The 72,089-nt window shown below is 39.9% G+C and overlaps 1 pseudogene; it reads left to right on the top strand.

Annotated features, from left to right (window-relative positions):
- Window positions 1-14,642: 14,642 nt before the first annotated feature.
- Window positions 14,643-62,095, top strand: LOC110543590 (transcriptional adapter 3-like; annotated as a pseudogene).
- The last annotated feature ends 9,994 nt before the right edge of the window (window positions 62,096-72,089 follow it).

Below are 72,089 nucleotides of genomic sequence, written 5' to 3'. Positions count from 1 at the left end.
AGGCACAGGGAGGGGGAAGTGAGGAAAGGATTGACTGAATGGGAAGAGAGGGAAGGAGGAGACCAGAGGGGAAAGAAGGGAAACATAGCACACCCGGATGGTGAAAATAGCAGAGCAGCAGAGAGGAAAATGGAAAAGGGAAAGAGTAGAGAGGTGAGGGTGAAGTACCAGGGAGATAAATTTAGGAAGGGGAGACAGGAAAAGCCAGTGAATGAGGTAAGGGAGAGGGAAAAGTTAGAAAGAAAAGGCAGGAAAGGAGAAGCAGAAAAGAGTAGTTTAGTAAGGCAGCAGGGAAAGGAAAGGCCCATAAAGGTGAGTAGGGATGGGGAGAAAAGCAGGGAGAGGTCATGTTAGCAACCAGGTATCTCCACAGCTGCCCCAGCAATCTCTAAACATCTACTACAACTCTGAATACTCCTTTCATATCCTCCTGCCCCACTCTGTCATCTGGAAAAAGCAAGGGTCACTTATAACTAAAGGGGGATCAATAACCAATGCAGATCAAATTACGGCCATGCTTCCATCTCTCCATGGCTACTGGAGTTGTCTACTGCTGGTCCTAACAGTTGAATTTGTTAAAACTCACCTGTAGCTCACTCCTGAAGATTTGCCTTTCTCTCTCTCTCTCTCTCTCTCTCTCTCTCTCTCTCTCTCTCTCTCAACAACATTTATTTAAGTTTTACCCTTTTTACTTTTTTATATAATGCTTTTTACTTATTACAATTTATTCAATTTGTATGCCAACTGTAGCCCCCACCCTTTCCCCTCCCAATCCAGCCCTCCCTCATCTCTTCCCATGCCCCTTCTCCAGTCCACTGATAGGAGAGGACCTCCTCCCCTTCCATCTGACCCTAGTCTATCAGGTCTCATCAGTACTGTCTACATTGTCTTCCTCTGTGGCTTGGTAAAGCTGCACCCCTCTCAGGTGGAAGTGATCAAAGAGTCAGCCACTGAGTTCATGTCAGAGACAGTCCCTGTTCCCATTCATAGGGTGCCCATTTGGAGACTGAGCTGCCATGGGCTGCATCTGTGCAGGGGTTCTAGGTTATCTCCATAAACCATGGTCCTTGGTTGGAGTATCAGTCTCAGAAAAGACACCTGGGCCCAGATATTTTGGTTTTGTTGTTCTCCCTGTGGAGCTCCAGACCCTTCCAGGTCTTTCTATCACCCCTTTTTTCATAAGATTCCCTGCACTCTGCCCAAAGTTTGGATATGAGTCTCAGCATTTGCTTTAATACCCTGCTGGGTAGAGTCTTTCAGAGGCCCTCTGTGGTAAGCTCATGTGTTATTCCTTGTTAGGATTTGCATTTCTTAATGGCTATTACTGCCTCTTGTAAAACCTGTCAGATGTCAGACATCAAATCCAGACATTTGCAGCCCCACATTTCCTACCCACTAGGCCAGAGGTTCTCTCCCTGAGACTGACTGGAAACTTGATTTTACCCATATGCCCACAGTCAAACAAGTTTGGTACTTCCTGGTCTTGATGGACACCTTCTCAGGGTAGGTTGAGTTATTCCCCAACAACAACAAAAGGGATCAGACATTCTCTGACCTCCTCCTCTGAGAGATCATTTCTCAATTTAGAATTATCAGCCCCTCCAGTCTATAATAGTCCTGAAGTCAATTCCCATGTTTACCAAACCCCATCAAAGGCCTTCAACATCCCTTGGCATTTGCATATCCCATAGGACCTCCAGTCCTCAGGAAAGATAAAATGAACTGACAGAGCCTTAAAAATATACTTGTCAAACTGTGACAAGAACTTCACTTCAATTGGGTAAAGCTCCTTGCCACTGGCTCTTCTCAGACTATGGGCTTTCCCTAAGGAACTTTTTTTCCATCTTGTTGTTTGAGCTCAGGTATGGAAGACCAGTTCTGACTCCCAGTCTTCACCCAAATCCTTGCCTCTCCTTAATTACCTACTCACTCCCCTACTCATAGATCTCTACTCCCTCCTATGGAACATTACAGACCATTATCTACCCCCACAATAGACCAACTCCTGTCAATTCCTGATCAACAATGGAGATCAGGTTCTTTTCTCCCCTCAAGACTGTGGCATATGGGTAAAATCAAGTTTCCAGTCAGTCTCAGGGAGACAACACATGCTGGAGAGGATGTAGGGAAAGGGGAACCCTCCTCTATTGCTAGCGGGAACATAAAATTGTACAACCAATTTGGAAATCAATGTGGCACTTTCTCAAACAATTAGGAATAGTGCTTCCTCAAGATCCAGCTATAGCATTCCTAAGCATATATCCAAAATATGGTCAAGTATACAACAAGGACATTTGCTCAGTCATGTTCTTAGCAGCTTTATCTGTAATTACCAGAATCTGGAAACAACCCAGATGTCCCTCAACTGAGGAATCGATACAGAAATTGTGGTACAGTTACACAGTGGAATACTACTCAGCAATTACAAACAAGGAAATCATGAAATTTGCAGGTAAATGGTGGGAACTAGAAAATATCATCCTGAGTGAAGTATCCCAGAAGCAGAAAGATACACATGGTATATACTCATTTATAAGTGGATATTAGAGATATAATATAGGATAAACATACTAAAATCTGAACACCTGAAGAAACTCAGCAAGGAGGACCCTGGGTAAGATGATCAGTCCTCACTCAGGAAAGTAAAAGGGGAAAGACATCAGAAGAACTTGAAAACAGAGAACAGGACAGGAGCCTACCACAGAGGGCCTTTGAAAGACTCTACCCAACAGGGTATCAAAGCAGAAAATAAGACTCATAGGCAAACTTTGGGCAGAGTGCAGGGAATCCTATAAAAGAAGGGGGAGATATAAAGACCAGGAGGGGACAGGAGCTCCACAAAGAGAGCAACAGATTAAAAAAAATCTGGGCACAGGGGTCTTTTCTGAGACTGATACTCTAATTAAGGACCATGCATGGAGATAACCTAGAACCCTTGCTCAGATGTAGCCCATGGCAGGTCAGTCGCCAAGTGGGTTCCCTAGTAAAGGGAACAGGGACTATCTCTGACATGAACTCAGTTGCTGACTCACAGCCAAATTTTGGTTGGAGTATATATTCACTTATAAGTGGATATTAGCCGTATAATATAGGATAAACTTACTAAAATCTATAGTCCTAAATCAGCCAAACAATAAGAAGGACACTGGGAAAGAGGCTGAAACTTCACTCAGAATGGCAAACAGTAAGAAGTAAGTAAGTAAGTAAGAAGTAAGAGATGACAAGGGAAAGGACAGGAGCTGTCCACAGGGGGCCTGTGAAAGACTCTACCAGTCTAGGTATGGAAGGAGATATTGAGACTCATAGCCAAACTTGGGCAGAGTGCAGGAAATCTTATGGAAGAAGAAGAAGATAGAAAGACCTGGAGGTGCAGGAACTCCAAAGGAGACTAAAAGAGCCAAAAAATCTGGGCCCAGGGGAGGCCTGGAGAGACTGATGCTCCAACCAAGGACCATGCATGGAGAGGACCTAGACCCCTTGCTCAAAGGAGGCCCATAGGCTGCTCATTTTCCAAGTGGGTTCCCTATTAATGGAGGCAGGGCCTGCCTTTGATGTGAACTCAGTGGCTGGTTCTTTGATTACCTCCCCCTAGGGGGTGCAACCTTGCCAGGCCACACAGAAAGATGATGCAGCCAGGCCTGATAAGCTAGGGCCAGATAGAATGGGAGGAGATCCTTCCCTATCAGTGAACCAGGGAAGGGGCATAAGGAGAGAAGAGGGAGGGTGGGTGGGACTGGGAAGAGATGAAGGAGGGATATGAAGTAAATACATTTTACTAACTACCTATCTAACAATATAAATAAATAAATTAATTTAAAATAATTAAAAAATAAAATTTACTATTGATAGCTGATGATCTGGATACAAAAGAAAATACAAAATATTGAGAAACTGTTTAAATGTACAAGCCTTTAGTTCTTTTTATCTGTCATAGATAATGCAAAGTGGACTGTTGATGTAGATCCTAATATTTCACTTAATTTTATCTGACCAGAACTGCTACCAAAAATGAAAAGTATATTGGAAAACTGATGATACTCTCTGACCTCTGGTCACCAAGAAGGTACTCCTTGTGACAGATGAAAGCAAATCAGGAAATCATGAAAGTGAAATGATAAGATATTAGATAGCTGCTTCCTTTGGTAAATCACAATCATTAACTTCTCAAAGAACCCTGGGTTCAAATCTATTGTGAGAATGCACAGTGTCTTTGGTTTTAAACATTATAGATCCACTGTTTAATACTGTGGCATATGATCTAAACCTACATAGAATTTTTCCTGATGGACTAGCCAGTCTTGAAGTCTAATGAAAGATGCTACATATTTGCTCTGAAAATAGAATTGAGTTTTTCACCTACTTTAAAGGTTGCCTGGAGAGGCTGGAGAGATGACTTAGTGGTTAAAAACTGTTGTTGTTCTTGCATCCACATGGTAGCTCACAACTATCTTTAACTCTAGTATAAGGGAATCTGATTACTTCATCTGAGCTCCATGAGCACAAGGCATGCATGTGTTGCACAGGCTTACATGTAGGCTGTCTTAGTCAAGCTTAGTAGGCTGTGAAGAGACACCATGACCAAGGCAACTCTTATAAAACAAAACATTTAGTTGGGGGTAGCTTAAAGGTTCAGAGGTTTAGTCCATTATCATCACGGTGAGAAACATAGAAGCATGCAGGAAGACTGGAGGTTCTCCAGGAGAATTCTACATCTTGATCCACAGGCAACAGAAGGAGACTAGATGTATTTATAGTGGGCAGAGCTTGAGCATTTAATACCTCAAAGCCCTGCCTGCACAGAGACACACTTCCGCCAACAAGGCCACACCTCCTCCAACAAGGCCACACCTCTCAATACTGCCACTCCCTAAGGACAAGCATTTAAACACATGACTCTATGGGGGCCTTTCCTATCCAAATCACCACACAAGCCCAACATGCATAAACATGGAAAATAAATAACTTCTAGAAAATGTTAGCTGGAAATGCACATCAGGATGGAGCAGCTGATATGTAGAATATAAAATTCATGCTGTATTGGCTTTACAACGACTAAATGTTTACCCAGTTTATATCTCTCACTAAGTTCAGAGTAAATGCTATAATTTATGGACACGTTTTGCATGCTTCCTCAATTAAATCTTGCAAAAACAAGCAATGCTTTAAGAAGCTGAATCAAATTTTTCAATTTAATTTTCTCCAGAGGTCTCACAGATGCTTCAAAAATGATAATGATTTACTAAAAAGATAGAGTAAAGTGGGAACTTTGAGACAGTTATTAAGGAATGGATCGAATAAACTAGCAGTGATAGGGTTGACATTGTTATATTGGGAGCACATGAGGATATAATTACTGTTGAAATTAGGGTTAATGTTTTAATGAAAATTGAAATGTCTGGGCAGGTTTAATGTGAAGTGGCTGTATCTTCTTTGTATGACTGAAGTAAATATCATGTCTAGTGTGGAACACATTTATCTAGCCAGTATAGGAATACATAAAGCCTGCATGAGCAACCTCTGGCTCAGTAAAAAAGATATGTGAAGTAGGAACCTATAGACTTTACTGAGAATTTCAATTTAAAGCAGTAATTAGCATAATTCCTGGCAGAGAAAAATAATTACTTTAATTAATGATGTGATAGTACTGCCACCAGTATATTCTTTGTGTGATCGTCCTGTGTGGATAATGACAAGGCAAATAGCTCGTGGGTACTAACAAACACCTAAAGCTTAAATAATGTAGTACTACATATAGAATCATCACTTTAAAAGGACAAAAAGCTACAAGTAGTTACTCAATTATAGAACTTGAAAAATTACAGAATGTTTGCTTTTTCCAGTTTATTCTTTCACATTTTCATTAGACATACACATAAGTATATATCCTTGATTATGGTCTCCCCATGAACAACTGCACCTTGCCCCTCTTGCTTTCCTGGTGAAACCATTTTTCTTTCCAGCAAGTCCCTAACTACTTTCATGTTTTTGTGACCCACTGAGTTTAATTGAACCCATGTTTGCTAGAGCATGGGGCTGGGATGATTTGTTTGAGCAAGGGTAACTTAATAGTGAGTATGCCACTGAGGAATGACTTCATATACCCTAGAAAAAATTAACTGCCTATAGCTCCTCAGGGAGGTGTGAAACTTTAGAGACCCCCCTCTATGATGGAATGTTCATGGGTCCAATCTTAGAAAAATCATGTGCAGGTAACTTCGGCTGCTGGGAGTTTATGGGTACAACAGGTATGTTGTAGCCAGCACTATTTCTGTTTTCCATACTGGGACTCTTATGTTCTTTGACCCCTCTTCCATGTTACCTGTGCCTTGAAGGGTTGATATAGATTCTGTGTTTGGGGCTGAACATCAGCAGTCATCTACTATTTGCACTTTTATTTATTTGAGACAGAGCTTCTCTGTATAGCCTTGGCTGTCCTAGACTTGCTTTGTAGACTAGGCTGGCCTTGAACTCGGAGATCTGCCTACCTCTGTCTCCCTAAGTGCTAGGATTACAGATGTGTAACACCATTTCTAGCTTACTATCAGCACTTTTACCCTAATATCAGAGATCAGACCTCTACTCTTGCCTGATGCGTCTAAAACAAAAAGGGGGAACTGTAGAGAGCTGCGGAATGCTATGCCTTAAAGATGGAGCTGGTTTCCGCCTTCCACCTTCCCGATGGTGAGTGCTCTCTGTCACAAACAACTCCACATTTGGCTAAGGCTGAGGATCTGGCTTGCTTCCATGTATGTGGACCTATCTGCATTGCCCACGTGGCACGCTGGGGTTGGCTACCCAGAGGCTATTTAAGCTGTGGGCTGGCTTTCCCCAGGGTCCGAGGATTGTTCAAGGTTCCTGAATAAACTGCATTGAAAAAAAAAAGAATCTGTGCATTTTTTCCATGTTACTAATCATAAACAATATCTATCATTTCTTCTTCATGTGAAAAAGATCCAGATTGACAATAAGTATTCTTATTATTTTTCCTCATTCAGGATCTGGCTAAGAGTGATTTAGATTTGATATAAGTATAAATTGTAATAGTATGTTACATTGAGGATGTCAAAATCCAATTAGCAAATAAAGAGCAAACTACCTGAACTCATCTAAATGGACTAAAGAAGCAAATGATTAACAAAGGCTGGCTGAAATAGCCAGAAAAAATTAAGGAGCATGCCTAGATGATATTTTAGGAATAACATGGATGGCAAGCAACTGAAATTAAACTAATACTGTTGCCTACTCCTGGAAATGAACAGCTTGCTCTTTTAGGTTTTGGATGATGTATATATCATATGTGAGAGTTCAGTTAACTCTAATACTAACTAACCACAAGAAGGCTGTATTTGAATGGTGATCTGAATATAATTACCAATATCTGATTCATAACACTTGATTGCTCAAACAGTGATTTTAGACTCCTATGATCCACAACCATGGTTTTGAAAGTACTCACAGCTTTCATTTATGCAGGCCAGAACTAAGAGCAAAGGCCAAGAAACAGTGCCTAGCAAGGACTTCTAGAAATTTGAAACAAAAATGTTTCCAGTCATAGGAATATTATTATACCCTGTTTAGAGAGAATTGTTCACATTTAGTGCTTATTAAAGATTCCACAAAGACTGGGAAACAACAAAATCTTAAAAGCATTATTTAAAATATGATAAATTATTTCTTATAAGGAAGGCACTGCTCAGAAGATTCCTATAAATACAGTGGATGAGCATGCTAATTTATATAGGCACATACTATAGGACTTATATTCAGGATTAGATATGAGTCCATTACTTATTACTTCTGCTTCAAAATCACCTGAGTATATGCCATACACTATTGCCACATGGATGTTTCTAGTCTATACCAAGCTCTTAACTGCCTCATAAATACAGCCTTGGATTATGGATTATATTTCTAAAGTAGGTGGGGGGAACATTCTGTTTGGAAGACTGATGAGCTTTAATTACTGATGGAAAAATGACTCCAGAAGGTTAACAACAATTTTATTTGAGTTAATTAGTACAAGATGTATATGTGCATATATATGTTTCAGTACACACACATACAGACAACACACATTCTAAATAAACAAATATTTGAAAAAAAAAAAGAAAGAAAATGGGAAGTTATCTGTGATGTTAAGAGGAGGGGATTTTAGAAAGTCATTAGACTTATCCTTTAACTTGAAATGTTCCCCAGAGACCAGTGTGCTCAAGGCTTAATTTCCAGCTAACAGTGTAACAGAGAGGCAGCAGATCCTTTAAGAAGTGAGGGTCACCTGGAGGGTACAGAACCCCACAAGGAGACCAACAAAGCCAAAAAGCAAGGCCCAGTGGGGACTGCAGAGACTGATAAAGACCATGCATAGAGAGGACATAGACCCCCTGCTCATATGTAGCCATAGGCAGTTCAGCTTCCATGGGAGTCTCCTAGTAAAGGGAAGAGAGACAGTTTCTGATATGAACTCAGTTGCTTGCTCCTTGATCACTTCTCTCTGGTGAAGCAACCTAGCCAGCCCACAGAGGAAGAGGATCCAGTCAATCCTGATGGGACCTAACAGGCTAGGGTCAGACAGTAGGGGAGAACGACTTCCCCTATCAGTGGACTGGGGGAAGGGATAAGGGAGAAAGAGAATGAGACTGGTAGGAGATGGGGGAGGGGGTTACAACTAGGATACAAAGTGAATAAATTATAAATAATAATAAATAATAATAAATAAAAAGCAAAAAAAAAGAAGTGAGGCTTAGTGGAAAGTTCTAGATAATACAGGTTATTATCTAGCTTTCAAAGGGAATTGTGGAGCCCTTGTCTCTTCACCTCTCTTTTTCTAGTTCTAAGGATAAACTAAAGGAACTAAGTGAGATGGGCTCCCTTAACCACATACTGTCACTGTGATAAGATCAAATGGTCTCAATTAGAGATCTTCTAAAACTGTCAAAATAAAGCTCCCTTTTCCTTAAAGGTTACACCAACAGAGCACTGATTAAAACAGTTTGAATAAAGCCAAGCAAGGCATCTATGTGAGGATGCTAGTAGAGTTTTTTAAAAAAGAGGAACAAATACCTGACAAAACGGAGTCATATGAAAGGGGAGGAGGTCCTCCCCTATCACTGGACTTGGAAAGGGGCAGGGAGGAGATGAGGGAGGGAGGGTGGGATTGGGGAGGGAATGAGGGATACAGCTGGGATACAGAATTAACAAAATGTAACTAATGAGAAAAATAAAATTAAAAATAAATAAATAAATAAAAATTACCTAAGACCAAGAAAAGAAAGAGGAACAAAGAGCACAAATATGAAATACGTAGACATTTTCCATATTTTTTGTTTTGTGTGGTTATTTTGTTACCTTACAATTTTGCCAACAAGAAGGCTATCACTAAAACCAAATCTATGAATCTTATTGTCTAAAACTATAAGTTAAATGAAACTCTTTCAGTCATAAATTTGCCTGCATCCAGTATTTTATTATAGTAATGAAAAGCTAGCTTACTAATACAGTCAGATTGCTCACAGGGGAATGTTCCATATAGAGACGGCACATTAACAATATCAAACTATTATCGGTATCTCTGGGAGGCTATAAATAATCCCTGGCAGGAGTGCTTACTGTGGGCTACATTTTGCATGCTCAATGAGAGAAACAAGTTCTGAAAATGCTGTATTGATTTTTCTAATACATCCTCAGAGACCTTTAGACTGTGTAAGGGTTGTTGGCATTTTGAAAAAGGTTAATAAGTTGAAATATACATATTTCCCTTTGTTTCAAAGTGTTTGTAAACAGAAATAAATACGCTCTTTTTAAAAACTAAAATCAGGGATATAACCTAGAACCTCCACTCAGATGTAGCCTGTGGTAGCTCAGTAACCAATTGGTTTCCCAAAGTGAGGGGAACAGGGACTATTTCTAACAGGAACTCGATGACTGGCTCTTTGGTCTCCCCACCCCCGAAGGGAGGCGCAGTCCTGTTAGGCCACAGAGGAGGGCTTTGCAGCCAGTCCTGAAGATACCTGATAAAACAGGATCAGATGAATGGGGAGGAGGTCCCCCCCATCAGTGGACTTGGAAAGGGGCACGGTGGAGATGAGGGAGGGAGGGAGGGAGGGACTGGGAGGGAATGAGGGATCGGGACACGGCTGGGATACAGAGTTAATAAAATGTAACTGATAAAAAAAAATAAAAAAAAAAAGGAAGAAAAAAAAAAAAAAAACTAAAATCAGAAGAGAAAACGCTACACTGGTTTAGATTACTGAGTTATAATTCTTCAGTCCAGTGATCAGTCTTTATAACCCATATGGCTCGACAGTAGTCAAACAGAGCAAAAAAAAAACTAGTCATATCATGTTATATTGTCAACAGAATAGTGATTTGAAAGCACATTTGAGTGGACAAATTTGGTTTCTAAAAAGAGTAATGAGACATATAGGAAAGACTACACCTTCATGAGAGTGTATTCTCATTTCACATGTGCAGATGCACAAGTTAGTCTAGATTAGGTAGATTTCTTTTTATTTCTGGAGGATTTGGAAAAGGATAGTGTGTGTGTGTGTGTGTGTGTGTGTGTGTGTGTGTGTGTTTGCACTGGAATTTCATGTAATGCACCCTGATCATCCTTACTTCCTTCTCTTCCCAAGTCCACCCTCTTTACTACAAAAAAGTACAATTTGTGTTGTTCATATAGTCACTGGAGCATGTTCAAATTTCCAGTGGCCAGCCCCTTAAAGAAAACTGAGTTTTCCCAACCGGCACCCTTATCAAAAGCCAAATTGTGCAGAACTACACTTCAGCACCCTTATCACAATTTTTAAGAGTTCTCTTTGATTGCTTCCTGTTAGGTTGTTACTTTTGGGGTGTGGATAGTTGTCACAGAAGCCTTCTATGTCTCCTTTTCTCACCTGTGATTTTGCAGCTATCAATAACACTGCATAAGGAGCTTCCTAGTTCTTTACAGTCACCAGGAACATGGATTATGGATTTCTGATGATAGCACGGACCGTGGACATCCACCTTACCTCTGCTGACACATAAACCACGGGCCTCAGCATGGTCTCTGGTGTCAGTACAGGTCACAGACACCAACACAGTCACTTGCAGCAACTCTCCCCATGGATATCGACATGGGTCCAGACAGCAGTAGCACAGACAACAGACATCATATGCCTTTTCAGTAGTAACATGGGCCATGGACATCCACATGGCTCCCAGCTCCAGGAGTACCATAGACCAGACATGGCCCCCAGTGGTAGGATGGCTTAAGGACGTGGCCCTCAGCATGATCTCTACTGGCAGTACAGACCAGGATATCAACACAACTGTCTGCTGTAGTACAACCCAAGAACATCATCATAGCCCTCAGTGGCAGCCCACAGTGGGTATCAACACTGCTTCTGGAACCACAGGGGCCATGGACCCAGACACAGTCCCTGGTGGCAGCATGGATCATGAACATCACCATGGCCTCTGGTGTCAGCACAGGCTACTTACATCTGAATGACCTCTGGCAGCATCAAAGCTCACAGACATCAACATGGCTTTAGGTGGCAACACAGACTACAGACATACACTTGGCCCTTCAGTAGTAACTTGGGCCACAGGCATCAACACAGTCCCTCTCTATAGCACAACCATGGCTCCAAACATGCACAGTCACCCCTGTCGCCTTCAGTGGTAACACATATTACACAGGCCATGGGCACTGCAGCAGGATCATGGACCCAGACATCCAGACGTGGCCCTCAGCAGAAGCAAGGGCCACAGACATGAACCTACCTTCCTCAGGTGGTAGCTCAGGCCTCAGAAACTGACACTTTTCTCCACTGTGTACTCACTACTCCATTCCTCCAGTCTTCTCACCCCTCATCACAAATTCATACATTGCAGCGGCATTGGAAATTGCAGAGTGTCACATGGTATATCCCCCCCCACACACACCTAGTTCTACATGCAAATACTCATTGCCATGAGTCATAGGTTTGGCTCAAGATCTCTGGTCTCTGAAGCACCGTAAATACCAGACTATCACTGAGACATTTTTGATCACAACCATGCTTTAGGTTTTCATCTTTGTTGCCAATGACATGCTCCCAGATCTGCTCACAGATGGGATAGGTGTTGGGGCTGACAGACTCGAAGAACTGGATCTGGGCCACAATGGCAGCCAAGGTGATAAGGCTTTCCTGCACAGCAGGCTCTTCATGGCTGGCCAACCCACATGACATGATATCATTTATTTGCAGTTTAATTTATTGCAAAGGAATTAATTCAGGGAGGAATTTCTATAAAGTGCTCACCAGTGAACCACCAGTTCATGCAGTGTTATACTTCAGGGTATCTAAAGGACATGTGAACGTTATCTCCCTGCACAAAACTCAAATCAAAGTGAATAAAAGACCTCAATGGAACACCAGATACACTAAATATATTAGAAGAGAAAGTGGGGAAGAACCTTGAACTCATTGGCACATGAGACAACTTCCTGAACAGAGTACCAACAGCTCAGGCTCTAAAATAAACAATTAATAAATGGGACCACATTTATTTATTTATTAATTTAAATTTATTACGGTTTATTCACTTTGTATCCTAGCTGTAGCCCCCTCCCTCTCTCTTCTCACATGCTCCTCCCCTAGTCCACTGATAAGGGAGGTCCTCCTTCCCTTCCCTCTGTCCCTAGTCTATCAGCATTCATCAGGGCTGGTTACTTTGTCTTCCTCTGTGGCTTGGTAAGGCTGCTCCCCCTTCAGGGAGAGGTGATCTAAGAGTCAGCCACTGAGTTCATGTCAGAGACAGTCCCTGTTGCCATTACTAGGGAACCCACTTGGATACTGAATTGTCATGGTCTACAGATGTGCAGGGGTTCTAGGTTATCTCCATGCATGGTCCTTAGTTGGAATAACAGTCTCAGAAGAGAACACTGTCCCCAGATTTTTTGGTTCTGCTGCTCTACTTTGTGGAGATCCCATCCCATCCTGATCTTTCATCTCTCCCTTCTTTCATAAGATTCCCTGCACTCTGCCCAAAGTTTGGTTAGGAGTCTCAGCATCTGCTTTAATATCCTGCTGGGTAGAGTCTTTCAGATGCCCTCTGTGATAGGCTCTTGTCCTGTTCCTTGCTTTCTTCCTTTTCAGATGTCTCTCCTGTTTGTCTTTCTGAATGAGGATTGATCATCTTACCCAGGGTTCTCCTTCTTGCTTTGCTTCTTTAGGTGTACAGATTTTTGTATGTTTATCCTATATTATATGTCTAGTATCCACAACACTGAGATTTCACCTTAAACCCATTAGAATGGCTAAGTTAAAAACTAAAGTAACAACACATGTTGGAGAGGATGTGGAGAAAGGAGAACCCTCTTTCATTGTTGGTGGGAATGTAAACTTGTACAACAACTTTGGAAATCAATCTAGCACTTTCTCAGAAAAATAGAAATATTGCTTCCTCAAAATTCAGCTATACTACTCCTAGGCATATATCCAAAATATACCCAAGTATACAACAAGGACATTTGTTCAACCATGTTCATAGCAACTTTATTTATAATAGCCAGAATTGGGAAACAGTTCAGATTTCCTTCAACTGAAGAATCAATACAGAAATTGTGGTACATTTACACAATGAAATACTACTCAGCAATTAAAAACAAGGAAATCATGAATTTTGCAGGCAAAAGGTGGAACTAGAAAAGATCATCTTTAGTGAAGTATCCCAGAAACAGAAAGACACACATGGTATATACTCACTTATAAATGGAACTTCTTGAAACTGAAAAGCTTCTATAAGGCAAAGGACATTGTCAATAGAATGAAATGTTAGTCTAGAGATTGGAAAAAGATCTTTGCCATTCCTACATCCAACAAAGGGCTAATATCCAAAATATATAATGAACTCAAGAAATCAAACACCAATAATTAAATAACTCAATTAAAAAATGGTAAACGGGGCTAAACAGAGTTCACAACAAAAGGAAGCTCAAGTGGCTGAGAAGCACTTATAAATTATCAACTTCTTTAGTCATCAGAGAAATGCACAGCAAAATGACTCTGAGATTCTATCTCACACTGTTCAGCATGGCTAAGAAAATAAATCTCAAGGGAAAGCACATTCTGGTGAGGATGCAGAGAAAGGTAAACACTCCTCCATTACTAGTGGGAGTGTAAATTTGTAAAACCACTATGGAAATAAATCTGGCACTTTCTCATAAAATTGGGACTAGCTATACTTCAAGACATATCTATACAATTCCTGGGTATATACCCAAAAGATACTCTACCATACAGCAAAGACAGTTGCTTAACTATGTTCATATCATAGTCATAAAGGCAAAATCTAGAAACAACCTAGATGTCCCTCAACAAAAAAGTGGATAAAGAAACTGTGGCACATTTACACAAAGGAATACTACTCAGCTATTAACAACAAAGAAATAATGAAAATTGCAGGCACACGGGTGGAACTAGAAAAGATCATCCTGAGTGAAATAACCTAGATCCAGAAAGACATACATGGTGAGTACTCACTTCTAAGTAGATTTTAGCAGTAGAGGATAAGCATACTGTGAGGCACAGATACAAAGAAGGTAAGTAACATAGAGGATCCAAGGGAGGATGGAAAAATCCCACTCAGAAGTGGAGATAGAATAGACAGAGGTAATGGCTGAAGAGAGAGAACAAGGTAAGAGAGGAAGCACAGAGTTAAGAGGCTGGAGATCAGACCTGAGGAGAGCAAGGGTGACAGGACAGAAAGCTTGTAGAGAAAAGAGAAACTAAGGGTGAGGACATCTCTGTGACAAGCTGGAAACCTAAGTTAGGGTAGGCCTCTGGAAGGATATGAGGGGGATTCAAGCAGAGACTCCTAGTAGCAGAGGCCATAGAGACTGAAGAGGACACTCTCTACCTAGACTAGTCTCATAGCATAAGGAGGAGAACAACCCACCAACAAAAACTTTGACCCAAAATTTACCCTGCCTACAAGATGTGCAGTGATAAAGATATAGCAGATAGCAGAGATTGAGGGAATGCCCAACCAATGCCTGGCACAACCGAAGACCCACCCTACTGGAGAGGGCCAGCCCCAGACACTATGGATGACATAGTGTGCCAACGTTGTAGAAAGGAGCCTAACAGAGTTGTCCTACAAGAGGTGCTATCTAGCAGCACCTCAAAACAGATGCCAGGCTTCACAGCCAAGTATTAGGTGATGTGTAAAGAATCTGGTGAAAACGTAGGAGGGAAGAGATGAGGACCTGCAGGTGACAGGAGCTCCACAAAAAGACCAACAGAGCCAACTAATGAGGGCCCAGAGGGGCTTCCTGAGACTTGAAGCATCAACCTAGGACCATGTATGAACTGGACTTAGACCCCCCACGCCCACAAAGATGTAGCAGATGGGCAGCATATGCCTCACAGGGGTCCTCTAGTAAGGGAAGTGGGGACTGCATTGGACAGGCACTCAGTTGCCCCTGGTGAGACAGACACAATTGCCTCAGTTCCCCCTAGTGGGACTGCTTTGCCAGGCCGCAGGGGAAGAGGACATGCTCAGGCCTGATGCAACTTGATGAGCTGGGGTGGATGGGAAAAGGAGCTCCCCTTTTCTGAAGAAAAGAGAGGGAGGAAGCAATGAGGATGGGACTGGAAGGTGAGGAGGGATGGGGCTACAGCAAGGATATAAAGTGAATAAAAATTAAATGATAAAACAATAAGAAAGGTACCAGGTTATAATGAAAGAGATATAATAGTGGCATGCCCAATAAACCGCAGAGTCTAAACCCAAATTTATAAAAACTTTGTTTAGTTGATTAAAAGTTACTAAACTAATTAGAAAAAAAATCCTACAGTAAATTTCAGTGAGCAATGAAGTATTTACAGGGTAAGTCCAATTTAATACAGGGAAGGTTCCAACCTGAAGAACGGTGCTAGGTAAATACCACAAATACTAATGATTTTCGTGAGCAAATATTTTGGAATAATGACCTAAAAGACTTATGAGCATATAGTACTGACTCAAAATAACTGGCTGTAGGAAGGACTGGATTAACTCTGTGTGGGCAAACTCTTATGTTAATAGCTTTACATAGGTTTATCACAAGTTAGAAATAGTATTAATTGTAGGGGAGGAAGCAGAAATTACATTAGTGTAAAACATTGCACATGTATTTTCTTTACAGGTTGTAATACTGGATTCTTTCCCTATGCTATCCACTCCATTAGCAATATATGCACTAGCGTTCTTGCTCTGTCTGTTATAAAGTTGTGCACTAAACGTGGGGTTATATACTTTATTCTCAGTGCTAAAACATCAGACTCTGGAAAAGTATGATTGTGCAGCTCTTTTATTGTGGCACCGGGACTCATTCATTTGTACTTTTTATTCTTAATGTATATTTTATTAATGTTTGAGAATATTGTACAATGTGTTTTTGATCATTTTTCACCCCCCTCCCCAACTCCTCCAGATGCGACCATTCTTGAAAACAAGGACAGCAGAATGATAGTAGTAGGGTCTGCCTTTGAGGCTTATGACCCATGTAGTCAGAGAGGCTTGGACCAACAATGATATAGTTCCTTTTTCTTAATTAAAAATTTAAAAAATGTATGTGGTGCTTTGCCTAAATACATGACTATGTGTGCAATAGATTGTGTGACTATTGGCAGTGTGAGTTTAGAGAGAAGAGGATAACCTGGAACTGGAATTTTGGATGGCTGTAGGCACCTTGTGTTTGCTGGCTATTAGATCTGGAAACTGCAGATGACCAGACAGTGCTCTTATCCACTGAGCCATCCCCAAAGCCTGCAGTTAATTTGACCATTACAGTATTAAATACATATGTATATACACATATATACAGATAAATACCCATTTTTTTCTTGTTTAATATTTTTTAATTTTTTAATATTAGTTAAAGTTTATTAACTTTCTGTCCCATCTGTAGCCCACTCCCTCATTCCCTCCCAATCCCACCCTCCCTCCCTCATCTCCCCCCTGCCCCTCTCTAAGTCCACTGATAGGGGAGGTCCTCCTCCACTTCCATCTAACTCTAGGTCTCTTCAGGACTGGCTGCATATTCCTCCTCTGTGGCCTAGCAAGGCTGCTCCTCCCTTGGGGGGATGTCGGGGGAGGTCAAAGAGCCAGCCCCTGAGTTCATGTCAGAGACAGTCCCTGTTCCCTAACTAGGGAACCCACTTGGATACTGAGCTGCCATGGGCTACATCTGAGCAGGGGTTTAGGTTATATCCAAACATGGTCCTTGGTTGGAGTATCAGTCTCAGGAAAGATCCCTGGTGCCCAGATATATTTGGTCCTTGTGGAGCTCTTGTCCTCTCCAGGTCATATTAACTCCCCTGTCTTTCATATCATTCCCTGCACTCTGCCGAAGGTTTGGTTATGAGTCTCAGCATCTGCTTTGATACACTGCCAGGTAGAATATTTCAGAGGCCCTCTGTGGTAAGCTACTATCCTGTTACTTGTTTTTTCCTATATCCAATGTCCATCCCCAATACCCATCATATGATCATTAAATTTTCCAGTGAAGCTATTGTTTTTCATGTTCACTGGCCATTGTTTTCTTATGTCCCTATCTGGAACTGAGGAGTCACAAAAGGCCCATTTGTTGTTCTCCATGCAGCCAGTGACAAATGCATATAATTACACATGCATATAATCATCAGCAGGCAATTTACGTGCTCACAACTAAAGGCTCTGATGTTCCTGCAGACCAGATGTGGCTCCTGTGACCACAGATTACTTTTAATTCTTGACCCAGGTACTTATTTTTACATCTGAGGTGAACCAAGGTGTCTTTTTGTGTCCTCCAACCAAAGATAGCACAGGGGCAATGCTGACCTTTTGACTCTCTCAGGAAAGGACGCTAGGAGAGAGAACAGCTGAAGAAAACACTTTATCTCCATGCTCCTCTGAAGTGGCAGAGCCATGCTTAATCCCCAGTTGCCATTCTAAATAGTTCTCTCATGAGAAATGTTACACAGGGAGCTGCACCACCCGTCTCACACTCAGGAGAGGCTGTCAGCCAGGATGGACTTGGGGTGCTCACCTCGTTTTCTGTTTACAGACAGAAGTTGGAAAGTATTCTAGACTGTATGCATACATGATGGGAAAGTATTGTAGGCTTTGTTTCCAGGATGGACTTGGGGTGCTCACCTCGTTTTCTGTTTACAGACAGAAGTTGGAAAGTATTCTAGACTGTATGCACACATGATGGGAAAGTATTGTAGGCTTTGTTTCTGCACATGAAGTTGTCTAGGGCTGGCTTTCCTCTGAGTCCCACAAAGAACAAGGTGGAATCGCATGTTTAATAGTTCTTTTTCTCAGCAATGTGACCAAATAGTTGACAAACTGAAGGCAGTACGAGTTAAGCCAGCCCTCCAACAATTACTGGAAAAGAGAGACCATGATTTGAGGGGAAGGAAGGAGAAGAGGTAAATGGGAAGAGTTAGAGAGAGAAGAGGGGAGGAAGAAATGTTATAATTAACTTCTAATCTCAACAAAAGAAAAATAAACCTAAGGAAGGAAAGAGATGCATTTTCATCTGAAAAATGGAAAAATACACCTAAGGAAGGAAAGAGATTCATTTCAGCTGAGAGTACAGAAGAATTCTATACATTGTGTCAGCTTGCTCCATGGTGCAACATGGAAACAGAGAAATGTGCACAGCTGACATTTTCTCTTTTGATTTTACTCCTCCTCCTCATTTTCACATGTTTTTAATCTCTGTGTATTTTTTGTTCTTTTGTTTGTTTGTTTGTTTCTACTAGGAAGTTCTGTAGCTTGGATGGCCCAGAACTCACTATGTACCTATAGATAACCTTGAACTCAAAACAGTCCTCCTCTCAACTTGATGACTGATGGAGCTACGGGTGTGAGCCACCAAGCATTCATAGAGAGCTTGTTTGCTCCTTTATTGAATTTTATTAATAGGAAGGGTGATAAAGTATGTCATGTCAGCCAGGCAGGAGACAAACTCACTATGTAGCAAAGGCTGGCCCTAAACTCTCCATCCTTCTGCTTTCTTCTCCCAGTGCTTAGGATCACCACATGCTTCATGAGGCCAATGCACATTCTCCCTAATTATTCAGACTGAGGATACATCCCATGGTTGGTGCCCTTCACACTCAGAGTTGCCCTTCCCACTCAGCTAAACATCTCTCAGAACACTCTCCGGAGACCCAGTGACTCAAAATGCCAGAGGCAAGTTTTAATTCAATCAAACTGACAATGAAAGTTATCCATCACAATCAAGAAGGGGATGGCAAGGACAATTGTCTCTGCTCTTTAAATCTGGGAGAAGTGGTTCTCAACTCTATACTGAATGTATTTGTGGACACTGATGCATGTCTGTGCTTCTGGTCAAAGCCATAAAGTTGCTTCCAGAAGCACCCTCCTCTGCCTTGTGCGTGTAAAACGCATAAGGCTGTGTTGCTGTCTCTTGCTGCTGTGGAGACTTTAGCGTTGCCTGTGGGAAAAGGAAAACTCCAAGAATGAGACTTTGAAGTGTATCTGTCATTGATTTATAGACTCATCTGTGTCGATTGTCTCGGCAAGGTCAGAAATCAGCATGTGGCTGCTTCCTTGGCACCAGGAGACTTTGATGAGTCTAAGTTCTGGCTTCATGGTTTTGGTCCATAGTGTCCCGAGAGGTCAGAGATATCCCACTCACAGCAAAAGGAACCTATCTGTGTGACAACCCTGGAGGCTGCTGTTACAAGAATATGTCACTTTCCATTTTATGTATTACTCAGAGGGCAAAATCCTTTCCCTCATATCTCCTTGGCTCTGTGATCTGCACCAAGTCCCCATAAGTTCAGATTCTGACACTCTCTGCTACAGCCTTCACTCCCACGGAGCTTCAATGAGTCATAACAGAGACCTCTGAGTCTGCCTGAGTGTTAGTATTGATATTGTGAGGATAAAATTAATACACCCCGGGGAAGAGTTCTCCATCTTGAGACTCAAGGGCTATGGTGATTTGTCCATCTACTGCTGCAGTGATTTATGCCAGGGTTTGCACGGCCCAGCAGTGAGCAGGGATAACTTGAGCTCCTGTGTTTCATAGGTGATGACCACACTCCCCTGACAAGTTAGTCAGAAAAACTTTAGGTTGTGACTGTGGCTGGCCAGTTGTACCAACTACAGAAGCCTCTTGTCACAGAAATCACCGAGGCAAGGAACAATGTGAATGTCATTAACTTTCCATATATCCTTGGCATCCTTGAGTCTGGGTATTTGCTTTGCCAATCACCAGGGCAAAGTTGGAGCTTCCCAATGGTGACCTGCTCTTCCTACCAAGCAGGGGAAATGATGGAAGCAAATAATTCCCAAGAATGATTCTGAAGGGCAATAGAGTCTGAAGGGCAATAAGAGCCTCTGAACAATCCTAAACTGCTGACATTATATAGTGTCTGAAAATCATGTCTCATAAAAGGCCATCACATCAATAAGGCAGTTTATTCCTGGATGTGGTCCTCAGGTCTTGACTTGGTATGGCTTGAGTGACGGATGGCTCAATGATGGTTCTGACCCTTAGATGGAATAACATAGATTTCCCAGGTCATGCTCACAGGGCCCTAAAGCAGGAAACACACAGCATGCTAGTGTTTATGTCTGCTGTCAATGAGGCTGTGCCTTGTGACTGGATAAGACGCATTTACAAGGGCAACGTTCTCAATTATGAATCAACTCCAGACCTACAAAAAGTCAGAGATGTTATTATGTGCGTGTGTGTGTGGGGGGGGGGCGGTCTGTGTTTGGCAATTGACGTATTAGTTTTAGGATGCAGGTGCTTGCTTCTCCTTATTGTGTGGGAGAGAGGTTCTGGCAGCTCTTGCTGAGAGCAGCCTGAAGAAGCTGAGTCACCCATCAGTGTTTTCCCTTGCTTCATTCTGCAAGTAAAGGTGAGATGACTGCTGTGCTCAGGAGCCTTTGAATGTCTGCTTTCATGTATCAGATATCTCTGAACACACTTTTAAAGATGTGTCATGAGGCTGTGGTATATGTAGTGGTTGAGTCTTTCCCTAGTGTATGTGTGGCCCTATATACATTTCTCATTAATGAAGAATACCTCTAAACTGAATCATGTCACTGAAATTACAGTATGAATAAAAATCATGATGGAAGATTAAGGAACACACTGAAAATTACTATTAGAAAGGGAGAAGGTGCCACTTTTTTGTGGTGCTCTAGCAAAGGGCTTATCCCTATTTTTTTAACATGTAAAGTTAAAAATACATATTTATAGGATGGACATCAGAAGAGGGAGAAAACAGGGAACAGGACAGTGGCCTACCACAGAGGGCCTCTGAATGACCCTACCCAGCAAGGTTTAAAGCAGATGCTGAGACTCATAGCCAAACTCTTGGCAGAGTGCAGGGAATCTTATGAAAGAAAGGGGAGATGAAAGACCTTGAGGGGACAGGAGCTCCACAGGAGTAGCAACAGAACCAAAATATCTGGGCCCAGGGGTCTTTTCTGAGATTGATACCCCAATCAAGGACCATGCATAGAGATATCCCTGCACAGATGTAGCCCATGGCAGCTCAGTCACCATGAGGGTTACCTAGTAATGGGAACAGGGACTGTCTATGACATGAACTCAGTGGCTGGCTCTTTGATCACCTCCCCCTGAGCGGGGATCAACCTTACCAGGCCACAGTGGAAGAAAATGTACACAGTCTTGGTGAAACTTGCTAGGCTAGGGTCAGATAGAAAGGGAGGAGGACCTCCTCTATCAGTGGACTGGGGGAGGGACAATAGGGTAGAAAAGGAGGGAGGGTGAGATTGGAACGGGACTCGGGAGGGGGCTACAGATGGAATACAAAGGAAATAAATTGTAATTAACAAAAAATATATAAAACTACACATTTGCAATTGATACCTTCTGGAAAAGAAAAAAAAAATCTGTTTTCTTTAATGGAGTGTCCCTGCATCCATTAGCCATACTCCACTAAGGCATAGTTACTTAACATGAAAAGGACTTCATGTTGTTCTTTTGAATGTTGGTGTGTGTGTGTGTGTGTGTGTGTGTGTGTGTGTGTGTACGTGAGCACGCATTCGCACTTGTATGTGTGTGCAAGCACACTTTTAATTTGGTTTTTAATTTTATTTTATTTGTCCTATTGTGTTTCCTTATAAGTTTCTTTCTATTTTTAGTTTTTTGAAGAACAGAAAGAAAGAACATGAAGTTTGGTAGTTAAGGAAGTCGGAAGAACCTGAGAGGTGTTTGGGTAGGCAAAGTATATGATCAGAACATATTGTATGAAAATTTTTTATTAAAGAAATCATATTACATGGACATTGGGTTTAAGAACAGAACATGCAGGTTGGAGTAAAATGTGGTGGTGTGGATTTGGGAAGCATTTGGGGAAAGGAAATGGAGTATAGATTTGTAAAGCACATTGTTTTGGAGTATTAGATTATCAAACATTAGACATCATTCTTCCACAGCTTTTGCATGTAAAATACAAGTGGTACTTCGACCACTTGTCTGTTATTATACTCTTTTATTCTATTCCTACCACTACAAAAACCTCCTTACTAAAATATTCCTCATCTATTTCATGTTTTTTTTTTTGTTTGTTGTTGTTTTTTTTTTTTTTTTTTTTTTTTTTTTTTGTGGCCTGCTGCCTTTACTTTTAATTACAGGAGCATATGTTGATAAGGGCAACTTAAAACTGAATGTACCACCAAGGAATGTACCTTTCCTCAATAGCCAGTAACTGCCCTTAACTTCAGGGATGCTTAAGGCTTCATGAGACTCTCTCCTTTCTATTATGGAATGATGGTGGTTGCACAGCTAACCATTGTTGCTGTGTGTTCATGGACACAGTAGTTATATCATATCCAGAATACATTATTTCACAGCACTCCTTCCTGACATACATATGGCCATATAATGCACCTGGCACTGGAATTTTCATTTATTGCTATAGGGCTTCTGAGAGCAATATTATCTACCCATGAATGGTACTTCCCTTCAAACACTATTATTCAAATTATATTCAGAACTAGCTCATTGCTGTTTTAAAAAGCCCTACATCTCCCCAATTGCTCAAGTCTGCAATAATAATTATTATCATTTAAATATTATATAATAATACATATTATTAAATATAGTTTAATATTATTATTATTATATAACAGTAGGTTAAAAATGTGGGGCATGGAATTCCAATACATTGTATTATGAAAAAAAGATGTGAGAAACCAAAAAGCTCCCCCAGTCAGATCATTTGTTGACTAATGTTAGAAAAGATTGGATGCTTAAACATTTTGCAAATTTTACTGTTAACTCTCTTCATTAGATTTTTTCCAATGATTTTATTTATTAATTGTGCCATAGTAGAGTATGACTTTGGAAAGTAGAGTTCTGTGCGTTTTCTTGTCACTAAATTAGTTCTCTCTATGACATTCCTGTGCTTGCAGCATTACTGGTTACTTAAAAAAGGCTCTTTTGTGTTAGCTTTCATTGATGCCACCAGCTGTTTTTAGTGACAGAATTAAGACTCAGTGTCTGTTGTAGTCTGTACTTAGATTATGCTTAATGACACTCAGGTATAAGCAAATTGGTCTTTGGATATATGAATTCAGTATTCATCGCATACTTTGATGCTTCATCTTGGCTTTCCGCATCACCATTTTTCCTTTGACTCCTGGTTGCTGCATCAGTTTGTTCACTGATAATGTTATAGGAAAGTGGATTCCTGCAAGGGAGAGAGGAGCAGATCACAGGTCCCTTCCTGCATTTTTTGTTGTTGTTGTTGTCACCTTAACAAAGGTGTTCTCTGCACCAGTGCAATGCTGGGGACTGGAAATATCAGAGGCATTTTCTTGTAACTACAGTGTTATTTGCCGCATTAGAAATAAATCTATATATATAAAGAGTGGTACAAATTTTTAACATCTCTGTATATTTTATAAGTTTATGCTTAACTTTTAATCTGTCTTCCATCATTGTAGCTCCCATTATGTATTCTGTTTCCATTGTGGTCCAAAATGTTTTGGTATATCTCCATATGTTTTCTGGAAATTAGTTTTCAATGCATTGGTAAACTTATTATTCACATGTCCCAGTTTACTTTTGTTGCTAGGATAAATATTAACCAACAGTAGTTTGTGTGTGGAGGAAGAGTTTATTTTGGCTTACAGACCATCATTGGAGGAAACCAAGGGATAAACTCAAGGCATGAACATGAAGCAGAAAGTAGCAGAAAGGCTGCTTAATGGCTCATTCCCACTTATTTGCATAACTGTCTTTCTTATACAGCCCAGGCCTGACCACCAGGACTGACACTTCTTAAAGTGGGCTGGGCCTCCTGTATTAATTAGTAATCAAGAAAGTGCCTCATGGACATGCCCACGGGCCAATTTTATGGAGTCAGTTCTTTCCTAGATATTTCCTCTTTTCAGCTTTGTCCAGGATTTGTCAGGTTGACAAAAGCTAACCAGCAAAAAAACAAACAAACAAAAAAACCCCAAAAAAACAAAACAAACAAACAAACAAAAAAACATACTTTGACTAAGCCCATGCACTCTGTACTGGTGTAGAGAGCTAATATTCGCTCTGAGGAAAGAATATGAAGATGGAAACATGAATTACGGTTTTTGTTTTGTTTTGTTTTTTTCTCTCGTATGGGTACATATGTCATTTTATTTTGAAAAGACACTGTAGAGAATTGTCTTTCATGTGTACATTTTAACAAAAATTCTGAATTTCCATTTGAATGCATTCTTGTTTAAGACAATGAGATATGTTATTTAATATACTACACACATCAGGCACAGGACTTGGAGGAGTCAAAATAAAACTGACCTAGAAGCCTAAACCCTGAACACAAGCTCTTATAATATCCAATGGTGCTTTGTAAAGTGCCATGTGAGAAGAATAATCAAGAGTTTCATAAAGGTGTACAGCCTATGACCCACAACAATGAATAGCATGGCAAAAATATCCAAGAGAGCAATACCACAAAGGGCAAAGTGACTTAAGGGCCATTCAATTACATGTAATTCATGTCTGCTACTGTAAACTTACCCTCAGCTGGTGATGTCATAGAACCTGACACTACCCCTCTCCTAAGCCAATATAATTGAAAACTTTCTTCTAGATAGCTATCCTTATGTATACATAAGGACATATAATATGTGTAATACTTCTTATTGAAGAAGCTTCTTGTTTTTTTTTAACAACAGATACAAACTTACAAAACTCCGTAACTGGTAAAAATCCAGAGAGCCAATGACCATGGGGTGCCAATATCACTTGATGAATTTACACCTAAAGTTCAGGAAACACAAAGGAAGTGGGGACGGAAATACTATAAAAGCCAGAGGACCATGTCATTTGCAACATGATAGCATCTTTTGTATATGACTGAGTTGCACCCATGAAATCTTAGCACTATGGTAACCTAAACAAGGTCCATACAATGACTATACTAGTTGACATACCAATGTTGATGGGAGAACTCTCACAAAGTCTTATCTCTAGATAAATATCTATAAGCAATTAATGGCTGATGAGGGGGGAAGAATCAGTTTTCTCCATGAATGGGATCCCTGATAGGTTATCCATTCCCAACTAGACAGTCATAAACACATTTGCAAACAAACGGCACTGAATGGACTCAGTAGGTTTACTTTATGTACATGTTACAATAATAATTTTAAAAAGAGAGCATGAATTTGGGAGCTAGTGGTTAGCAAGTGTGGAATAAGAGAGAGGAAGGGATGGAAATATTGTAAATAGTCATGTATGAAATTCTCAAATATATATATATATATATATATATATATATATATATATATGTATGAACAGTAAAAACTAATTAAAAATAAACATATCACATACACACACACAATGGGATTCAAGTTAACACATTTGGTTCTTCCTATAGGACCAAAAGTATTCATTGCTAAAAATTGAATCTGTTTAATGAAGAAATGACAGGAAATATTGATCATATTGCCAGCTTTGTTCAAGTAAGTTTCCATCCTGTCAGGCCAGCAAAGTCACCTGATCAAAGACAAGAAAATTACCTACATACAGGGAAACCCAATAGGTGCCCTTGACCTGACCTCAGCAAGTCACCGATACCTATTCTCAGATCTCTAATCCCTTGTACCCATTTACCAAATCTTCAATATGTTACATAAACAATGTCTTATGAAATTTGGACACTGTGAAAGGGAACTTTACACACAGTAGTTTGTTTTCGTAAATGTTCCCAGCCCCTTCTTAGGAACTAGGCTTTCAAAATCAGGCCACCAGGTATTATATATGTTAATAACATATAAACATGCTTCTACCATGGCTAAAAGTAAAATGGGAAACTCCAAAGTCATAAAAATATCTTAGTAAATATTAAGGAACTGCTTGGGACTCTTATTCCACCAATGACCCTCAGTAGCCTGTGAATTTGGAGTTGGAGAAATGCTTGGGGTAAATTCTGACCATACTATTCATTACGGGCCTAGGTGAGGTGACACTGTTGGCCTTTTTGAGGAGTTCTTGTCCCACCTGGGACCTTCTATACTTCCCTCCAACTCCTCCACAAGATTCCCAAAGCTCATCTTAGTGTTTGGCTGTGGGTCGCAAATGTGCTGCTAGGTGGAGCCTCTTAGAGCACATTCATGCTAGGCTCCTGTCTGCAAGCATAACAGAGTTTCATTAGTAGTGACAGGGATTGGTTCTCTCCCATAGGGTTGTCTCAGGTTGTGACTGTCATTGGTTTGACATTCCCTTAAGCCCTGCTCTCTATCTTTATCCCTGTACATCTTGTAGGCAGAGTAAATTTTGGGTTGAAGGCTTTATGGTTGCATTGGTGTCCCCTTCCCTCCAATGGAAGTCCCACCTGGCTATTCCACTCCTGGGCATATGCCCAAAATATGTTCCACCATACCACAAGGACACTTGCTCAACTATGTTCATAGCAATTTTATTCATAATAGCAGAAACTGGAAACAACCTAGATGTCCCTCATCCAATTTCTGTATCCAATCGAAGAATGAATACAGAAATTGTGGTACATTTACACAGTGGAATATTACTCACCTATAAGCAACAAATAAATCATGAAATTTGCAGGAAAATGGATGAAACTAGAAAAGATCATCCTGAGTGAGGTAACACAGATCCAGAAAGACAAGCAGGGTATGTATTTACTTATATGTGGATATTAGTCATATAGTATAGGGTACCCGTGCTACAATCCATAGACCACAAGAAGCTAAGTAACAAGGAGGGCTAAAGGGAGGGTGTTAGAATCTCATTCACAAAGGGAAATAAAATAGACAATGGAAGTGGATGAAGAGAGGGAACTGGGTTGGAGAGGGTGTGTGAAGGGGAATGAGGGTGGGACTCAGATATGGGGAGAGCATGGGCAGGAGAAGAAAGATCTGGAAGAGAGAGGGGAAACCAAGGGGGGAGGACAACTCTGATACAAGCTGGAGATTTGTGATAGAGTAGGCTCTTGTAAGGATATGGGGGTGACTCTAGCTGAGACTCTTAGCTATGGGGAACATGGAGACTGAAGTGGCCACCTCATTATTCATTTTTAAATTGTGAGAGTTCATATTTTAAAAATATTTTTAAGTACTGATACTTTTATAGATCCAAGGGCTTCTGAGAAATATGAGATTGATTTACACATTTTGAGTAATGTCCATTATCCTAAATGTATCAGCTTGTACTGAAGGTGGAAAGGGATTGAAGAATGAGGTGACAGGACAGCTACATGGGTTTGGCCCGAGAGAATCCCCCATTGTTTGTTCATCTTTGGAATGAATTCATTTATTTAGTCTAAAACTTACCCCTCCCTCAAGTTTCTTTCCCCACAGCTCCTGAGTGTCCCTTGTTTAGTGATTCACACTGAATAAAGACAAATGAGGATTCAGAAAGCTGGTAAATAAGGTACAGCCTGATTATAAATGATGATTCATATAAGTGTGTGGGAAGAACAGAAGATGGGAACAGACATTTTTGCTTACTATGAACTTGTAGAGCAAATGTTAAAATTTTGGAGGACTTACATTCTTTCATACTGGGGGAAAATGAAGAGATGAATAAGTCTTTAAGTAACTTTTGAGGGGGAGCTGGATCAGACGTTTTCATCATTGTGACAAATATATGAGAAAACAGTTTAAATGGAAGAATTATTTCTTTTGTCTAGTTCTTTCAGAGGTTTCATCTGGGGTTGACTCAAATCTATTGCTATGGATATGATACAAGGTTAATACTCTGGTGGTGAAAGCATGTGGCACATGGTGCTTTGGAAAACATCGGGCTATAAGAAACAGTTTAAGTTTAGTCAGCTTGGAGACCTGATATGAGACAAAATGGCTAAAGTGAGACATGGCTGGCAGTAGATCTCCAGGGAACCCCAAAGTAAACAGTGATGTAATCTGTCATATAACTGCTTCTGGCAGAACATCACCTTTATGTGGTTTTGAATAAATGTGACCTCGAGATGAGAAACATGGGGCTTAGTCTGAGCTTTAGCTTTAGCCTTTGTCTTACCAGCCTGCCTGCATGTCTGGTTTGCAATCCTATATGCCAGTCTGCATGTGCATCTATGCCAGAATGCATGTGGCTAATGTGTGTTGGCCATATGTACCTGTAGGCCATTGCCTGCCTAGCATCTGTCTTCAGGGAGCTCCTCACAATCCAGCCTCCTATGATCCTCTTACTTTCCTGACACTGGATTGCAGAACTCACAGCTGATGGCTTCATGAAGGAGGAACATAATTTAGGAAGGGACCAAGGACAAAATATTTTTTTTTTACAAGCATGCTCACTAGTGACCCAGTCTTTTAAATAGTTGAAACTTTCCTAAATAGTGCCGCCACCAAGTTGGGCAAAATCACTGACACATGTGAATTTGGGAAACATTTTTTATTCCAACATTAACATAGACACATACAGACACAGGTCAGCCTTGTAATCCACTGGTCACTACAGAACATCTGAATGTAGAGTAGTCCCTGAATTATCTCTTGTTGTTCTAGCTTATTTTTCCTTTTAGCATCTTGATCAAAATATCAGCCTTGTTCAACAGGTAGCTCTTTAACATACTCCTACATCCCTTCAGAAAAATAAGGTTTTAAAAAGGATCCTCACATGACAGGATGGGGTATATAGTGGTAATGTCCACATATGCGTGCACACGATGGGAGTAAACACAGCTCCTAAAAAGTGAAGTGGAACACTGTGCAGTGAACTACAGTGTTGTATTCATGAGCAAAGTAATTCAGGTATGAAACATAATTCAAGATATTATGTCTGGGAAAATTACCACTCAGATATGGTGACACATATAAACTACCTCATTCTGTCTAGGTGAGGAGTATGTACCCTCTGAGCATTGGCTGACAAGGATGTGACTGTGAACTGCTCTTATTTGTGGTACATATTTTGAATTCGTGCCGTGTGGAAATGGTGACTGTACATCCCATTCTGATCTAATACATCATGTAGTATCTCTGTTATTATTACGTAGAAATGCCAGATTTTTTTATTGTGCTTTTTCCAAAAGAAATGTTAATAGGTTTTTGCTCTTTGGAAAATCAGCTCGTGAACACTTTGATGCATATTTATGCCACCTTCCTCAATTCTACATCAGTTTTATTTTGTTTGTTTGTTTTGAAATATTTTGATGTGAAGAACTCCAACAGTCTTTACTTATGTGACTCCAGTCTGCCAATATGTGAAAATAATGTTATTTCAAATTTATTCGCTCAGAATAACTTTAAATCCATTTCATAATTCAAAACAAAGATGTTTTTTGAAAAAAGTACTTATAGTTAATATTTATTCATGATATTGTCACTTAGTCTAACTTATTGGATTGTGAGGTTTACTAGAATATTTAAAATCACAGAGCTTGTCCATGGCACTTGTAAGACTGAAAACTTCATCAGATTTGCCCAGAATCTCTTGATCATCTGAATGTGCAAAGGATATCCATGTCTTTCTTTAACTGGAGAAACTCATTTTGATGCATGTTATTTACTCTAAGAACCTCTGGAACCATACATTCCTTTAGGTTGAAAATTGCTGTGCATCTAATCCAATATGACCTTTGGTGGAGCCCATATGGAGTTTGTTACGCTTATTAATTCACATGCCCTTTGGTGTGAATATTGTTTTAGACTTGGCTCAGGAAAACACATGAGGCTTGATTTTCTGTTTAACTTTCAACGTCAAAGTCTAGTGGCATCATCTTTGTGGCTAAAAGAAAAACAGAGAGTGATTAAATGAGGTAAAAATGCCAAATCAGGACTGTGTGCTACTACTCCTAAGAACTCTTTACTTTCATATTACTGTGTAGGAATGGTCACATAGGAATGGCATCTTAGCTTATAAATGGCAGCAGGTGCTGCATCGTACTCTGTCTCTAGTGTGAGTGACTGTGTACAACAAAATGTACGCTTATGTACTCTCTATCTCTGCAGACCTACGGAATTATTTTTAAAGGTTTTCATATAGTTTTATAAGAACTAGTGATAAAAATATTCTTCACTGATGGCATGTTTTCAGTATAGCTAATAAAAATATGACATACTCAGTTTTGTCTCTTTAATACTGTAGAGCACTGTTTACTTTGCTAGGGTTGTTTATGTTGTCAGGAACCATTTTGCCCTCATAAACCTTCGAAGGAACATCTGTTCTAATGCAGGCTCAACTTTCTCTGGCCCTAGAAAAACTGATTGTTAGTTTTCCTTCCTCTCATATGTGCATGTTTTATCTTCGAATGTAAAGAAATTTATTCATTTTTCTCTGTGTGCATGGGGTGCAAGTGTGAAAACCATAGGACAACTTGATGGGGTACGTTTCTCTCCTTCCACCATGTAGGTCCCTGATATCATACCCAGGTCCTCCAACTTGACAGAAGTAACTTTATCCCAAGAGAAATACTTACTTTTGAGCTCTGGTAATTTGGGCTCAAAGCTAAATCTACAGGTGCATATTTCAATGACCTTTGTTTTTCTATAAATAATGACACTGTTTTGCAGAGGGTATAGTAAGACTGAGAATTTCTCTCTTACTCACTTCTTGCCAAAATCTAAAACAAAAATATTTTTTTCTGTTTCTTTCTATATATTGTCTGTTTTCCTTAATACATGCAGGTGAGCATTTGAACTCAGAGCCTGACCTTATGGCTTGGAACTCCAGGAAGATGAGGATTGATGTTCATTTCCTGGTTTCCTTGGAAAGGTAACACCAAATAGAGCATTTTTAATGAAACTGGTTACTATGACAACTAGGAAATGTCAGCTTTGTATTAAAGGCAGAAATGTTTAACAAAGCAGTTTACATGAAAGGGTAAACAGCAGAAATATAATCTAATAAGTGGTGGTGGTGGTGGTGGTGGTGTGTGTGTGTGTGTGTGTGTGTGTGTGTGTGTGTGTAAGATAAGTTATGTGTTTTAGATATTAAGGGCTATAAACCTTCTTGTTTTGTTGAACAGTCTAGACGTTCAAACTGGAGGGAGTCTGAGGTTATGAGTCACCTGCCATCTTTTTGTGTTTCTGTGTCCTCAGATTACCCTTAATGTGTAAGAGTATTATTTTGTAAATTCTTTGAAAAGTCTCCAAGCATCTACACCCTGTACTCCCATATTCTAGAGTTTCCTGCACCCTGTGATCACTTTTTTAATTTACTGGCTTCTGTTGTTGCTCCAGCTTACATATTAACATCTATAAATTCAGAGCTAAGAACCACAAATAAGATAGACTATGTGACATTAGGCTTTCTCAGTCTGAGCTACCTCTCAGTATAATATGTTATATTTCCATCTTTTAACCTGAAGACTTCATTATTTCATTGTTCATTACAGTTGAGTAGAATTCCATTGTGTATGTGTGCCACATTTTCACTATCCATTCATCAATTGAAGGACATTTGTTTCCATTTCCTAGTTATTGTGACTAGAGCAACAATGAACATGGCTGAGAAATTATCTGTGGAGTAGAATATCAAGTTCTTCAAGCATATGCTGAAGAATAAGCAATATATGGAGCTTCAATTGGGGAGGGAGTAGGGAGAAGAGCATTAACTAGGGAGTAAGGAGGGAGAGGAGCTTTAACTGGGAAAGAAGAAGGCTGGAAAAACAGAAAAAGAGTGATGGAGGAGGTGATTAATGACAGCTAAAGATGCTTGAAAAAGACGTAGGGATTCACTTTTATATATATGTACCTAAAATTATATATGATGCATGTATGTATACATATATATGACATTATTCACTTAGGGTGATAATTCCACCCCAAGAACCAAGGACTATCTAACAAAATCCTGGTATTTCGCATGAGAAATAGCTTCTTGAGTTGTTAGTCAGAGGAGTCCAAGAAACCACAAAACAACATAAGCCATTGCCATTGTCTTTGGTTGTCTCCCAGAAATTGAAGGCAAGGAATTATTGATGAAGACAGAATATATTTCAGACTTAGAAACTGGAGTTGGAAATTATCTGACAGTCATTTTAGTTTAGAGGCACCGGAATATTCCAGTTAGTTTCTGAATACCTATTGATCAATGCAATTCCCATCAAAATAACAACTCGATTCTTTACAGACTTTGAAAAAAAAAGATTCTCAGCTTCATATGGAGAAACAAAAAAACCAGAATCTCCAAAACAATCCTGTACAACAACAGATCATCTGGAGGTATCTCCATCCCCAATCTCAAGCTGTACTACAGAGCAATAGTAATAAAAACTGCATGGTATTGGCATAAAAACAGAAAGGAGGATCAAAGGAACCGAATAGAAAACCCAGAAATAAACCCACATACCTATGAATACTCGATTTTTGACAAAAAAGCCAAAACCATTCAATGGAAAAAAAAGACAGCATCTTCAACAAATGGTCCAACTGGAGGTCTACATGCAGAAAAATGAAAATAGATCCATATTTATCACCCTGCACAAAACTAAAGTCCAAGTGGATCAAAGACCTCTAAATCTGTTAGAAGAAAAAGTGGGGAACAGCCTAGAACTCATTGGCACAAGAGACAACTCCCTGAACAGAACACCAACAGCACACGCTCTAAGAGAAACAATCAATAAATGGGACCTCATGAAACTGAAAACCATCTGTAAAGCAAAGGACACCATCATCAAAACAAAAGGGAAAGAATCTTCACTAACCCTTTATTTGGCAGAGTACTAATATCCAGTATATACAAAGAACTAAAGAAGCTAAAAAGCAGCAAACCAAGTAATCCAATTAAAAAATAGGGAACAGAGCTAAACAGAGAATTCTCTGTAGAGGAATGTCGAATGGCAGAGAAACACTTAAAGAAATGCTCAACCTCATTAGCCATCAGGGAAATGCAAATCAAAACAACCCTAAGATTTCACCTTACACCCATCAGAATGGCTAAGATCAAAAACTCAAGAGACAACACATGCTGGAGAGGTTGTGGAGAAAGGGGAACCCTCCTCCACTGCTGGTGGGAATGTAAACTGGTACAACCACTTTGGAAATCTATCTGGCGCTTTCTCAGACAATTAGGAATAGTGCTTCCTCAAGACCCAGCTATACCACCCCTAGGTATATACCTAAACTTTGCTCGAGTACACAAAAGGGATACTTGCTCAACCATGTTTATAGCAGCTTTACTTGTAATAGCCAGAACCTGGAAACAATCCAGATGTCCATCAACGGAAGAATGGATACAGAAATTGTGGTATTTTTACACAATGGAATACTACTCAGCAATCAAAAAGGAGGAAATCATGAAAATTGCAGGCAAATGGTGGGATCTAGAAAAGATCTTTCTAAGTGAAATATCCCAGAAGGAGAAAGACAAACACGGTATATACTCGCTTATATAGACTTATAAGATATGATAAACATAATGAAATCTATACACCTAAAAAAGATAATCAAGAGAGCGGACATGGGGTAAGATGATCAATCCTTATTTAGAAAGACAGATAGGATATGCATTGAACGTATGACAGGAGTCTACTGAAGGCATCTGAAAGACTCTAACTAGCAGTGTTTTCAAAGCAGACACAAAGACTCATAACCAAACCTTCGGCAGAGTACAGGGAATCATATGAAAGAAGGGGAGTTAGTATGATGGGAAAAGGATAGGAGCTCCACAAGGACCAAATATATCTGGGCACAGGGTCTTTTCTGAGACTGACATTCAACCAAGGACCATGTAAGGATATAACCTAGAACCTCTACTCAGATGTAGCCTGTCGTAGCTCAGTAACCAATTGGTTTCCCATAGTAAGGGGAACAAGGACTATTTCTAACAGGAACTCAATGACTGGCTCTTTGACCTCCCCACCCCCCAAAGGAGGAGCAGTCTTGTTAGGTGACAGAGGAGGACTTTGCAGCCAGTCCTGAAGATACCTGATAAAACAGGGTCAGATGAATGGGGAGGAGGTCCCCCCCCCCCATCAATACACTTGGAAAAGGGCAGGGTGGAGATGAGAGAGGGAGGGTGGGATTGGGAGGGAATGAGGGAGCAGGATACAGCTGGGATACAGATTTAATAAAATGTAACTGATAAGAAAAAATTAAAATAAAAAAAAAACATTTGAGATTAGCAGTTTGGGTGCTCCTTTTTTCAAGACACCTGAGAAGACCCATATGAATCATTCCATGCACTTCAGACATCACTTCCAATTTTTTATTTGCTTTGTGATTTTGGTTGAAGATTTGATCTCTTAGTTTTCTGTTCATGCTACCATGTCTACTGCTTGCCAAGATGGACTTTCATCCTGCTGGAATCATAGGATAAACTAAACTCTTCTGTCTATAACTTCCCCTTGGTCACAGTATTTTATCACAGAAAGGTAACTAGTGAAGTCTTCTTTGCTTTCCTAGATGGCTTTGTTTCTATTTTCAAGTCATATATGTCTATACAAAATGAGAGAAAACATTTGCTATTATATTTCTAAGACTTAAATAATTTACTAACTATAATATCTATAATTTTTTGCCTTTCTGTAAAGGACAGTGGAAAGGCACTGAAAAAAAATGTTTTTTTTTTTCTGTTGTTGTTATTATTGTTTTTTTTTATTTATCTTTTTTTATTTAAGGACACTGAAAGGTGAGCTTGAGTTCCAGCAGCATTAACCCTGTCCCTCCTCTCCTCCTGGGCCCACCCTCTTGGGCCCACCCTCCCGCTTCCCACCTATCATCCTTTCTCCTACTCTTCAGAAAAGAAGAACCCCCCCCCCCCTTCACCAACACACCTCAACACATCAAGTCACATCCGGACTGAGGACATTTTCTCTGGTGGCCTGGCAAGGCAGCTGCACCAGGGAGAAATAATTGAAAACTATTCAACAGAGTCCTTGTTAGAGGAAGCTCCTACTCCCCTTACTAGGGAACCCACATGTAGACAAACTACCCATCATATACAACTGTGTAGGTGGACTAGGACCACTCCATACATGGTCCTTGGTAAGTGATTCAATCTCTGCAAGCCCCTCTTGGCTTGGGTTAGTTGGTTCTGTTGGTCTTCTTGTTGAGCCTGTGTACCATCTGGGTTCTTCTATCCCTCCCCCAACATTTCCATACAATGTAAAAAAAGACAGCATCTTCAGCAAATGGTGCTGTAGAAAAATGTAAATAGATCCATACTTATCATCTTGCACATAACTGAATTCCAAAGAGATCAAAGACTTCAACATAAAACTAGACACACTAAATTTGTTAGAAGAAAAAAGGGAGAAGAACCTTAAACTCATTGGCACAAGAGACAACTTCCTGAACAGAACACCAACAGCACACGCTCTAAGAGCAACAATCAATAAATGGGACCTCATGAAACTGTAAACCTTCTGTAAAGCAAAGGATACTGTCATCAAAACAAAACACCATCCTAAGACTAGGAAAGTATCTTCACCAACCCTATATCTGACAGAGGGCTGATATCCAGAATATATAAAGAACTAAAGAAGTGAAAAGCAACAAATCAAGTAATCCAATTAAAAAATGGGGTACAGAGCTAAACAGAAAATTCTCTGTAGGGCAATAGGATGGCAGAGAAACACTTAAAGAAATGTTCAATATCCTTAGCCATCAGAGAGATGCAAATCAAAATGACCCTGAGATTTCACCTTACACCCATCAAAATGGCTAAGATCAAAAACTCAAATGACAACACATGCTGGAGAGGTTGTGGAAAAAGGGGAAACCTCCTCCATTGCAGGTGAGAATGTAAACTGGTAAAACCACTTTGGAAAACAATCTGGAGCTTTCTCAGACAATTAGGAATAGTCCTTCCTCAAGACCCAGCTATACCACTCCTAGGCATATATCCAAAATTTGCTCAAGTACATAACAAAGACATTTGCACAACCATGTTTGTAGCAGCTTTATTTGTAATAGCCAGAACTTGGAAACAACCCAGATGTCCATCAATGGAGGAATGGATACAGAAATTGTGGTATTTTTATACAATGGAATGCTACTCAGCAATCAAAAACGAGGAAATCATGAAGTTTGCAGTCAAATGGTGGGATCTAGAAAAGATCATTTTGAGTGAGGAATCCCAGGAGCAGAAAGACACACATGGTATATACTCACTTATATAAACCTATAAGATAAGATAAACATAATGAAATCTATGCACCTAAAGAAGATAAACAAGAAAGAAGACCCGGGGTAAGATGATCAATCCTCACTTAGAAAGACAAATGGGATGAGGATTGGAAGTAGGAGAAAACAAGTAATAGGACAGTAGCCTACCATAGAGGACCTCTGAAAGAGTCTACATAGTGTATCAAAGCAGATGCTGAGACTCATAACCAAACCTTCGGCAGAGTACAGGAAATCATATGAAAGAAGGGGGACTGGAAAAGTTCATCCTGAGTGAGGTATCCCAGAAGTAGAAATACATACAGGGTATATACTAATACATAAGTGGGTACTAGATATATAATATAGGATATACATGCTAAAAATCTGTACAAGTGGATCAAAGACCTTAACAAAAAAAAAGTGGGGAATACCCTAGAACTCATTGGTACAGGAGAAAACTTCCTGAACAGAACACCAACAGCACAGGCTCTAAGAGCAACAATCAATAAATGGGACCTCATGAAACTGAAAAGCTTCTGCAAAGCAAAGGACACCGTCATCAAAACAAAGCGACCGCCTACAGATTGGGAAAGAATCTTCACCAACCCTTTATCTGACAGAGGACTCATATCCAGTATATATAAAGAACTAAACAAGCTGAAAAGCAGCAAACCAAGTAATCCACTTAAAAAATGGGGAACAGAGCTAAACAGAGAATTCTCTGTAGAGGAATATCGAATGGCAGAGAAGTACTTAAAGAAATGCTCAACCTCATTAGTCATTAGAGAAATGCAAATCAAAACAACCCTGAAATTTCACCTTACACCCATGAGAATGGCCAAGATCAAAAACTCAAGTGACAACACATGCTGGAGAGGTTGTGGAGAAAGGGGAACCCTTCTCCACTGCTGGTGGGAATGTAAAGTTGTACAACCACTCTGGAAATCAATCTGGTGCTTTCTCAGACAACTAGAAATAGCGCTTCCTCAAGATCCAGCCATACCACTCCTGGGCATATATCCAAAAGAGGCTCAAGTACACAAAAAGGACATTTGCTCAACCATGTTTGTAGCAGCTTTATTTGTAATAGCCAGAAGCTGGAAACAACCCAGATGCCCCTCAACTGAAGAATGGAAGCAGAAATTGTGGTACATCTATACAATGGAATATTACTCAGCAATGAAAAACAAGGAAATCATGAAATTTTCAGGTAAATGGTGGGACCTGGAAAGGATTATCCTGAGTTGTACCAGAAGCAAAAAATACACACGGTATATACTCACTCTTATAGACATATAACATAAGACAAACCCACTAAAATCTGTGCATCTAAAGAAACTAAGCAAGAGAGAGGACCCTACCTAAAACGGTCAATCCCCATCCTGAAAGGCAAAGAGGATGGACATCCAAAGAAGAAGAAAACAGGAAACAACCTAGGAACCTACCAAAAAGGGCCTCTGAAAGCCTCTGCCCTACAGACTATCAAAGCAGATGCTGAGCCTGATGGGCAACTGTTGGGCAGAGTGAATGGAATTTTAGGTAAGAACTGGGAAATAGTAAGAGCTGGAGAGGACAGGGCCTCCACAAAGAGAGCAACAGAACCAGAAAATTTGAACACAGGGAACTTCCCAGAAACTCATACTCCAACCAAGAACTATTCATGGAGATAACCTAGAACCCCTGCACAGATGTAGCCCATGGCAGCCCAGTCTCCAAGTGGGTTACATAGTAATGTGAAGAGGGACTGCCTCTGACATAATCTGACTGGCCTGCTCTTTGATCACCTCCCCCTGGGGGGGAGCAGCCTTACCAGGCCATAGTAGAGGACAATGCAGCCACTTTTGATGTGAACTGATGGACTAATATCAGAAAGGAGAGGAGAACCTCCCCTATCAGTGGACTTGGGGAGTGGCATGCATGCAGAGGAAGGAGGGAGGGTGGGATCGGGAGGGGAGGGGATGCTTATGTGGGGATGCAGAATGAATAAAGTGTAATTGATGAAAAATTAAAAAAAAAAGAAAAAAAAAGAAAAGATAATTTAAGAACCTTAAATGACTTTCAAAAGTGGAGGAAAACGTGGAGTTGGTCAATTCACATGGAGCACGTCTCGCCCCTGGGGGCAATGGTCTCCTGAACCTACTCAGACCTCGGACACCACCACTGCTAGTTCTAGAACTGATTCAGGATGTTCCAACAAGGGGGTTAAGGCTTCTCATAATATTTCCTATAAACCCACACCTATTTGTTTATATCCCCCATTTTTATTCATTCTTAGCCAGATAGAGCCAAGTAACTGTGGTAATGATACTTGCTTTTTTGCCCAATGCCGGAATGCTAGTTAATTTAGGTATGCCCTTGTTACTCGCATGCCTCGCTGGGTGCCTGTGTCCGTTGATGCCCCTCACGCTATGACTCTCTTCAGACAGAAAAGGGATCTTGGAACTACAGCCGCCACTGTTACTGCCATCTCATTGGCGGCTGTTGGAGCTACCACCGTGGCATTAGCCATGAGTCATACTATGCAGACTGCTCAGACCCTGAATAATCTTTTAGCCAGTGTAGTTCATGCTTTAGATGTACAAAAAGGAATTAATGCTCAACTAAAAAGAGACTTGATGGTGTTCAATCAGAGGATTGACCTCGTGCAGGAGCAAATTGATACCCTATGGCAAATTGCTCAACTTGGCTGTCAATGAAAGTATGCTGGACTTTGTGTCACTAGCATACAATATGAGAATTTTTCCCGTGCTGCAAATCTGTCTAAACAATTGTCTAGCTATATTTTAGGTAATTGGATTGAAGAATTAGATACTATGATGGAGCAGCTGAGGGTGGCCATTGTTATGGTAAATTCTACCGGAGTGGACACAGGACTAGCCACAAGATTATCATCATGGATTGCTGCAGCCATGAATCATCTGAAGGAATGGGCAGGCATGGGAGTGTTAGCAGGCCTTCGGGTGTTCGTCTCCTTGGTTTGCCTGTGGTATATATGCAAGATTAGAGTCTCACAACAGCGTAATGCAGCCATGATCATTCAGGCCTTTACAGCCATTGAAGCAGGACAGTCTCCCCAAGCATGGTTGGCTACCATAAAAAGCTAAAATGTTATGCTCAGGATGCGAGGCTAGGCTAAGCACTGCACTCAGGGTCAGCTGCTTTCGACCCAGAGAAGAGCATGTCTGATTGCAAGCGAGTTGATGCCCCAGGTCCCACCTCTGAGAAAAAGGTATCTGATGGGTCTGATGCTCTTTGGGTGGATGACACCTAAATGAACATCGGTACAAAGTCCCAATTTATTTCTAATATCAGAGATCAGACCTCTACTCTTGCCTGATGCGTCTAAAACAAAAAGAGGGAACTGTAGAGAGCTGCGGAATGCCGTGCCTTAAAGATGGAGCTGGTTTCCGCCTTCCACCTTCCCGATGGTGAGTGCTCTCTGTCACAAACAACTCCATATTTGGCTAAGGCTGAGTATCTGGCTTGCTTCCATGTATGTGGACCTATCTGCATTGCCCACGAGGCACGCTGGGGTTGGCTACCCAGAGGCTATTTAAGCTGTGGACTGGCTTTCCCCAGGGTCAGAAGATTGTTCAAGGTTCCTGAATAAACTGCATTGAGAAGAACAAACAAACAAACAAAAAAAAGATCAGAAAGAAGGAGAGGAGGACCTCCCCTATCAGTGGACTTGGGGAGAGGCATGCATGCAGAAAGGGGGGGGGAGGGTGGGCCCGGGAGGGGAGGAGGGAGGGGCTTATGGGGGGATACAAAAGGAATAAAGTGTAATTAATAAAAGTTAAATAAAAATTTAAATAAATAAATAAATACATAAAGAAAAAAATCTGTACAACATAAGAAACTAATCAAGAAGGAGGACTCTGGCTAAGTTTCTCTATCCCTTTTCAGAAAGGCAAAGAGGATGGACATCAGAAGAGCGAGAAAACAGGGAACATGACAGGAGCCTACCACGGATGTCTTCTGAAAGTCTCTACCCTGCAGGGTATCAGAGCAGATGCTGAGACTTATAGCCAAACTTTGGGCAGAGTACATGGAATCTTATGAAAGAAGGGGGAGATAGTAAGTCCAGGAGAGGACAGGATCTCCGCAAGGAGAGCAACAGAACCAAAATATCTGGGCACAGGGATCTTTTCTGAGACTGAAACTCCAACCAAAGACCATGAAGATAACCTGGAGCCTCTGATCAGATGCAGCCCCTTGCAGTTCAGTGTCCAAGTTTGTTCCCAAGTTGGAACAGGGACTGTCTGTAACATAATCTGATTGGCCTGCTCTTTGATCACCTCTCCCTAAGGGGGGAGCAGCTTTACCAAGCCACAGAGGAAAAAATGCAGCTACTCCTCATGAGATCTGATAAACTAAGATCAGAAGGAAGGAGAGGAGGACCTTCCCTATCAATGGACGTGGTTGGAGAAGGGAGAAGGAGGGTAGGACTGGGAGAAGAGGAGGGAGGAAGCTACAGAAGGGATACAAAGTGAATAAACTGTAATTAATAAAAATTAAAATTAAAATAATATACTAATACCCAATTTTCTGACAAATTCATGGTTAATCCAGTCAATTATAAAAGCATGAATACGAAGACTGAATGATAAAAGACTAGTTAGGAATGTATTTTCTTTATAAATGCAATTTTATAAACTGATTTTATTTTGATAAAGCATAATTATGATTCACATTTTAAAAAATACATTTTGGAAATTTGAAGTCATAGATCCCAGAGTTTAATAATAAGCTGTAATAAAAACTAGTCATTGTAGAGAAAGAGTATTTGTGTTAAAGGTTGAAAAAAATGAATAATTATATCACGGTGATGCTATGGCAAGGTTTAAATAAAAATTATGGTATTTAAATTCTTAATTTTGAGTTTATAACATTTTTCCTGTGTTGTGTTTTTCCTCTCTCCATACCTTCCCATATACCTATCTTTGTTCTTCTTAAAATCCATGACCTGAATATTGGGTAGCTATCCCAGCTTGTTTTCTGGGTCTGTTTGCTTGAAAAACGTTTTTCCAGCCCTTTGTTCTGAGGTAATGTTAATGTTTGTTGCAGAGGTGTGTTTCTTGGATGCAGCAGAATTTTGGATCCTGTTGCCACAATCAACTGCTACTCTGTTACTTTTTATTGGAGAGTTGAGTCTGTTAATGTTGATAGATAATAGTGACCAATGAATGTTAGTTCCTTTTATTGTGGAGTTGATCAACTTCCTGAACAGAACACCAACAGCACAGGCTCAAAGATCAACAGTCAATAAATGGGACCTCATGAAACTGAAAAGCTTCTGTAAAGCAAAGGACACTGTCATCAAAACAAAATGACAGCCTACAGACTGGGAAAGGATCTTCACCAACCCTATATCTGACAGAGGGCTAATATACAGTATATATGAAGAATTCAAGAAGTTAAAAAGCAAACAATCAAGTAATCCAATTAAAAAATGGGGTACAGAGCTAAACAGAGAATTATCAATAGAGGAATATCAAATGGCATAGAAACACTTAAAGACATGCTCAAAGTCTTTAGTCGTCAGGGAGATGCAAATCAAAATGACCCTGAGAATTCACCTTACATCCATCTCAATGGCTAAGATAAAAAACTCAAGTGACAACACATACTGGAGAGGATGTGGACAAAGGAGAACCTTCCTCCATTGCTGGTGGGAATGTAAACTTGTACAACCACTTTGGAAATCAATCTGGCACTTTCTCGGACAATTAGGAATAGTACTTCCTCAAGATCCAGCATATATCCGAAACATACTCAACTGTACAACAAAGACATTTACTCAACTATGTTCCTTTCAGCTTTATTCTTAATAGCCCAAATCTGGAAACAATGCAGATGTTCCTCAGCTGAGAAATGGATATAGAAATTGTGGTACATTTGCACAATGGAATACTACGCAGCAATTAAAAATAAGGAAACTATGAAATTTGCAGGCAAATGGTGGTAACTAGAAAAGATCTTCCTGAGTGAGTTATCCCAAAAGCAAAAAGACACACATGATATATACTCATTTATATGTGGATATTAGACATATAATATATGATAAACATACTAAAATCTGTACACCTAAAGAAGCTAAGCAAAGAGGGTGACCCTGGGTAAGATGATCAATCTTCATACAGAAAGGCAAAGGGGATGGATATCGGAAGTGGCAGAAAACAGGGAACAGAACAGGAGCCTACCACACAGGGCCATTGAAAGACTTTGTCCAGCAATGTATCAAAGCAGATGTTGAGATTCATGGCGGAAGTTTGGGCAAAGTGTAGGTAATCTTATGAAAGAAGGGGGGATAGGAACATCTGGAATGGACAGGAGCTCCACAAGGAGAGCAACAGATTAAAAAAAAAATCTGGGCACAGGGGTCTTTTCTGAGATTGATACTCCAAATAAGGACCATGCATGGAGATAACCTAGTATACCTGCACAGATGTAGCCCATGGCAGCTCAGTCTCCAAGTGGGTTCCCTAATATTGGGAACAGGAACTGTCTCTGACATGAACTCAGTGGCAGGTTCTTTGATTACCTCCCTCTCATGGGCGAGCAGCCTTACTAGGCCACAGAGGAAAACAATAGAGCCAGTCCTGATGAGACGATTTGCTGGTGTCAGAGGAAAGGGCAGGAGGACCTTCCCTATCAGTGGACTTAGGGAGGGGCATGGGAGGAGATGAGAGAGGAAGGGTGAGATTGGGCGGGGATGAGGGAGGGGCTACAGAAGGGATACAAAGTGAATAAACTATAATTTATAAAAATATAAATATTTTTTTAAAAACAGAAAAAAACAAAACCTTGAAGATTACCATAATTGACCTTAAATAAAGAATTTGTTTCATATCTGCAAAAAATATTCAAGGCCTCTTATATTACTAAGCATTATTGAATGTAGTGGATTCATCTGTCTGTCTGTCTGTCTGTCTCTCTCTCTATCCATCTATCTATCTATCTATCTATCTATCTATCTATCTATCTATCTATTGACTTATCTATCTAGTACAAAGAATAACTGCTTATTAAGCTCTTAAAATGTTACTCATATATATGTTTTTAGGGTTGACCATTTAGAACTGGACAACCAACTGATGTTCTCTTCCCTGGGGAGGACCACCTCCACTGCTCCCAGCTTTCTTTAGTTTCTTGTAGTTCTTTGTATAAAGCTGAGGCCTTGTGAGCTTTTCCCCATTTAGTTTGTATTTTACATTGGGGCCATCTTTGTTCCCCTCTTTTCTGGGCTGTCATGTTGATAACACTTTGTCGGTATAGCTTCTGACTTTACTAGGAAACACAGGCTCTTAGCAAACTCCGTGATTCTGTTGCTTTTACAATCTTTCTTTCCTCGCTTCCCATAGGAACTGTGCTCCAAAGCTGTGCATTTTGATTGGCTGTCAATATAAGGATACATGTTAAAAATAGTTGTTAAAGATTATGCTGATTTAGTAAAATAGTGGTTGTCGTGTTCCTCCAGTAACCATAACTTCACTGCCACCGAGTAGTTAGTTAGATTTCCAGTATCAGGCATGATAACCCTCTCATTGAAGTTGGCCCTTAAGCCATATTAGAGAGCTGTTGGTTACTGCTAAGGCATGTGGGCCAATACTGCACCCTTTGAGTTATTGTGCAATGCTATTTGTTGATGTAGTTCATAGACAATATTGCTGGGTAGGACTGTTGAGTTCTTCTTTCCTCTGCAAACTTTCTGCTACCATGAAATCTAATTTTCATGGAGGTAGAATTCAGGTTGGTTCTTGCTCAGGAGCATGAGGGCCTTGTTTCTGAACTTCATGGTGTTTTCAGCAGTAAGGACATACCTTCCACATTTAGGGGGTGACTAAAGGCTGCAAATTTAGAAGTCTCTTGGACAGCCCTGGCCAACAACTCAAAAGAGGGCTACTCTTACTGAAGATTACTTTTTTTTTTTTCCTTCAAAATTATTTAAGTCATCGCTTTGGAAAGTAGCTAATAAATTAGAGCTAAAACCATTTCTCCAGAAATTGTGGCTGTTAACTGGAAAAACAATTAATTTCTACATAATTATCTTATTTTTTCATTTCTCAGTTAGTGAGTAAATGTCATAGACCAGAAGTTACACAAGGACTTTAACTAGAAAACTATTCATTTTGAAGGATATACAAATAAATACATCTGGTGTTCTGCGATGATATCTCAGTGTGGCCCAGGTTGGAGTAGAATTCTCTATATTATGTTGTTAAAGTCTTCTACGGTAAAATTGCCAAAGTCTCTCTCTGCTTTGGCAAGGTTCCAGGGTCCAAGGTAGGATCTGGGATGGGCTGTGGAGTTCCCCTTTGGCTTTATCTCTTGGGTCACAGAGCTGATTTTTGAGGCAACTGAACAGCAACCAATCACAAAAGATGATTCAAAGGAAAAGGGTAGGGAACCAAGGATTCCTTCTCTAGGTCTAGGGACTGGCTACACTGATACTAAGGAGGAAAACTTTAACTGCTCCTTTTTTTTTTTTTTTTCCTGCAGCCAGAATCATAAAGGCAGCTTCTAGCCAAAACTGTAAGGGGTTGTAAAAAGGAGATCTTTCAGGAGACCATTGCCCCCAGGGGCGAGACGTGCTCCATGCCAATTGACTAACTCCATGTTTTCCTCCAATTTTGAAAGTCATTTAAGGTTCTTAAATTATTTTTTTCCCTTTTTTCTTAAATTTTTCATCAATTACACTTTATTCATTCTGCATCCCCCCATAAGCCCCTCCCTCCTCTCCTCCCAATCCCACCCTCGCTCCTCCCTCTGCTTGCATGCCATTCCCCAAGTCCACTAATAGGGGAGGTTCTCCTCTCCTTTCTGATCTTAGTCTGTCAGTTCACATCAAAAGTGGCTGTATTGTCCTCTACTGTGGCCTGGTAAGGCTGCCCCCTCCCCAGAGGGAGGTGATCAAAGAGCAGGCCAATCAGATTATGTCAGAGGCAGTCCCTCTTCACATTACTATGTAACCCACTTGGAGACTGGGCTGCCATGGGCTACATCTGTGCAGGGGTTCTAGGTTATCTCCATGAATAGTCCTTGGTTGGAGTATGAGTCTCTGGGAAGTTCCCTATGTTCAAATTTTCTTGTTCTGTTGCTCTCCTTGTGGAGACCCTGTCCTCTCCAGCTCTTACTATTTCCCAGTTCTTACCTAAAATTCCGTTCACCTGCCCAACAGTTGCCCATCAGGCTCAGCATCTGCTTTGATAGTCTGAAGGGCAGAGGCTTTCAGAGGCCCTGTGTGGCAGGTTCCTAGGTTGTTTCCTGTTTTCTTCTTCTTCTGATGTCCATCCTCTTTGCCTTTCTGGATGGGGATTGGACGTTTTAGTTAGGGTCCTCTCTCTTGCTTAGTTTCTTTAGATGCACAGGTTTTAGTGGGTTTGTCCTATGTTGTATGTCTATATGAGTGAGTATATACCATGTGTGTCTTTTTGCTTCTGGGACAACTCACTCAGGATGATCCTTTCCAGATCCCACCATTTACCTGCAAATTTCATGATTTCCTTATTTTTCATTGCTGAGTAATATTCCATTGTGTAGATGTACCACAATTTCTGCATCCATTCTTCAGTTGAGGGGCATCTGGGTTGTTTCCAGCTTCTGGCTATTACAAATAAAGCTGCTACAAACATGGTTGAGCAAATGTCCTTTTTGTGTACTTGAGCCTCTTTTGGATATATGCCCAGTAGTGGTATGGCTGGATCTTGAGGAAGCGCTATTCCTAGTTGTCTGAGAAAGCGCCAGATCAGCCGCTTTGGACCCAGAGAAGAGCATGTCTGATTGCATGCGGGTTGATGCCCCAGGTCCCGCCTCTGAGAAAAAGGTATCAGACGGGTCTGATGCTCTTTGGGTGGATGACACCTAAATGAACATCTGTACAAAGTCCCAATTTATTTCTAATATCAGAGATCAGACCTCTACTCTTGCCTGATGCGTCTAAAACAAAAAGGGGGAACTGTAGAGAGCTGCGGAATGCCGTGCCTTAAAGATGGAGCTGGTTTCCGCCTTCCACCTTCCCGATGGTGAGTGCTCTCTGTCACGAACAACTCCACATTTGGCTAAGGCCGAGGATCTGGCTTGCTTCCATGTATGTGGACCTATCTGCATTGCCCCCGTGGCACGCCTGGGTTGGCTACCCAGAGGCTATTTAAGCTGTGGGCTGGCTTTCCCCGGGGTCCGAGGATTGTTCAATGTTCCTGAATAAACTGCATTGAAAATAAAATAAAATAAAATAAAATAAAATAAAATAAAAAGAAAAAAAAAAAGGGGGATCTTTGATCTGAGATTAGTTCCTGAGCAGGGGAAGGTCACTGGGAGCCCTCCACAGGCTAAAGTAAACTTTTTCTTGCTTGTCCTAGGCTGATAATTAGATCCTGAATCCATGTTAACTTGTTTGCAAATCACTAGGAAAAAGAAAAAGGAGGAGAAAATAAGCAAAGACCATTGAGGCGCACATGTTCAAGGAAAAAGATGGATGAAGTTAAGAACTTTAACCAATACCCACAAGCTTACATATGAAGGTGATGTTGATTTCTGCCAGCATCCCCTCTGCAGAAACTGCAGCAAGTTGAGGCTGCTGGTTCCATAGCATCAGGCCATATGAACACATAGACAAACAATCTGACATATAGACCTGTACATATTCATACACACATTCAATGGAAAATACAAAAGGAGCTCCTTACATACAATTGACATACATTCATGTAACATATGTACAAAAAACAGGCAAACAGACATATTTCCATGTAAACACATATCTATATACATATATACAACTCATGGCTGAAGCAAATTCCAGTCAGCTTTCATTCAATGGGCTTCCACCACCAAGATTCTGCCAACCGTGTGTGTGTTCTTTGTTCTTTGCCACTGCTTATTGTATGGTCTTTTTATATCTCTGAGACAAAGCTCCCAGAAAATGAATTACCTCATAGTCAAAAAGGCAATCAATCACAGAAACAGATGAATTCTAAAATACAACAGGTTACATGTTTTAAAACTAAACATTTCTTATTTATGGATCCATCACATAAATTCATAGTGAGTTCAGAGTAACAGAGGTTGGAAAGGCAGGGTTTAAAAGTTATGAGAATATATGTCTTTTCAATTAGGACTGGCTTAGCTACACATTTTTCAGCTAACTTTGAGGTAATAATCTTATTTAACTTTCATTCCAAGAAACAAAGTAAATTTAAAATGACAGTATATAATGCCATAAGGTGACAAGGTACAAGGAATTACAACAGAACAGTTTGTATATAATGACATCAAGGTTTGTACTTAATTGCTTGGTAGTCTCATAATAATTTGGGTTCATGGGACCTTTAAACCAACTTCCTTATGTTTATGGTGTATATCAGGATTTGTAAGAAGACTTATCTTGAAGACACAAGTTTGTCTCAAACTTGTCTCCTAGAGAAGCATCTGGAGTTTCACAAAGGTATTTATTGCAGCCACAAATTTTCTAAAGTTGTTTTAGAAGTTCTAAAACAATTTAACTTTTAAAATTGTTTAAATCAAATCAGAAATTCCATAATCAAGAATTAATTCATCTGAACAGCAGTAAATACCTAGAAAGTGACAATTCACACCAGATTATAGAACGATGCAGGCATTCACAAAGAATGAATGTGTATTTTCTGTCATCTGTCGCTCCTAGTTCAAAATTTTCAATTTTGAGTATATAATCTGGAATAACTGCAGAACACAATTAAGTGAAAGGGATGGTGGGGGTTGGAAAATGATAGCCTTGTGAACTTGACACAATGTAGAATTGCCTGGGAAGAAAGTCTCCATGAGCAATTTTTAAGATCAGGTTGGCCACATTGTCCTCTACTATGGCCTGGTAAGGCTGCTTCCCCCCAGGGGGAGGTGATCAAAGAGCAGGCCAATCAGATTATGTCAGAGGCAGTCCCTCTTCCCATTACTATGTAACCCACTTGGACACTGAACTGCCATGTGCTACATCTGTGCAGGGGTTCTAGGTTATGAACTGATAGACTAAGATCAGAAAGGAAAGGAGAACCTCCCCTATCAGTGGACTTGGGGAGTGGCATGCATGCAGAAAGGGGAGGGAGGGTGGGATCGGGAGGGGAGGATGGAGGGGCTTATGGGGGGATACAAATTGAATAAAATGTAATTAATAAAATAAAATAAAATAAAAAAGAAAACTGCATCAAAAAATAAAGATCAAATCATAATGAAAAAAAAAAGAGCTGAAGTAATTAAGCTAATTATTAAATTACCATTTTAATGCAAAAAAATGATCAGGTTGGCCTATGGCTTATGTCTTTGGGGAATTGTGTTTAATTAATATGCAAATGCTCAGCCTAAAAGTAGGCAGCACCATTCCTTGCATTTAGGTCCTGAACTGTTTAGAACGGAAGAAAGTAAGCATGTACGCATCAATTGCCCTTTTCTTCTTACTGGGGACATAATGTGGCCATTTCCTCAGGCTTTTGTTGCTGTGACTTCCCTGATATAATGGACTATAACATGAAATGGTGAGCTAACATAACTTTTTCTCTCTTAAATTGCTTTGACCCCAGAATATTTTATCACAGTAACATGAAACAAAACTAAAACACATGGTGTTGTTAATATAGTATTGATACTAGATAACATAGTATTGACAAATATAGTTCTGATATTACTTAATATGGTGCTGATTAACATAGTATTGATATGTGGAAGATATGATATTTATATATCTTTATCCCCCTTTCTGTCATTTATATGTACTTCTCTTTATCTAGAGGCAGAGAAGAGTTATTCCTACTAGTGCAGAATATGAAAAGTAAAATATCTAGAAATTATATTTAATATTGTGAGGGAAAAGCAAAATTATATTGTTTAGCATACTTTCCTTATGTTTGTTTCTTTCAAACATGCATTGCTTTGTCATCAGAACATAACTATAATATACATACATATTAAACTTACTAGGAAAAGATTTTCATACATAGAAGAGGAAATTAAGTAGTAATATTAAATATTAAATAGCATGTACAATTTCAGTGCCTCTGATATTTTGTCTAAACACATATGGGTAGAAGTAAAATCTGAAGACATGTAGAAGCAATTATTTATAGAGAATCTCCTTGATTCTTAGTTACAATAACTACTGAAGTTTTTTTCAACAAAAGAATTAAAGTTTATATTTTTCTAATCATTAAACAGGTAAATTAGTAAAGATGAAAACAACATTTATACTGAAAGCAGAAACATTGAAGGAATGTATATAAATAGAATTCATAGAAGACAGTCATCAGCATCAGTGTGAAATCTCATGCTTAACCAGGAATGATGGTGTATATGTGTAATTCAAACTGTGCAGAAGGCTGATAGAGGATAGCAAAGTTAGGGTCAGTTTGGGCAACTTGGTGAGACTCTATCTCAAAATTATAAAAAAAAAAGAGGTCAAATAAATTATAAAATAATAAAAAGTGCTGAATACAAAACTCTACATTAGAGAGCTTACCTTGAGTAGATGAGGTCTGCAATTTTAATGGAGCCTCAGGTATAGGGGTTATGTTCTAGATGTGTCAATTGGTTTTGAGCACTCCACAATCACTTATTCTCTGTTTTTTGACAATTTTCAGATTTCTGCAATGGTTTCTTTCTGTCACAAAATGATGCTTCTTTGGTGAGGAGTGAGAATTGCATTTATGTGTTGTATAAGGATAAGTATTTAGAATACAGTTAGAAATTATATTGGCTTAGGAAAATGACAATAGTAGGTTTTCCTCCTATTACTTACTACTCTTAGGTAGCTGGAAAGATTTACAATACCAAGCATGAATTTCCTCCTGCAAATAGGTTTTAAATCCAATTCAGCAGCTTTTGGTTACCCCCAGAGTAAATGACTGCACCATTGGAGATATCTTTCTGGGCTCATCATCATTCCTGTAGCTTATAGGTATTATAGCTGAGTGGGAATATTAAGATGCTCACTTTTTTCTTTTGCAACTTATATAGTACTTTTGGATAATATGAGAACTAGCCCTCAGAAAAGGAGTTTTTTGTTTGTTTGATTGATTTTTTTTTTTTTGGCAATTCCATGTTGACTCTTCCTATGTCTCAAGTATGAGGGGTCCTCGGCAATAGGCTCTTATTTTCAAGTTCTGGAAGGCAACAGCAATAGCTTATATTGTTTTGGGAGTCTCTTGGACTTTCATGAGCAACAACTAGAAGGTATGTTTCATTTTTAAGTATAATTTTCTTATGTTTTATAAATATTTTTTAATATTTAAGTATATTTGAGTTAGTAAAAGTTTTTCTTCAAAATATCACTGTTTCAAACATTTGAGGAGAAAATATAATCACTTCTTATGCCTAGCACTGGGGATATTTTTGTAAATAATCTATGAGTCTTGGGAGGAGCATTATCAGGAGAATTATGTGGAACATAATTCCAATTACACTTCATATATGTATTAAAAATAAAAGTATTCTTGTTTTTAGGAGATCCTTAGTGTTGTGTGTTTTTCTTTTCTCTTTATACACACCTTACCCTGTGGTCCCTTTCTAATTTCTTGACTTGTGTAGTTATTCATGGTTATATATCCAAATCTAAAGATTTAGAACTAGAATCTATAGATAAGGAAGACCCTGTGACTTTTTTGTTGTGTTTAACCTCACTTGGTATAATGTATTCTAGTTCCACCAATTTACCTGAAAATTTCATGATTTCATTTCTTATTTACAGTTAGATAGAATTCCATTGTGCATATGAAAAATATTTTTATTATCATTTTGTCAGTTGAAGGAGGCTTAGGATAATTATACTACAATCTGTACACCTAAAGAAGCTAAACAAGAAAGAGGGCCCTGGGTAAGATATTAAATCCTCATTCAGAAAGGCAAACTGGAAGGGAATCTGAAGAGGGAGGAAACAAGGACTAGGACAGGAGCCTATCACAGAAGGCCTCTGAAAGACTCTATCCAGCAGGGTATCAAAGGAGAGGCTGAGACTCACAGCCAAACTTTAGGCAGAGTGCAGGGAATCTTAAGAAAGAAGGGGGAGATAGTAAGACCTAGAGGGGACAGGAGCTCCACAAGGAGAGCAACAGAACAAAATATCTGGGTTCAGGTGTATTTTCTGAGACTGATACTCTAACCAAGGACCATTCATGGAGATAACCTAGAACCCTTGCACAGGTGAAGTCCATGGCAGCTCAGTGTCCAAGTGGGTACCCTAGTAATGGTAAGAGGGACTGTCTCTGACATGAACTGATTGGCTTGCTCTTTGATCACCTCCCTCTGAGGGGGGGTGCTGCTTTGCCAGGTCACAGATGAAGACAATGCAGCCAGTCCTAATGAGACCTGATAGGCTAGGATCAGGTGGAATGGGAGGAGGACCTCCCCTATCAGTGGACTAGGAGAGGGGTATGGGAGGATAAGAGAGAGGGAGGGTGAGATAGGGAGGAGACAAGGGAGGGGGCAACAGCTGGGATATAAAGTGAATAAACTGTAATTAATAAAACAATGACTAAAAATAAACTATATAAAAAAGTAGCAAAAAAAATAGACTGACAAGGGAGATACTAGACTTGTAACATGTGAATAGTGAGGAATAATGAGCTAGCCAAATTCCCCTGAGCAAGCATGGTTTACTGGCTGTCAATGAGCCACAAGACCTCATAGAAATTATCTGAGAAGCAGAGTTGTGTCTCTGAGCTGAGGAAAGGCACTACATGATGTTATTGAACTGTCTGGGAGGATTTGAAGCCCAGTTTCTCTGAGACTTAGAAGTAAGCATCCGCACATCTTTCCTGTCCTTAAGGGAAAATATGGCACTGGTTGAAGAATGCTTTTGTCTGAGGTGGGGCAGTGCATGTGAGGGAAAACAGGTTGGTCATTGTACTCTCGGTTAGAGCTCCATTTGCCCTGTGGCATTATCATCGAACAAACTGTAAGAGCCAGGGTTCAAGTACAAATGATGATAAAGGAGGCAGGCAGACAGAGCATCAATACATTTGAGGAATGTTGAACTGATTTTTTAGATAAACTTTTCTTCTGAGAACCATTAAGCATACTTTGTACACAGACAATGGGACAGTGAGTTCATAACAACATCAAAAAAAAAAAAATATCTGTGACCTGAAAGAGCCTTTGCTAGAAAACCTGTGCTTTATGCCGCAAGCTTAGGAAAGCGATGCACAGAATTCAATTACACATGAAAAATTCACAATATAGATTTTTTAAGAACTTAGGTCTTCAAAATGATAAATCGTATTGTATTAGAACACAAAATGTTAACACAAGAATTTTCCAAATATTTAAGCACCTAGTATTTTACAACGATGGTAAAGTAATGATGAACTTAGAGTGTTGTCTGGCCAGCCAGTTTTTTTCCCCTCTAACCAAAAGTATTGGAGCCCAGTGACATTAATTTTTTAATATTTATATTATTATCCTAATGGCTTTGGTTATTTATCTGGTACTCATGACACATCTTTAAAGGTTTGTTCAGAGATATCTGATACATGAAAGCAGACATTCAAAGGCTCCTGAGCACAGCAGTCATCTCACCTTTACTTGCAGAATGAAGCAAGGGAAAACACTGATGGGTGACTCAGCTTCTTCAGGCTGCTCTCAGCAAGAGCTGCCAGAACCTCTCTCCCACACAATAAGGAGAAGCAAGCACCTGCATCCTAAAACTAATACGTCAATTGCCAAACACAGACAGCCCCCCCCCACACACACACGCACATAATAACATCTCTGACTTTTTGTAGGTCTGGAGTTGATTCATAATTGAGAACGTTGCCCTTGTAAATGCGTCTTATCCAGTCACAAGGCACAGCCTCATTGACAGCAGACATAAACACTAGCATGCTGTGTGTTTCCTGCTTTAGGGCCCCGTGAGCATTAGCTGGGAAATCTATGTTATTCCATCTAAGGGTCAGAACCATCATTGAGCCATCCGTCACTCAAGCCATACCAAGTCAAGACCTGAGGACCACATCCAGGAATAAACTGCCTTATTGATGTGATGGCCTTTTATGAGACATGATTTTCAGACACTATATAATGTCAGCAGTTTAGGATTGTTCAGAGGCTCTTATTGCCCTTCAGACTCTATTGCCCTTCAGAATCATTCTTGGGAATTATTTGCTTCCATCATTTCCCCTGCTTGGTAGGAAGAGCAGGTCACCATTGGGAAGCTCCAACTTTGCCCTGGTGATTGGCAAAGCAAATACCCAGACTCAAGGATGCCAAGGATATATGGAAAGTTAATGACATTCACATTGTTCCTTGCCTCGGTGATTTCTGTGACAAGAGGCTTCTGTAGTTGGTACAACTGGCCAGCCACAGTCACAACCTAAAGTTTTTCTGACTAACTTGTCAGGGGAGTGTGGTCATCACCTATGAAACACAGGAGCTCAAGTTATCCCTGCTCACTGCTGGGCCGTGCAAACCCTGGCATAAATCACTGCAGCAGTAGATGGACAAATCACCATAGCCCTTGAGTCTCAAGATGGAGAACTCTTCCCCGGGGTGTATTAATTTTATCCTCACAATATCAATACTAACACTCAGGCAGACTCAGAGGTCTCTGTTATGACTCATTGAAGCTCCGTGGGAGTGAAGGCTGTAGCAGAGAGTGTCAGAATCTGAACTTATGGGGACTTGGTGCAGATCACAGAGCCAAGGAGATATGAGGGAAAGGATTTTGCCCTCTGAGTAATACATAAAATGGAAAGTGACATATTCTTGTAACAGCAGCCTCCAGGGTTGTCACACAGATAGGTTCCTTTTGCTGTGAGTGGGATATCTCTGACCTCTCGGGACACTATGGACCAAAACCATGAAGCCAGAACTTAGACTCATCAAAGTCTCCTGGTGCCAAGGAAGCAGCCACATGCTGATTTCTGACCTTGCCGAGACAATCGACACAGATGAGTCTATAAATCAATGACAGATACACTTCAAAGTCTCATTCTTGGAGTTTTCCTTTTCCCACAGGCAACGCTAAAGTCTCCACAGCAGCAAGAGACAGCAACACAGCCTTATGCGTTTTACACGCACAAGGCAGAGGAGGGTGCTTCTGGAAGCAACTTTATGGCTTTGACCAGAAGCACAGACATGCATCAGTGTCCACAAATACATTCAGTATAGAGTTGAGAACCACTTCTCCCAGATTTAAAGAGCAGAGACAATTGTCCTTGCCATCCCCTTCTTGATTGTGATGGATAACTTTCATTGTCAGTTTGATTGAATTAAAACTTGCCTCTGGCATTTTGAGTCACTGGGTCTCCGGAGAGTGTTCTGAGAGATGTTTAGCTGAGTGGGAAGGGCAACTCTGAGTGTGAAGGGCACCAACCATGGGATGTATCCTCAGTCTGAATAATTAGGGAGAATGTGCATTGGCCTCATGAAGCATGTGGTGATCCTAAGCACTGGGAGAAGAAAGCAGAAGGATGGAGAGTTTAGGGCCAGCCTTTGCTACATAGTGAGTTTGTCTCCTGCCTGGCTGACATGACATACTTTATCACCCTTCCTATTAATAAAATTCAATAAAGGAGCAAACAAGCTCTCTATGAATGCTTGGTGGCTCACACCCGTAGCTCCATCAGTCATCAAGTTGAGAGGAGGACTGTTTTGAGTTCAAGGTTATCTATAGGTACATAGTGAGTTCTGGGCCATCCAAGCTACAGAACTTCCTAGTAGAAACAAACAAACAAACAAAAGAACAAAAAATACACAGAGATTAAAAACATGTGAAAATGAGGAGGAGGAGTAAAATCAAAAGAGAAAATGTCAGCTGTGCACATTTCTCTGTTTCCATGTTGCACCATGGAGCAAGCTGACACAATGTATAGAATTCTTCTGTACTCTCAGCTGAAATGAATCTCTTTCCTTCCTTAGGTGTATTTTTCCATTTTTCAGATGAAAATGCATCTCTTTCCTTCCTTAGGTTTATTTTTCTTTTGTTGAGATTAGAAGTTAATTATAACATTTCTTCCTCCCCTCTTCTCTCTCTAACTCTTCCCATTTACCTCTTCTCCTTCCTTCCCCTCAAATCATGGTCTCTCTTTTCCAGTAATTGTTGGAGGGCTGGCTTAACTCGTACTGCCTTCAGTTTGTCAACTATTTGGTCACATTGCTGAGAAAAAGAACTATTAAACATGCGATTCCACCTTGTTCTTTGTGGGACTCAGAGGAAAGCCAGCCCTAGACAACTTCATGTGCAGAAACAAAGCCTACAATACTTTCCCATCATGTGTGCATACAGTCTAGAATACTTTCCAACTTCTGTCTGTAAACAGAAAACGAGGTGAGCACCCCAAGTCCATCCTGGAAACAAAGCCTACAATACTTTCCCATCATGTATGCATACAGTCTAGAATACTTTCCAACTTCTGTCTGTAAACAGAAAACGAGGTGAGCACCCCAAGTCCATCCTGGCTGACAGCCTCTCCTGAGTGTGAGACGGGTGGTGCAGCTCCCTGTGTAACATTTCTCATGAGAGAACTATTTAGAATGGCAACTGGGGATTAAGCATGGCTCTGCCACTTCAGAGGAGCATGGAGATAAAGTGTTTTCTTCAGCTGTTCTCTCTCCTAGCGTCCTTTCCTGAGAGAGTCAAAAGGTCAGCATTGCCCCTGTGCTATCTTTGGTTGGAGGACACAAAAAGACACCTTGGTTCACCTCAGATGTAAAAATAAGTACCTGGGTCAAGAATTAAAAGTAATCTGTGGTCACAGGAGCCACATCTGGTCTGCAGGAACATCAGAGCCTTTAGTTGTGAGCACGTAAATTGCCTGCTGATGATTATATGCATGTGTAATTATATGCATTTGTCACTGGCTGCATGGAGAACAACAAATGGGCCTTTTGTGACTCCTCAGTTCCAGATAGGGACATAAGAAAACAATGGCCAGTGAACATGAAAAACAATAGCTTCACTGGAAAATTTAATGATCATATGATGGGTATTGGGGATGGACATTGGATATAGGAAAAAACAAGTAACAGGATAGTAGCTTACCACAGAGGGCCTCTGAAATATTCTACCTGGCAGTGTATCAAAGCAGATGCTGAGACTCATAACCAAACCTTCGGCAGAGTGCAGGGAATGATATGAAAGACAGGGGAGTTAATATGACCTGGAGAGGACAAGAGCTCCACAAGGACCAAATATATCTGGGCACCAGGGATCTTTCCTGAGACTGATACTCCAACCAAGGACCATGTTTGGATATAACCTAAACCCCTGCTCAGATGTAGCCCATGGCAGCTCAGTATCCAAGTGGGTTCCCTAGTTAGGGAACAGGGACTGTCTCTGACATGAACTCAGGGGCTGGCTCTTTGACCTCCCCCGACATCCCCCCAAGGGAGGAGCAGCCTTGCTAGGCCACAGAGGAGGAATATGCAGCCAGTCCTGAAGAGACCTAGAGTTAGATGGAAGTGGAGGAGGACCTCCCCTATCAGTGGACTTAGAGAGGGGCAGGGGGGAGATGAGGGAGGGAGGGTGGGATTGGGAGGGAATGAGGGAGTGGGCTACAGATGGGACAGAAAGTTAATAAACTTTAACTAATATTAAAAAATTAAAAAATATTAAACAAGAAAAAAATGGGTATTTATCTGTATATATGTGTATATACATATGTATTTAATACTGTAATGGTCAAATTAACTGCAGGCTTTGGGGATGGCTCAGTGGATAAGAGCACTGTCTGGTCATCTGCAGTTTCCAGATCTAATAGCCAGCAAACACAAGGTGCCTACAGCCATCCAAAATTCCAGTTCCAGGTTATCCTCTTCTCTCTAAACTCACACTGCCAATAGTCACACAATCTATTGCACACATAGTCATGTATTTAGGCAAAGCACCACATACATTTTTTAAATTTTTAATTAAGAAAAAGGAACTATATCATTGTTGGTCCAAGCCTCTCTGACTACATGGGTCATAAGCCTCAAAGGCAGACCCTACTACTATCATTCTGCTGTCCTTGTTTTCAAGAATGGTCGCATCTGGAGGAGTTGGGGAGGGGGGTGAAAAATGATCAAAAACACATTGTACAATATTCTCAAACATTAATAAAATATACATTAAGAATAAAAAGTACAAATGAATGAGTCCCGGTGCCACAATAAAAGAGCTGCACAATCATACTTTTCCAGAGTCTGATGTTTTAGCACTGAGAATAAAGTATATAACCCCACGTTTAGTGCACAACTTTATAACAGACAGAGCAAGAACGCTAGTGCATATATTGCTAATGGAGTGGATAGCATAGGGAAAGAATCCAGTATTACAACCTGTAAAGAAAATACATGTGCAATGTTTTACACTAATGTAATTTCTGCTTCCTCCCCTACAATTAATACTATTTCTAACTTGTGATAAACCTATGTAAAGCTATTAACATAAGAGTTTGCCCACACAGAGTTAATCCAGTCCTTCCTACAGCCAGTTATTTTGAGTCAGTACTATATGCTCATAAGTCTTTTAGGTCATTATTCCAAAATATTTGCTCACGAAAATCATTAGTATTTGTGGTATTTACCTAGCACCGTTCTTCAGGTTGGAACCTTCCCTGTATTAAATTGGACTTACCCTGTAAATACTTCATTGCTCACTGAAATTTACTGTAGGATTTTTTTTCTAATTAGTTTAGTAACTTTTAATCAACTAAACAAAGTTTTTATAAATTTGGGTTTAGACTCTGCGGTTTATTGGGCATGCCACTATTATATCTCTTTCATTATAACCTGGTACCTTTCTTATTGTTTTATCATTTAATTTTTATTCACTTTATATCCTTGCTGTAGCCCCATCCCTCCTCACCTTCCAGTCCCATCCTCATTGCTTCCTCCCTCTCTTTTCTTCAGAAAAGGGGAGCTCCTTTTCCCATCCACCCCAGCTCATCAAGTTGCATCAGGCCTGAGCATGTCCTCTTCCCCTGCGGCCTGGCAAAGCAGTCCCACTAGGGGGAACTGAGGCAATTGTGTCTGTCTCACCAGGGGCAACTGAGTGCCTGTCCAATGCAGTCCCCACTTCCCTTACTAGAGGACCCCTGTGAGGCATATGCTGCCCATCTGCTACATCTTTGTGGGCGTGGGGGGTCTAAGTCCAGTTCATACATGGTCCTAGGTTGATGCTTCAAGTCTCAGGAAGCCCCTCTGGGCCCTCATTAGTTGGCTCTGTTGGTCTTTTTGTGGAGCTCCTGTCACCTGCAGGTCCTCATCTCTTCCCTCCTACGTTTTCACCAGATTCTTTACACATCACCTAATACTTGGCTGTGAAGCCTGGCATCTGTTTTGAGGTGCTGCTAGATAGCACCTCTTGTAGGACAACTCTGTTAGGCTCCTTTCTACAACGTTGGCACACTATGTCATCCATAGTGTCTGGGGCTGGCCCTCTCCAGTAGGGTGGGTCTTCGGTTGTGCCAGGCATTGGTTGGGCATTCCCTCAATCTCTGCTATCTGCTATATCTTTATCACTGCACATCTTGTAGGCAGGGTAAATTTTGGGTCAAAGTTTTTGTTGGTGGGTTGTTCTCCTCCTTATGCTATGAGACTAGTCTAGGTAGAGAGTGTCCTCTTCAGTCTCTATGGCCTCTGCTACTAGGAGTCTCTGCTTGAATCCCCCTCATATCCTTCCAGAGGCCTACCCTAACTTAGGTTTCCAGCTTGTCACAGAGATGTCCTCACCCTTAGTTTCTCTTTTCTCTACAAGCCTTCTGTCCTGTCACCCTTGCTCTCCTCAGGTCTGATCTCCAGCCTCTTAACTCTGTGCTTCCTCTCTTACCTTGTTCTCTCTCTTCAGCCATTACCTCTGTCTATTCTATCTCCACTTCTGAGTGGGATTTTTCCATCCTCCCTTGGATCCTCTATGTTACTTACCTTCTTTGGGTGTATACCTCATAGTATGCTTATCCTGTAATTTTTGGAAAAGTAAGGCTTCTTGAATTAATTTTTGCTTAAAATGAGCAAGTAAGTTACTTACTTATAGATAACATACAGTTTATAATGACGTGATTGAAAAATATGTATAACATAACATTGCAACTATATGCCTTCTTTAGAATAAGTGAAAGGAACATTTGTATTTCCCAATTTCTTTCTGTAGTCAGAAAATTTAGGCTTTGATGTAGGATATGTACTCTTTCTACCAGAAAATGAAGAACATTCCTCACTGGGCAGTCACAGCTGAGAGAATTCTGTACAAACAGACCCTATTGAAATGAATCTTATCTTCCTTCTTCCAGTCCACATGCTTGTTACTTTTCCAAAATTGTTTTTCTCTGTTCAAATATAAAAACATTTATTTTTTTTGCTTACTTCTTTGAGTCTTTGTTTCCATATGACACTTTGATAATGATTTTGATGTCCAATCTATAAGGCAGCTTAGGGAGAATTTGGATCTTTATTAACATTTTATTGTCTTTAGTAGTGCCCATTTTGTTAGCGGAATTTTTACAACATAATGCTAACATTAAAATTTTTTTCCAGAATTTTTAAAATTAGAGAGTTTGGGGTCTTTACCTTTTAAAAATTGTGTTCTATGTCCACTAGTAGAATCCAATGGCAAAAATCAAAGGCTAATTAGGCACTCCCTGCACAGGTGATGGATTATTTTGGGACATAGAGTAACTGGTGACTCAGCTGCTTACATCTCCTCTCATGATAGCTAATGTCTCTCAAGTTACATGACTGTGGCAGGGGTTGGGAAATGAGGGAAGGGATCAAAACCATATTGTCAAGAAAATATTTCACTGACTGAAACAACAAAAGAGAGAAACACAGATATATATTCTCTGTCTCTGTTTCTGTCCCTCTGTGTGTGTGTTTATGTGTGTCTGTCTGTCTTTTTTCATAGTGATCATAGATACCAAAAAGCTTGTTATAGTTGCTTATAAATATTCTTGGAAAGTGGTTTTACCTCTTGTCCTTAGAGAGCATAACCTAGTTGTCATAGCAACCAGAGTATCAGCATAAAAAATCAGCCTTACATTAGCTTTCCTCTGAAATTAAGAAGTACAAATTGGGGCCAGGGGTTGTGGTGTATGCCTTTAATCCTAGCACTCAGGAGGCAGAGGCAGTCAATCTTTGTGAGTTCAAGGCCAGCCTGGGCTCTGTTACACAGAAAAAGCTTGTCTTGAAAGACCAAAAAGGACTACAACAACAAAATAAAAAAGGCCTATTTATGTGCCAGGTACCAAACAAGCATCATCTTGTAAGCAGAACATTCCATGGAGGGACCCATTTCTGTTTCATGAGTTCATGAGTTCAAGTCTGTGGACCACCTGAAGCTATGTCACTGGTAAACGACAGTGCTGCACTGTTCTGAGGATGATGGCATTGGTATCGAGGAACTGGACACCCTGCATCTGAAGCTTGAGATGCTGCTTTCCTCTGCAAGCAGGTGACTATATTGGAAGCCAAAGCCCAGATCCTTACTGATAGGCAGGATAAGAATGGTGGCTGATGATTCCTGAAGCTCTATGGAGACCATGAGCTTGGTGCTCCCACAAAACACGGGAAACCAAAGAAACAGAAACTGGAAGGGAAGACAGGACATAGCCAGGCCCTGGTCCAGGATGATCAAAATCCAAAAACATTCAACCTCAAATCCAAAAATATGAATTTACTGATGACCTAACTGACATGCCTTGGATCCCTAAAAATAATGCTCACAAGAGGTTCTGGGCCTCTGTGGAGCCCTATTGTGCTGACATCACCAGTGAGGAGGTATGAACACTAGAGGAGCTCCTGAAGCCCCTTGAAGATGAAGCTGAACATTATAAGATTCCCCCCCACACACACACACACACTGGTGAGACACTACTCCCAGTGCTGGACACAAGAGGATCTTCTAGAGGAGCAGAAAGATGGGGTTCAAGCAGCAGCTGCGGCTGACAAGAAGAAAGGCCTCCTGCGACCACTGACCAAATTGGACACAAAAGATGCGGATGACCTGCTGAAGAAGTCTGAGGCCCACCATGAGCAGCCAGGATATGGTTGTCCCTTTGCTGCCCTGTCACAGTGCCTACTGCAGGCCCTGGTGGAGGAAAATGTTATTTCCCCATGGAAGACTCTTGTATTCCTGACATCTCTGGGAATCAGGGGCTGATGGAGCAAGCACCTCTCCCCAAATCAGAACAAGCCCTTTAGTGTGCCATATACCAAGTCCCTGGAGAGCCACATCAAAGAGTAGCTGAATGCCCAGGACATCCTGGAGTTCAAGGATCAGCCTGCTGAGGACTCAGGATAAGGCCCTTACTGCGTTGTTCAAATAGCAGGCAGAACTGAAGGCACTCAGTGCACACAATCGCACCAAGAAGCATAGCCTGCTGAGTTAGCAAAGCAGGTGGTGAGCCAGCAGGAGATGAGGCAAGAGGTCTGCGTGGCAGACAAGTAGGTCATGGATGCCTTTAGCAAGATCATGGTTGTCCTTCAGAAGATGTGCACCCCCACGAAGAAGGAAAAGGACCAGGCCTGGAAGACCCTGAAGGAGAGGGAGAGTATCCTAAAGCAGCCTCACTTGCTGCTGGCTATGTCCTTGGCCTCAGCCAGAGGCTGACCACCAAATAACAACAGTCTCAGGGCTGAAATACTCTCAAGCCACTCAGTTGAGCTTGTGTAGCCATCATACAAGGCCTTCCTGTGCTGGCCTGGACCTAGCTTCTATCTGGTGCCCCAGATGAGCAGCCAGTTGTTCCTGTTTCCCTTTCCCTCTTATCATCTCCCAAACACTTCTCCCTCAAGAACTTCTCCCTTGTGGTTTTGTAAAGTACAACCATAAGAATAAAGTGGCTGTGGTGTTTTGTTTTGTTTGAAGAGAAGTACAAATTCATTATCAGAATCAGAATAATGAATGAATGAGTGAATGAATGAATGAATAGCATGATAGAAGACATATTAACATTTCCCAAAACATGACTTGGAATGAAATAAAGTGATTTGTTAACAATGAGATTAAAGTGAAAGTAAAGGCTGGTTGATCTTCGGTTACTCCAAACCTGGTCTCAGTCAATCTCTGTTTAGGATCATGGAAGAATCTGAAATATCTGATTCTGGTGCTGAAGGGAATCTCAAAATCAATACATTTCAAAATCCGTCCTAACCCTTTCACAAACATGCCATAATGTTAGGTAAGAACTTGTAAGAACTTTCACAAGGTTAACACATTCTTTCTATTGCATGTGAAATTCATCCTGTGGGTCAGAAATTTCCATCACAGATCAGTGATTCACATATGACTCATGATACCAAAGCTAAATAAATGAATAAGGTAGAAGCTTAAAAACTTATTATTTGGGTACTGAAATAGTTATGTACTCTGTGTAATATATGAAAATGAGATTTCCTTTCCTCTGATACCTTTGTTAAAATTGGAAAAATTGGACCATTTTTTATAAGAATGCCCAGGAGTATAATAATGTCATATTTAGGATATTTGGTAGTTAAAGAACAATAAAGAAGAGAAAACTTAGTATTAATCATCCTGAGATAGCATTTGGTAACTAACTGATGAAGACTTGTCCAGGCTAAGCATACTGTTGTATTATTAGATAAATAGTAATGAAAATGGTAGTGTGATTACACTTTCAGAAAAAGTAAGCTGACTTCTAATTACATGACAAAATGGTTTAAATTCACTTCCTTTCTTCTTTTTTCTAAATCCCACAGGAGTAGTTCAAGAATCAATCATCAAAGGAGTCTGAAAGTGGAGGTATAAAGATGTCAGGTCAGGGATGTCAAGACAACTCCACTGTGAGTTTCTCAAAATTTCTTTTTATGTGATGTGTATTCCTTCCTGCTTCTGTTCTAGAAATTCCTGTAACCAAGAAGTTCCAATAGGCATAGAAAAAAATAAGCAAGGAAAACTTAGTCTTTTTGGCTGAAGGAACCTGGACAAACAATATACAACAAAGACACAGTGGGGATATGTAATCTGCCCAATAGTGGGAGCAGTGATAGCAGGGTTCAGTAACAGAACAGGGTCAGCAGAGCTCAGAAAGTAATCCAGCCCATAGCCTAGTCATGGTATTTTTGGGAGCCTTTAAGTGATGGCATCATTACCAAAGCCCTTTGTTTGATGAAATTTCATCCAATGACATTGAATAGACAGGAGGAGGTACCTTCAGAGATCAGTGTAGTAGAGACACAACAAAGTGAGCAAGATAGCACTGGCCAGACCTCTGAACACTAAACTGCTATTGAAGATCAAGGCCACAAAGATTGGCTACGATCTTCAAACAAGACCCAAATAGAGTGACTGTCTATTGAAACTAAAAGTTATTTAGGCTAAAGAGCCTCCTAACATAATGTTCAAAATGACCAGGCTTGAATCAAAAATCACTTTTGAAGACAAGTACATAACTGTTGTCTTAGAACTTGGCATGCTTGGTGGGAGGGTCACATACTTGAGGTTATACTCTGTCTCAAAATTAAAATTAAAAAATCATGTTTCATACCAAGATCCATAACAAACAACTGGAATGATAAGCTAAATGAAATAAGCCAGATACAGAAAGTTAAGTATTGTGTGACCTCACTTTTATAATGAAGTTGTTCTCATAGAACCAGATAGTAGGGTGGTTACTGAAGGATAAGGGAGAGATAACTGGAGTGATATTGGGTAAAGGGTGAATAACTTCAAATCATAATATGAAGAGGTTTTGGACATCTTATGGGTGGAATGGGTGATGATGGGAATGTTTATCTATAGTAACTTTTAAGTGATGCATTGTGGGTCTCCCTTGCCCCACAAAGATCATGGCCATCAGTCACAGAGGAAAAAGAGAGCAGAATTGTAGAGTGGGGAAGGGGCCCCAGAGGTCCATAAGCATGATGGATATGAACTTGCAGGATCAGCTGCGGAGAGGCAGATCAACTTTTTTCCAGGGGTGAGGAGATATATAAGATTTTGGGGAGGGCGTAGGGAAACTCATGGTGGCCAAAGGTTATTGGCCTAGGGGCTAGGGTACTGAGATAACTCATTTGCATAAGGGCGCATTCCAGGGATCCCAGGTGCTTGTTAAACAGGTTCTATCAGGAGAAAGGGAGTTAAACCTATAATTTAATTTTCCTAAGGTCTAGGTGCCATTCCTCAAATAGAGGGTGTGGGGTCTGGGACTCCCTCCCCCCAGGGACGGAAGAGGAATCCTTGCTGGCAAAGAGAGTCTGTCATTTTGCAACAAGCTCAAGGATTCCTGGTAATGTCAGATTTAGACGTTAGCAGCATGGTTTCCCAACAATGCATATTTATACCTTGAATGTATCAATCTTAAAATTTTTCAATCAACATTTTGTCACAAAAAAAGATAAGGCACATCATTGTGCTCTGATACAATAGAGCATGTAAGAAAAGGTAAACATTAACCTACTGTTTTAAGAACTATGCCATTCCCTCAGACAATGGTACGACCTACTAGTACTATGGATTATCCTTTCATAGGTAAGTGCTTTATATACATGTTATACTAGGATTTCTTGCAAAAAATGAAATTTAGGCATGTTTGATAATGACTGCAGAAATTTACTGTGCATTAGGCAAACACTCCTTTTTTATAGTACATGGTTATTCATGTTAGAAACATTTATTTCTTAGAAACAAACATGGAAATAAAAGTAGACTGAGAAACACAAAAACAGCAAGAATGTTAAGTATCCTTAACATTCTTAAATCCACAGGGTATGGCAGGCTGGTGTGCAAATAAACTTTAAAAATTTCAAGGGATATTATGTTTGTTGGGCTGGGGCTATGGGTGTGGGTATGTGTGCAAATATGTACATGTAGTAGCTAATGGTCAAGAGTCATTCATTTCTCAGGGATCATTCACTTTGGTTTTTGACACAGGATCTCATTGGTAGAGATTTTACCAAGCAAGCTAGGTTGACTGGCCAGTGAGCACAAGAATCTGCCTGTCTCTGCTTTTTCCATTCAAGTGCAGGCTACCATGCTTGTTTTTTTCACATAGATTCTGATGTTGGAACGCAGGTCGTCATCTTTGCAAGGTAAGCACTTTTACTAACTGAAACACATGCTTTTGACATTCTTTTCCTTGAGGATAAAATGGGGAAGGAAACCAAAACACATGCTGTATCCTTTATTTTTTTATGACGTGAAAGTGAATATCGATTGTACTGCCATTTAATAACTAAAATTACAGAATGAACCACTTACATTTCAATTTCAAATACACACATATACTCCATAAAATATGCTCACATTAGAAGTGTGCTGATCCCTGTACTGGGGGCTCGGAGAATATCTTGGATGAGGGAACAGAATGATGAGAAGAGCTGGAGGACTAGGAGAAGTGCTTTGAAATTGTATCTTCTGTACATAACAGGGAGGTTGCACCCATGATCTCCAAATCATATGGTTACCTGAATAAGAATCTACCAGCACCCATTCCATTATGAATAGGGGAAGGGCCTAGAGGCCTCCACCATAATTGAAGAGCTACAAATACACATATATCCTGTACTGGGTTCAGCTAGTGCTACCCACATGCATTTGAGTATTACTGTACATATACACATATATGTACATACATATATATGTGTGCAATATATACGGTCACACCAAACACACATTTATATGTGCTTTTTTGTGCATGTGTGTGTGTATGTGTGTGTGTGATGTATCAATACTTAGAAAAGAAGAGGATAGGAATTTGGAATTTGAGAGCAGAATATGGCAGGACATATGAAGGGGAAGGGAAGAATAGATATAATGGAAGTATATTCACATATGAAATTATCAATAAAAGAAGCTAAAAATGTTGTGTTGCATATCTGAAGTTCAATTTTAGTTGGGTATCCTATATTTTTTTCTCCCACTGGAGTCATTCATAGCTGTGCATTTTAATTGGAAAGGCAGCTAGTAATATAGCTTGAATCTCATTCTGCCTCTTTGCAGCTGCATTATTCTCAGTGCATCCTCACTGTTTCTTATTCTTTTTATTGTTTCACTTTCAGGTTTTCTTTTAAGATTTCAAAGAGAATCTTTTCAATTTAAGAAGCGCTTTAACTGTCCTCTCCAGAAAACTCACAGTCAACAATTCAACGGGCCAACACATTTTTATTATTCTCTTTCATCTGTTCAATAAGCAAAAAAAGCTTTTATTATTCTCTTTCATCCATTCTTCCATACCTGAAATACTGGATATTTCAAGAAGTGCCTGTACCTCTAAGTGACTAAGAAATGAGATCTGGAGTTCAGAACCCAATGGGACATCTCTCAGGAGAAATATTGTTCATAATGAGAAACTTGTCGGTATGTGAACTGGGTTTGTGATTCTTTCATCATCTATTGACATTTCTATACTGTACTCAAATTTTTGTCACAAGATTATTTATTATATTCCTTTCATAACTAATAAATGAAAGCAGCTTGCAAAGAAAATGCTATTTAGGGGGAGTAGAGTAAATGATAAAAGGCCTAGAGTAAAATAAAATATTGCAAATTAAATGAAAAACATAAATGGATCTTAGTATGCTAATACAGAAAGATAAACTAATCATATAAAAATTAGATTATAATTCAAAGATGCAAAGTTATATCACTTTATATGCAAAGAATGTAATAAATATCCTATATTTTTCTCTTAGGACCTTAAGACCTATCTATATCTACAGAAAAAGAACTCATATACAAAATGGATAAATTAGTTTGATGTGAAATAAGAAAAAGAATATCCAGATAATGTTGAAGAGAGCCAGTTGTAGTAGTAGAATCATAATTATAGAATATAACTAAAATACACTTCTATTTAATTTACAGACATAAATAACCTACTTTGAAAAGCAAAGAAGAGTTATAAAATATATTTATTGACAATACATCTTAGAAGTGATTGAGAGGTCTATGACAGCCAAGGTTACTTTTTATTGAGATTGTCACACCTGCATATAATCGATTTTGATCAAATCTACTGCAAATATGTTCTCTCCATCTCCTCCCAAATCCCCCAATAATTTGCCCTTCAAACTCCATGTGCTCTGTACCAAATGTTCAGCTCTGACAACATACATACAATTTACATTATAAGGGCCAAACATATTTAGGAATTGTCTTAGTTAGGGTTTCTATTACTGTGAAGAAAACACCATAACCAAAAAGCAAACTGAGGAGGAAAATGTTTATCTGACATGCACTCCCATATTACGTTTAATCCACAAAAGAAGGTGGGGAAAGAACCCAAACAAGGCAGGAAACTGGAGGCTGGAGCTGATGCAGAGTCCATAGAGGGGTGCTGCTTACTGCTTGTTCTCCATGGCTTCATCAGCCTGCTTTCCTTTTTTTACTTAATAGAACCCAGGACCACCATCTCAGGGATAGCACCAACTACAATGGGCTGGGTTCTCTCCATTGTTCACTAATTAAGAAAATGCCTTACATCTGGACCTTATGGAGGCATTTTTCTCAAAGGAGGTTCCCTCTGCTCTGATGACTCTAGCTTGTGTGTCAAGTAGACATAAAACTAGCCAGTACAGGAATATATATGTGTACACATGTACAAAAATGCATGGAACAACAATTCACGGATTAAAGGGCATGGATTTGAAAGAGAGGAAACAGAGGAACTGAAGAAGGCTTGAAGGGAAGAATGGGAAGGGAGAAATGAAGTAAAAATGCAGTAACAAAAAATAAAATAAATCCTTTAAAAAGTACAGTCATTGAGAAATCACATATAGCTAAAAATATAGGTCAAATAAAAATTTCAAAACTTACAGAATTACATAGAGATCATAATTAATTTAACTCAATAAAATACACTGATATATAAATTATAGAACTTGAGAGTTTTTAAATAACAAATTAGATCAAGTGAGTGGAGAAATGTATTCTAGAAAATCTTGTGCTGTTAAAGACAGAGAGGGCTGGTGAAATGGCTTGGCAGGTAAGAGCATGCGCTGCTCTTACAGAGGATCTGAGTTTTGTTCCCAGCACCAACCTAGGGCAGTTTGCCATCTCCTATAACTCCAGCTTCAGGGGATCTGATGCCCTTTAGGCTCCATAGGCACTTTCTCTCACAAGTACTAACACTCAAACCCTTACATGCACACAATTAAAAAAAAAATCTTTGAAAGAAAATAGAGTAAGATGATCAATCCTCATCGAGAAAGACAAAGAGGATGGACATTGGAAATAGGAGAAAACAAGTAACAGGACAGTAGCTTACCGCAGAAGGCACCTGAAAGACTCTACCTAGCAGTGTATCAAAACAGATGCTGAGACCCATAACCAAGCCTTCGGCAGAGTGTAGGAAATCATATGAAGCAAGGAGAAATTAGTATATCTTAGAGGGGACAGGGAGCCCCACAAGGTCCAAATATATCTGAGCACAGGGGTCTTCTATGAGACTGTTTATCCAACCAGGGACCATGTATGAATATAACCTACAACCCCTGCTCAGACATAGCCCATGGTAGCTCAGTATCCTAGTGGGTATCCTAGTAAGGGGAACAGGAATTGTTTCTGACATGAGCTTCCCCTCCCCCCTGAGGGAGGAGCAGCCTTGCTAGGCCACAGATAAGGACATTGCAACCATCCTGAAGATACCTGATAAGCAAGGGCCAGATAGAAGGAGAAAAGGACACCCCTTCTCAGTGGACTCAGAAGGGGTCAGGGAGGAGATGAGGGAGGGGAGGATTAAGAGGGAAAGAGGGAGAGGGCTACAGCTGGGATACAACTGAATGTATAAAATTATTTAAAAATAAAAAAATATTAATAAAAAAACAAATCCACCAGTACACTCCAAAAAAAAAAAAAAAAAAAAAAAAAAGAAAAGGAAAGAAGATAGAGAGACAACTTGTCCTCTCACAAAATTGTAGAATAAGAAATTTTCAGCACACAATGCAAAAGAAATTGATGAGGAAGTAACAATCAAAGTAAAAAATGGCTCACATTGTCTTCCGGAATTGATGCATAATTTCAGGCAACACATTCAAGACATGCTGTTGTATAGTCAAGAACAATCTTAAGCTTACATGGTAAAAATAAAGAAATGCAATGTTATGCAAGACAACCTCAGAAACACAAGTGTCAATCAAAGAACTGTAAGAAATGCAGAGACCACACACAGTAAGAGATGATTAAAAAAGAGGGACTTGGTTAAACAGACTTGGAATGCCTAAATAGACACAAAGAATCTGCTACTATGCCTTGAGAGACAGGAAAAAGTGAAATCTTTTACTCCCAAAGCAGGGAAAACTAAGGAAAGATTGTGGTATGTTAAGTTATGTTACTGTAGAAGGTAAGTTTGCCCTTCAGAACTAATGCTTACTACTCTGAAGAAAAGGGGCTTTCCATTGGTTTTTCCTAGAGAGGCTCAGAGCAGGTAACTTAAAGCCAAACTTTTCTGTGTAGTGTGGAACTTCATGTTTAGTGTTGTGCCTTGGAGTCTCAGGAGGGCTCTACATCTTATCAGTGTCAGTCCAGACTTATGAGGAAGGGTAATCTTAGTGGACTGCTGCCAACAACTTTCTCAGTAGACATAATTCAGAATCTTGGAGTTTCCTGAAGGAAATTAACTATGTCCCTGTCTCTTTCTTTCCTAATTTTTCACTCCATCTTTCCTCTTTCCTACTTTCCTTTTCTGCTTCTGTTTCTCAATATTCTTTGCTGTTTTTTATCATTAATGATGATATATATATGTATATATATATGGCATCATTAATGATAAAACTTTATAAATTGAAAAAAGATATTTGATCATTTCTGTATGTGCATTGTCATCTAATGCCTGAAACTATTTTTTTCACCCTTTCCCCCCATCAACACTATTTAAAATCATCAAGAAGTAAATGAGTAGTTTGAAATCTGTTATTTAAATATTAAATTGACTGATCATACAATTGCTAACATAATTACTTTAGTCGTTCTGTTGAGAGTAATATAATAATGATGTATAAATTTGTCAGCTATATTCTACTAACCTTTATACCAAGTAGAGGCTTTACATGTGTCTGAAAGAAAAAAAAAACTAGTTAATAAATTCTCTAGGACATTTCCCAAGATTAACCATAGCAACACAAAGGCCAATTGGTAAAAATTCATTTTTGTAATGAATTTGATAACTATTAACCTCTACACCAATTAGAAGCTATATACGTGGATAATTCTTTCTGTGTGTCATAGTATTTGGAAAATTGAAAGTGTATGTACACACTATTTCCTAAATATAGTCAGGAAACTGTATAGGAGCCACTTATAAAAATCTGACATAATAATTATTTTAGCTAGTCAGTTACCTTTTCATGTCTAGATGAAGGTTATGATTGATTTTTGTAATCAGAGGGGTATTTGATATTCAATTGGTTTGATACTGAGTGTGTAAGGAAATTTAGGGAGTTCTCTACAGTTCTAAAGTTTTGTTTTTCAGAATTTGGGGATCTAGAGTGGTTCTAGATGAAGAATAGGTGAGGGGCAAGAGGGAAGAGAGTGAGAGTGGGACTGGAAGGGGAGGAGGGATAGGACTACAACCAGGATGTAAAGTGAATAAAAAAATTAAAAAAGAGCAGTTCTAGAAGAAAAGAATTTTGAAGATAAATTTTCTGAAGTAATTGTGGAATTTCTGAACTGTTACAACTGTCTGATTGGATTTAAAGTGGCTAAGGACACTGTCTCACCTAATAAAATGGTTGCAAGTAGTTTATGGCATAATACAGCAATAGAAATAATAAAACTGCTGGCTGTGGTGAGGCATGACCTTAATCCTAGCATTCTAGAGCCAAAACCAGCATCCTGATCTAAATAGTGAGTTTCAGGCTAGCTAGGGCTATGTAGTCAAACTCTGTCTCAAATACTTAATCAATATATCTCAATTGAAAAGTCCTAATAAACCATGTATAAAGAACAAAGCGTTGGGTGCCTCAGTGTATGACTTTCAATGTTTGGTAATCTAATCTTCTTAGATAAGTGTTCAAAGACAAGGATATGATCAGAGATTTGTATTCCCAGAACAAATGCCACATAAAGGATATAAAAGCTTCTATGTGTGCCCTTAAGGAGCTTCTAATCTAATTTTCTAAGCTTCTAATTTTCAGCTCAGACTGCTGAAAATCAAACACAGACTATATTCTTTTGATTGGCTGAATTATAGTGCATTCTGAATTCCCAGACTCTCAGGGACGTTAATCAGGAATGAATGGGATCCTGTACCTTGAAATGAAAATGTGTGAACAGATCCTCAAGAAGCTCGGGGATATTAGCTACTAACCTTTGGTGAGTCATCTTTGTCGATAGGAGAGTTCCCTACACACTGAATATTATTAGCCTCTCAAGCTTCATCTGAGCAAACTGACTCTACACTGTCTGGTAAAATAGTACTTATTATTCTTGAGTCTGTACTGATTGTCTATAGGATCATTTCAACTCCTGTGCCTCTAGTCTTATAACCAGACCAAAGGACAGTAGGTCTCTAAAAGTGAGGTAAAATGTGCGGTCTATGTACTATGAAGTAACTGATTTTAGTTTTTAATTTTTATATACAGAAGTTTTGGGACTATGTAGAGAGAAGGATATTGAAGATGTAGGATAGTGGTGGTTGAAACACAAA

This window comes from Meriones unguiculatus, chromosome X, assembly GCF_030254825.1.
Source record: "Meriones unguiculatus strain TT.TT164.6M chromosome X, Bangor_MerUng_6.1, whole genome shotgun sequence".
In the NCBI taxonomy this organism is placed as follows: Eukaryota; Metazoa; Chordata; class Mammalia; order Rodentia; family Muridae; genus Meriones; species Meriones unguiculatus.
Note: the sequence above shows the minus strand (reverse complement) of the source record. Positions and strands in the feature narration are given on the sequence as shown.